Source organism: Nicotiana tabacum, chromosome 14 (genome assembly GCF_000715075.1).
Source record: "Nicotiana tabacum cultivar K326 chromosome 14, ASM71507v2, whole genome shotgun sequence".
NCBI classification, from domain to species: Eukaryota; Viridiplantae; Streptophyta; class Magnoliopsida; order Solanales; family Solanaceae; genus Nicotiana; species Nicotiana tabacum.
In genome coordinates this window covers 50,417,566-50,489,654 of record NC_134093.1, presented here as the reverse complement: position 1 = coordinate 50,489,654, position 72,089 = coordinate 50,417,566, and the positions used below count along the sequence as shown (strand labels likewise).

Below are 72,089 nucleotides of genomic sequence, written 5' to 3'. Positions count from 1 at the left end.
ATAGTAGATTGAAAATATTTGTGCACCACACAAACATAGAGACTAGTATTATTATAAAAGTAGGAAGCCCTAAACTGAAAAGTTAAATTAATCTAATACCCTTCTTAAAAATTTAACTGTCCTAATTAGACGTAAATAAAGGAAACGCTAGGCTTAGCAAATCCCAACCAACGGCTTCATACGAAGGGATGCCTTCTTGAAATAAGTTTTGTTGCTCATATGAAATGACATGCTCCTTTAGAGAAGTTCCAAATAGTGGGATCTCAAGTAAGTAATTTTTTTATTTTTTATTTTGTTTAAAATTAGAAAGTTGAAGTAAGTTTCTCAGTTGGCTCCTTTGTTACTGATTCTTGATACACATTTACCTTCTGAAATCAGATGGTGATTGTCGATCGTCCATATATATTTTTAATTATCATTATATTTTTCAAAGACATACAATTTATGATTCTTTCTTGGGTTTTCCAAGTATCTTCAGATACATCTTCACAAAACAATGCAATAGCGATCATACAACATGTTGTTTGTTCACATATATACCTTTTCGTTAAGATAACAGGGTACAGTAGAGGGGATTGAATAACTTCAAACAATAGCATAAGCGTGTCAAGTGGATAGGCACTTGCATTCTCTTCTTTTGCAACTAAATCCAACTATTTTTGGTTTGGCATAATAACCTATTTTACCTATTTCCTTATGTAATCTTTTTCTTGTGGCGGGTAAAGCAGATTGAAAAACGTACAAAAAGGATTATAAGTGTTTACCGGAAAAATTGGATAACGTTAGATTTGTGGATGGTTCTAAGGATATGCGATACAATTTGATATAAATCGCGTAGAGAAATGAAAATATGTGCATTGTTTGACTGTAAGAACGAAAATAATAAGCAAAAAGAATGAATAAGTAAAACAAGCACAAGGGGATTACTATCAATATCTAAAGGAAGTGATCTTTTTTATGTTCCACCTCCTCTAGCTTACAAGGATTCCCCCTTTTATAGAAGATGGTCATTACCAAAAAACAATAAAATAAAACATGTAGTGGAAGACCCATAATGACTTGTGTCTTCCTTGATTCCCGCCAAGATTCTCTTTCTTAGTGTGGTTGCAACGGCTCTTGTCTGTGAGCTCGATACTAGCTCGAACTTGTTACTGGGTCGGGCCCTTCGGTCTTGGATCGAGTTCGACCTTCGAGATGGGCGTCGTGCATTTCCGACCTCGAAGCAGTGCCTTGCGGATCGATTCGGTTACGGGCTCGATAGGATTATCGAGCTGCCTCCTCGAGCGACCTTCGGGCTCGAGGTTCGTTAGTACCGACCTCAGAGCTCACTCCCAAAATCTCATTCCGACTTCTTAAAACTCGAACTCGATCGAACGTAGGAAGGCCGAAATCTATTTCGACCGTATACAGATAGTCCCCTCGTTTCTCGGAAAAGGATGTGGCGAGAAACGATATAATTTTCCAGCAACTCGATCAGATATACACTGATGTTTTTATCTGATGATTTCCCAGCAGCTCGATCAGATATACACTGATATTTTTATATGATGATTTTTCGACCATAACGTATGTAATGCTCGATCATCTTATGCGTCTTTATAGTCCCCGACTTTATCGAGGATACCCAAATTTTTTCTTCCCCAGTGGGAATTGCCAGTTATCTTCGGTCTTTGGTGACCGGATAAGATCAATTAGTGATGAATGCGGAGGGGCTTCTTGTCTTTTCAACGAGGCCCAACATGCTTTGAATCGGATAACTTCTCATGGCATTTTGCCGCTTCTATACAAAAATTTTGTAAATACAAATCTTTCTTCTTCTTTTTTGAAGAGAAATGGCCTTTCAAACTAAATAGACAGTTTGAATTTAAATCTCTATTGCCTTCGGGCCTCGTGGGTAGTCCCCTTTGCTTTATCGGGCTCGAGCGTCCTTCAGCTTAAATAGTCAAGTGTTTGTTTTAATTCAAAGAAATGAGTAGTTTTGCTCGAAATAATGTAGTCCGTAGGCGTAATAGTCAAGCGAGTGATGGCTCGAACTCAAAATAAAGGTAGCCCGTGGGCTTAGCAGTCGAGTGAATGATTCGAACTTGATGCAATGTAGCCCGCAGGCGTAATAGTCAAAGTAGCCCGTAGGCTTAATGGTCGAGTGAGTGATCGCTCGAACTCGAAATAAAGGTAGCCCGTAGTCTTGGCAGTCGAGCGAATGATTCGAACTCGATGCAATGTAGCCCGTAGGCGTAATAGTCAAAGTAGCCCGTAGGCTTAATGGTCGAGTGAGTGATTGCTCGAACTCGAAATAAAGGTGGCCCGTAGGCTTGGCAATCGAGCAAATGATTCGAACTCGATGCAATGTAGCCCGTAGGCGTAATAGTTAAAGTAGCCCGTAGGCTTAATGGTCGAGTGAGTGATTGCTCGAACTTGAAATAAAGGTAGCCCATAGGCTTGGCAATCGAGTGAATGATTCGAACTCGATGCAATGTAGCCCGTAGGCGTAATAGTCAAAGTAGCACGTAGGCTTAATGGTCGAGTGAGTGATTGCTCAAACTCGAAATAAAGGTGGCCCATAGGCTTGGCAATCAAGCGAATGATTCGAACTCGATGCAATGTAGCCCGTAGGCGTAATAGTTAAAGTAGCCCGTAGGCTTAATGGTCGAGTGAGTGATTGCTCGAACTCGAAATAAAGGTAGCCCGTAGGCTTGGCAATTGAGTGAATGATTCGAACTCGATGCAATGTAGCCCGTAGGCGTAATAGTCAAAGTAGCCCGTAGGCTTAATGGTCGAGTGAGTGATTGCTCGAACTCGAAATAAAGGTGGCCCGTAGGCTTGGCAATCGAGCGAATGATTCGAACTCGATGCAATGTAGCCCGTAGGCGTAATAGTTAAAGTAGCCCGTAGGCTTAATGGTCGAGTGAGTGATTGCTCGAACTCGAAATAAAGGTAGCCCGTAGGCTTGGCAATCGAGTGAATGATTCGAACTCGATGCAATGTAGCCCATAGGCGTAATAGTTAAAGTAGCTCGTAGGCTTAATGGTCGAGTGAGTGATTGCTCGAACTCGAAATAAAGGTAGCCCGTAGGCTTGGCAATCGAGTGAATGATTCGAACTCGATGCAATGTAGCCCGTAGGCTTAATGGTCGAGTGAGTGATTGCTCGAACTCGAAATAAAGGTAGCCCGTAGGCTTGGCAATCGAGTGAATGATTCGAACTCGATGCAATGTAGCTCGTAGGCGTAATAGTTAAAGTAGCCTGTAGGCTTAATGGTCGAGTGAGTGATTGCTCGAACTCGAAATAAAGGTAGCCCGTAGGCTTGGCAATCGAGTGAATGATTCGAACTCGATGCAATGTAGCCCGTAGGCGTAATAGTTAAAGTAGCCCGTAGGCTTAATGGTCGAGTGAGTGATTGCTCGAACTCGAAATAAAGGTAGCCCGTAGGCTTGGCAATCAAGTGAATAATTCGTGCTCGATGCAATGTAGCCCGTAGGCGTAATAGTTAAAGTAGCCCGTAGGCTTAGTGGTCGAGTGAGTGATTTCTCGAACTCGAAATAAAGGTAGCCCATAGGCTTGGCAATCGAGTGAATGATTCGAACTCGATCCTGTTTGCATAATAAATCTTGAACATAGAATATCGGTAAGGAGGAGAGCTTTCTTTGAAGGTCATTATACATGGGTTCATGTTTTGCGTCAGGGCTCGGGCCAACTATATAAGCATGGTTTGTTTTGACCGTTTGGCCCTTACAACGTTTCCCGTTAAGACACTGTTTGTCATGAAATAACGAAGTAACTTCCTTTGCACCGAACTTGATAATCATCACAGATGCGTTCAATGATAAAGCCCACCTGTGTACGAGGTTGATTTTAAAAAGGCCTCGGATACTCAATAGTAGTGTCGTTTTCGCTATATGGCTGGTATCGATCTCTGGTTGACTTTTGCTTTTTTGTAATGGTCCTAGAAGTCAACTGGTCATCTTCGTCTCTTATTTTGGATTGATATCGATTGTGCATATCGGTCCAAGTAATAGCTGGGTACTCAATCAGATTTTGCTTCAGCCGCTGCGAAGCCCTCGAGCTCCGCTCATTTAGACCTTGAGTGAAAGCTTGAACAACCCAATCGTCTGTGACTGGTGGAAGATCCATTCGTTCTATTTGAAAACGAGCTACGAACTCCCTTAGCATCTCGTTATCCTTTTGCATTACCTTGAACAGGTCCGACTTTCTGGTTTCGACCTTTATGGCTCTGGCATGAGCTTTTACGAAGCAATCTGCAAGCATAGCAAAAGAATCAATGGAGTTAGATGGTAAATTATGATACCATATCATTGCCCCTTTTGACAGGGTTTCACCAATTTTTTTTTAATAATACAGATTCGATCTCATCATCTTCCAAATTATTGCCCTTGATGGCATACATGTAAGAAGTGATGTGCTCGTTGGGGTCGGTCATTCCGTTATATTTGGGTATTTCGAGCATACGGAATTTTTTGGGGATTGGTTTTGGGGCTGCACTCGAGGGAAAAGGCTTTTGAATGAATTTTTTCGAATCTAGCCCTTTTATCATTGGTGGAGCCCCCAGGATCTGGTCGACCCTGAAATTATATGTTTCTACTTTTTTATCGTTGGCTTCGAATCGTTTTGTGAGTTCCTTGAGAAATTTAGTAATTTCGGGAGTAGTCCCCTATTCTTGCTCATTTGGCTTCTCTATGGCTAGTTCCGTTCTGTGGGTGACTTCTTGAAGCAGATTGGGCTCCGGCCTGCTTTGTACCTGAGTTTGGCTCTACAACTGAGCTATCGCTATTTGCTGGGCTTGTAACATCTCGAAGATCATCCGTAAGCTGACTCCGATCTCCTCCACGTTATGGGTGTCTCGAGCTACGGATCGAGTACCACCCTGAATGCTCCTTTCCGGTTCAGAACGCTGATTCGCCTCTAGAGCTATTTGTGAATTGACATCCAATAATACTTTGGCTCGAATTTTGGGTGCTTCGATTCGACCCTCAGCGCCTTCATCAAGTGGCCTTCCGGCCCCGGATGCCAAGTTGTTGGTTTCATCTTGAAGGCCGGCTTCGTGGTCGATAGGTGAAGCCATTGCTGATTTGAAGTTGCAAACTGGCATGTACTTTAGGTTTATATCAAACGATCACTGTTACCCTTATCCCCACGGTGGGCGCCAAACTGTTTACTGAAAAAATCGGATAACGTTAGATTTGTGGATGGTTCTAAGGATATGCGATACAATTTGATATAAATTGCGTAGAGAAATGGAAATATGTGTATTGTTTGACTGTAAGAACGAAAATAATAAGCAAAAAGAATGAATAAGTAAAACAAGCACAAGGGGATTACTATCAATATCTAGAGGAAGTGATCTTTTTTATGTTCCACCTCCTCTAGCTTACAAGGATTCCCCATTTTATAGAAGAGGGTCATTACCAAAAAACAATAAAATAAAATATGTAGTGGAAGACCCATAATGACTTGTGTCTTCCTTGATTTCCGCCAAGATTCTCTTTCTTGGTGTGGTTGCAACGACTCTTGTTTGTGAGCTCGATACTAGCTCGAACTCGTTACTGGGTCGGGCCCTTCGGTCTTGGATCGAGTTCGACCTTCGAGATGGGCGTCGCGCATTTTTGACCTCGAAGCAGTGCCTTGCGGATCGATTCGGTCACGGGCTCGATAGGATTATCGAGCCGCCTTCTCGAGCGACCTTCGGGCTCGAGGTTCGTTAGTACCGACCTCAGAGCTCACTCCCAAAATCTTATTCCGACTTCTTAAAACTCGAACTCGATCGAACGTAGGAAGGCTGAAATCTATTTCGACCGTATACAATAAGTAAATGGAAAAAAAAAGATAAAAAGGTATGCCAAAGGCATTGCATACTTCTCGCCCTTTTTATCTTATGAAAATTAAAGTAAATGCTGGTGTTTTCTCTCATTAAATGTGTCATCGTAGAGGTTATTTGTTTTATTTTTGTCATTTATATTGTTGCAACTGATTAAGCACAGATTTTCTTGAGTTCACAACAACTAAATAAATTAAGAAAATATGAAGAAAAAATTATGGCTAATTAGAATAATATTTGTTATTTAATTTGCATCCAATATAAATCCTTTTCTACTCTTCAATATGTTATTTGCATTATTCGTACATACAATAGGTAATATTCTATTTTATAAGTAATTTGAGTAATTTAAATATACCAATTAAAATAATAGTGATTACTGCAAATGCAGGTTATTAAATTGTTTAAAATTATTTAATATGATTATCTATTTCAAACGTGAATATTATTCAGAATAGAAAGTACAAAATATATATCGTATGTTATTAAAATTATATTGTGTTGTCTTTGTAGACCTAATCATCTCATGTTAGTCAAAATGGCAACCGAAGCAAAATAATGTGTACCTATTAACAATGCACAAAAATATTTATAAAATAAAATAAAAACCTAAGGTAAGGTACAAACACCAAGCAATGCTTCAAAACCCATTAACAATCACAATTAAGTGGTGGCCTTGTTAAGCTATGTAGTTTTGGCGGAACTTGAATGAAAATGTTTTTTTCAGAACATTGTTGCAACCTAAATACCGTACTTGAAAACCTAATCACTTTAATTAAAAAAAATCGAAATAACCCCAACCCAACATATATTACCTTACTTATAAAACAAACCTTGAGAAAACCAAACTGATAAGTTGCGATGGTTGGCATAATTTGGAACCAAATACATATGGCCATTGGCAAATATGTAACATGCTGCAACTTTGCCAAGGATGTCACTCGTGCCATTTTCCGAAGGGGAGAATTGGAAGCAATATTTAGTTTGAAAGAGGTTATGTTCCCATATCACTTGCTGACTTGAGATGATGTTAGGGATAGGCAAGTGCTTCTCTAATTTTATCCATGTGAAATACGAAAATTGCATTCACTTGCGCGTCATATCTTAGATGTGCTTTGCTTTCTTTTACGTAACAGAAGCACAAATTTGAACAGAAATAATACATCCAAAATACTTGAAACTCCTCCAAAATTATGGGCACGTGTTTCAGTAATGTTTCTAACATGCTTTTCCTTTTCTTTTTTCATTCTTTTATCTTTTAATTTCTTCTCTTAAGACTATAGAGACCAGAAAGCAAATTAATGGAGGATTGGAAGTTCGGGGGGCTAAAGAGACAACATGCAAAACAAATAAGGAAAAGAACAATTTTATTAGATTACAATGGAGAAACCATAATAAATAAAATTAAAATAATAAAAAGAAAATATTTGGAAGTGCTCTTTTCACGACCAGTATTTGGAGTCACAAAAAAGATGGCTTTCTATAACTATATATGGTGTATTGCGGAAACTACTCTGCTCTGATAACACTAAAGGTGATCTCTGCATTAATTAAGGGCGTTACAATATATATATATATATATATATATATATATATATATATATATATATATAAGATATGAATTTACAACTTTTTTTTCAGCAATTTTAAATTAGTTGCAGCATTATACTAACATGTTTTGTGTATCTATCAAGTTTACAGAAATTAATTGATGATGTATCTCGATATGAATATGATGTCGTTGGTAGAAGATGATGACTTCAAAGTACGGCGTGGGAAGAAAGAGACAGAAATATCAGGTTCAACTTTCTTAACTTCACTTATTATTTATGATCTATTACTATCGTATATAAATTTTTTTATAAGATCCAACTATGAATGATAATATAGACATTTTATATAAGGGTAATCTCCAAATGTATATTGTGTATGCTGTCACGATTAGGAATAACATATATTTTTAAGGTTATAGTTTAATTATTCCTTGCTCAAAATGCAAGGTAATTGGTATACATGCATGAAATCATTTGAATTTCACTTTCAATTTTATTGAAATAATATGTCATTTGAAAGAATCAGAATTATACTTGAATGTGTTATGTCATTTTGAGATCATAAAAATGAGATGATGCTTTATTTAGACATTATTTTGGATAATATATTATCTTCTGTGAGGATCATAATATTATGTCTATAAGAAAGTATTAATAGTTTATACAACGATCCACATTGAGTATTCATAAAATTTTATACTTTATTCCTTTATGTATAATTATTTATTCAAAGTTCTTTTTAACAATAATAATTATATTACTTTTTAAGATCATACTTTAATGACTCGGCATACACGTGCTTTGCGGAGAAACTAATATATATAAATAAACATGCAAATTATATGTATTCATTTTGTCCATTCTCAAGATCAGAACCAAGGTTGTTTAGTTGTAGCTTCTTGACAAACTATATATAAATACAAAGCAACTGACATGAATAAACTACAATAAAAAGAAAAAAAAAAAAAAAGAAACTCCAAAAGCTTATATGCAAAAGGATACCATATAAACTGGGCTATCAAATCTGCAATTTTAATGCTTTCCTCTATTGTTTCTTCTAACAATGATGATCTTATGTATATATTATTGATTCAAAAATTCATTTAAGTAAGCTAATTATTGATCACATTCAAGGCGACTAATTTTATTTCTAGTGGTGGAGCGTTAGGGAAAAGAAAAAGTGAGTATTCGCAAGATCAAATAATGCTATTCTTCTCAAAAAGCCGCATGCATGAGTTTAAGTGAAATGAGTACAATAATTTCTTGAATTCAAATGGAGTGTTTTGGTGCTATTACCAAATATCATGGAGATGCGATTATCATTTTACCCTTTTAGATGAATAGAAGCCACTATAAGAGAAACTGAAAAAATCTTGTAATTTCCCAAAAATAATAAATAATAGTTGCCAAAATAAAAGTTTAGAGAAAATTAATAAATCAAAAACTTTTTCTATTGTTCTTGTCACGACCCAAAATTCATTAAGATCGTGATGGCACCGGACACCACTGTCAGGCAAGCCAACAATAAATACTAAATTGGGTTATCATTTTTATTACTTTTGAAATCATATTTTCCTTTAATATACATAGTAAAGGAGATTTACAGATTAAATAATAATACTTTTAACAAATTCAATACAGAACAACCCATAATCCTCCCAAAACTCGGTGTCACAAGTGCCTGAGCATTTACTAGGAATATAAAATAAAATACAGATACTGTCCGGAATACAAATTAGACAGAAAAAATATAAATAACTCTGAAGGAGATTCTACTGGTTGCGGATCGTAATATAGAATGCAGCTCACCTAAGTCTCCGCATTAACCACACCTTTGCGCCCACAAGGCCGCTAGACATATACGTACCTGCAAAAAATGTGCATCAAGTGTAGCATGAGTACGTAAACAATGTGTACCCAGTAAGTATCAAGCCTAATCTCGAAGAGGTAGAATCGAGAGGTCGACTTTGACACTCACTAAGGGTCAATAATAATAATTAAAATAAAATATGAAATTATTTAAATCAACACGATTCATAGAGCTAACGATAATCTTATTTAACCAATAGAAATAATTAAATTCCTTCAAATGCAATAATTTCCAATCTATTAATTAAATTCACAAGCTGCAATTAAAATGTCAAGGTATCGTGTAATTATTATTATTATTATTAGGTATGATTTCTGCCGAGGTCGTACGGCCCGATCCAGAGTGTCGTGTACACTGCCGAGGGATGTGCGGCGCAATACATAGATGCATCTATACTGCCGAGGCATTCGGCCCGCTCCACAAGAAAGGAGGACATTTTCTTATGTACCTCCGGAATGAGAGTATATTTATTGTAAGATTAATTCGAGAGGATGAGCAATATTTTTTTTAACAATTAATTAATTTAAACAGAAAATTTAGTATATATGATATTTCCATCTTTTACTATCTTTCCTAAAATTTCACAATATAGTTCAAATAATTTAATTAAATAAAGGATACAATTTACGCACATAATTCATGCTTTGAGTCCTAAACTACCCGGACTTTAGCATAGAGAGTAGCTACAAGTCATAATACCTGAAGTGAAGCAGCTCAGGGCCTCAAACCACCGAACGACGCGCTAGGGCTCAAAACGACCAGTCGGGTCGTTACATTCTCTCCCACTTAAACATACGTTCGTCCTCGAACGTGCTAAGAACTGCTTTGGAGTTGTCTGAAATCATTGTTTAACACATCGTGTACCTACCCGTGCTACCATAACTTAGTTGAGCTCACTAGCTCGAGCTAGTCTGAAGATTCTCTTTTTCTTTTTTTTTTAAAGTCAAATAAGCCTTAGAGCCCAATTCCAACATCCGAAATTCTCCGCCAGACCTGTTTCCATCATCTGAACACCGTATCAATCACTACATGATGCACCAATACATGGTTGCATATCTTTGCTAAATCCACACCATGCACCGCATAATTCACATAACCATAATAATATTCTCTTATAACAATAGCCGAAATTTCACAAATCTGATGCCCACAACATACCTCATGACACATATAAGTCATGCTCCAACTCTTGAAATGCTGCCATGACAGAAGAGATGTGTAGAAATTCATAATCGACTGCCGAATTAATAAATCATAGAGTCTCTCCTCCTCACAAGGACCATCACCTCATTCTAAACTGAATAGAGATATGTATTCTTTAATATACCTTATATAAATATGATTGCACTGATTTCAGGTCCAGTAGTCTCGTCTCACCCAGTATAAGCGATGCAGGCAATAAGCCACCTCAAACACTGACCAAGATCTCGTATGATGCCAACAATGTGCCAACAGGCTACAAACTCAACCATGATACATAAGGGGAAAAAATGAACTCTGGAAAGAACTACTCAACCCGCGTAACTAATTTAACAACTGAAAAGATATCATGAATCTTTCGCAGAAAATGCGGACAAAACACACAGGAATAGATATAGGGAACAATTCTCAACATTATGCTACTTCGGCGTGCAACCCAATTCACATATGATACCGTTGCGGCGTGCAACCCAATTCAAACAATATACCCATGGTGGCATGCCACCCAATCCACACCTAATAATCTAAAGAAAACACCCATCGTGTCGTAACGCTCATACTCACGCAATCCCTGAATATCAACTATAAGCACGTTGTCACGACCCAAAATCTGACCTGTCGTGATGGCGTCTATCTCAATACTAGGCAAGCCGACAATCTCAATAAAACACATATCTTTCAGATTTGAAAACATAATATCTAAGTTTAGCGGAAGAAAAGTTCACAATCGTATATATAAAAACTCCCAAAACCCGGTGTCACAGAGTACATGAGCATCGAATATGAATACAAGTTTGGAAAATACGGTCTATAATAGTATGAGACCAACTACAGTAAATAAGGAGATAGGGAAGGAGAGACAAGGTCTGCGAAATATGGCAGCTACCTCTGAATCTTCGGAAAATCAACTGCGCGAATGAATCAACACTCGCTATGTCCGGGAATACCTAGATCTGCACACGAAGTGCAGGGTGTAGTATGAGTACAACCAACTCAGCAAGTAACAATAATAAATAAGGAACTGAAGATAATGACGAGCTACACAGTTATAGTTTAGTTTCAGCAATTTCAGCAAAGAATAGACATGCTTTCAAATCCAGCAGTTTAAGTCAAATCACTCTTATACAGTTCAAGTTCATGTAATCCCGATATAATTTCTTTCAGAGATTTTCACAACAGTGACAGATAGCACCTAAGTGCAACAACAAATGAAAAGAAAGTACAGCCTCTCAGGCAGCAGTCACTCAACTCGTCACAACAGCTCAACCACTCAGCTCTCAGCCCTTAAAACTCACACTCAATGGGTACCAGCGCTCACTGGGGGTGTACAAACTCTGGAGGGGCTCCTACAGCCCAAGCGCTATAATCTGCACGGAGAACTCACGTGCTGCACGGACAACTCACGTGCCATAATATAAATATCTGGATCCGCACGGCCAACTCACGTTCAATAGTATAATATAAGAATCCGCACGGCCAACTCACGTGCTATAATATCCTGCACGGACAACTCACGTGCTATAATATAATATCTCACAATCAGGCCCTTGGCCTCACTCGGTCATAAATCTCTCCAGTCTCTCGGGCTCTCAATAATCATGAAATCCGCCCAAACAACAATGATATGATGCATCAATAATGAATAATAGAGACTGAGATAAAATAAACAAGTAAACTGTGACTGAGTACAAAACAACAATTAAGCAGATAGTTCAACATGTACACGACCTCTGTGGGTCCCAACAGTACCAACATATAGCCTAAACATGGTTTCTAACGTGACTTACAGTCAAATTTCCACAACACATAGAGAGCACATAGCTAACAACAAGTTATTCAATTTTACAGTTTTTCACGGAATAGAACAAGTCACAATCCCTTCGGTGTATGCCCACACGCCCATCACCTAGCATGTGCGTCACCTCCAAAATAATCACATGACACGAAATCCGGGGTGTCATACCCTCAGGACCAGATTTAAAACTGTTACTTACCTCAGAGCATGAAATTCTTTACTCTGCTATGCCTTTGCCCCGCAAATCGGCCTCCGAATGCCTCGAATCTAGTCACAAATAATTTATTTCAGTCAATAAAATTTATTGGAATTTATTCCATATGAAAATACAATTTTTTCATAAAAATCCGAATTTTAACTCCAAATATCGTATGTGGGACCCACATCTCGAAACTCGACAAAAGTAACAAAATATGAACCCACATTCCGCCACGAGTCTAACCATACCAAAATTATTAAATTCTGATAACACTTCGGCCCTCAAATCCTCAAATTTATCCAAGAGGGTTTTAAAATTTTTCCAACTTAATTCACAAATTAAATGATAAAAACGACCATGGATTCGGGTAATTTAACCAATATTGAGTTAAGAACACTTACCCTGTTATTTCCTCTGAAAATCTCCCAAATATCGCCTCAATCCGAGCTCCACATCGTTAAAAATAAAAAATGGGACGAAGTCCCATTTTCTGAACTTAAACTTTCTGTCCAGACCTCTCTTCTTCGCGAACGCAACAGGTCCCTCGCGTTTGCGAAGCACAACTCAACTGCCCATAAATTTACCCCTTCGCGACCGTGGCTTCGTGAACGCGACCACGGCTTCACGAACGCGAAGCTTTACCAGCTCAGACCTTCACGAACGCGACCACCACCTCGCGAACGCGTAGAAAAAGGACTTGGGGTCCCCAATAGCCTCACTCCTCTTCGCGAACACGACACCACTCACGCGTTCGCGATGCACATACAGACCATACCTTCGCGTTTGCGTCCTCCCCTTCGCGAACGTGAAGAAAAAACCTCACACTCAGAAAACACTATTCGCGAATGCGAGGGCCCACTCGCGAACGCGAAAGAGAAAATCAGAAAAATGCAACAGCAGATATCAGGAATCTCACCAAGGTGAAAAATGATCTGTTAACCCCCCGGAACTCACCCGAGCCTCCCGGGACCTCAACCAAACATATCATCAAGTCCTAAAACATCATACGAACTTAGTCGAACCCTCAAATCACCTCAAATAATACTAAAACCACGAATCATACCCTAATTCAAGGCTAATGAACTTTGAAATTTTATGTTTCTACAAACGACTCCGGAACCTTTCAAATCACGTCCGATTGACCACAAATTTTACACACAAGTCATAAATGACATAACAGAGGCATTTCAATTTTCAGAATCGGATTCCGACCCGATATCAAAAAGCCAACCCCCCGGCCAAACTTCCTAAAATTTCAACTTTCGGCATTTCAAGCCTAATTCCACCACGGACCTCCAAATAATTTTCTGGACACACTCCTAAGTCCAAAATCACCATACAGAGCTATTAGAATTATCAGAATTTAAATTAGAGGTTGTTTACACATAAGTCCACATCTGGTCAACTTTTCTAACTTAAATTTTCAATTATGAGATTAAGTGTCTCGTTTTTTAATCCGAATTCCTTTTGGACCCAAACCAACTAACCCGATAAGTCACATATCAACTGTAAGGCATAAATTGCATAGTAAATAGGGAAATGGGGCTGTAATACTCAAAATGACCGGCCGGGTTGTTACAGTCTCCCCCACTTAAACATACGTTCGTCCTCGAACGTGCCAAGAGTGGTTCCAAGCCATCAAATCACTATTCCATCTTACCACGCGCGTACCCTGGGGTGATCTCATGTCACCCTATTCTATATAGGCCTGACCATACAACATAACTGAAAATCATTAATTTAACCTTAGCCTAAAACCTTGGAGCCAAATTTCTAACATCCAGATTTTGTTTCAAGACCCGAATCTCACATATACACATTGTATAAGCCTGAACAAGCTGTATCCAGCCATAACCATAATTCCAGATATTATCACATAACATACTACCCAACTCGCTTACTTATAGCACCATTTCTGATCATAGTAACTACTCAAAACCAACCAAGTACTAGTATAAAACCCCGCATTCAACAGAACCTCATTCCGAAACCTTCGTACACTGCCAATGATGAAAGAAACAATCAAAAACTCATAACCACTCATCAGATCAACTAGCCATGGAGCTCTCTCGCCCCAACTAGAACCATAATCCTCTCCTAAGCCGACTTTCAATATTATCCTCCCGAGTATACCATAATCAAGCCTGATAGTACCCATTATAGGTCCGATGACCTTATATTATTAAACACAACTATCCCACAGACACGCCACATCAATATGACTCCAGCCACCACTACGCAATCTATGTACCCAAATATGGGAGATGTCTCAAGAAAGAGAACCGTATTGCAAGTTCAACAAGCACCACCACAACTGCAATGTTACAACCAACTCCTCAAGTTTCATGAAGAGGATAATCGTAGGTGCATGTGCACAATTGTAGAGGAAAGAAATTAATAGATCATATAAATTATTATAGAAATAGAATTTCCACACACGACACGAACAACTCACGTGCCAATAATATGAATCGCCTGGCATGGTCACATGCCTCCAGTCCCAACATATCATACATGAGCAATTAAACAAGTACACTTGCATATGATAATGAAATAAGATTCCCATGCTCCTGGACTGGTATAAATAACACGTCATAGTGTAAGCATGTACGAAGTCTTCTATCACACTTCATATCGGCAATTTAACGCAGAAATAGTAACTACCCCGTTTATTCAGGGAATTAACCTCTTTATAACTTCAAGTGTAGCCCAGATAGTTCTCAACAAAGGTACGAATACGGGAAACGTCATAACTTTACGCTTAACAGTCAACTCTAGGCATATCATAGCCTAAGCATTCATTCGAGTATAAATACCTACCCCAATGCCCGCACATTGGCTCAAACCTCACATATATGCACACTTATAGTGCGTAGCTATCACAATTATTAAAATTATATATCACAACTAGTGCCTCCACTGAGTTAAAATAAAATACTCACATCAAATAGGTCGCAACCCCGAAACAATATACTTCTGAGAACTCCCAGTCTCTAAATTCATCAAACACATGAATCACCGTAATTGATCCCAACTCCAGCACTAGAATGACTAACACATCTTCCATTCATGATCTTCCAATGAGGAATACTTTCATAATTCTTCCGTGCCATATAGTAATAATTTGAATATCAGGAGTCTATCAACCAGGTGAGTACTGCAATACCAATGAACATCCGTAAGTCAAAATACAATGCGCCTTTTGAAATGCGCACCTTTCTCAGGGATTATCAAGCAGTTATAACATTCATCTAAATATCTAAAACTGACCATTTCGTCCAAAATTCGTGATCTTCCTTTCAAGAATGAACTGCCACCTTGTACATGTAAATCTAAATCTGGCACAACACATCACATTTATCATGTGAAAGGCACGAGAGTCATCCACTCTGCTCAAATGTAATTTACTCCACCCTAAATGGGCCGAAAGACATGTGCTCCTTTAGCACGATCAACACTTAAAGAAGTAACCCTGCCTTAACACGACCAATCGATTCATACTTCGTGCGCACTACATCCTTCAAAATAACAACTTAATCATTCCATAATTTTCATATTTTCATAAAGTTCAATGTAACCCGTATCTAGGAATTTACTTACCCGAGTCATCCTCGATCTCCACCTCTGTAAGTCATAGCTAACCCATAAGTATGCCTCAAACCAAAACTAAAATTTAACATATATCATGAAATTGAATTGTCAATAGCAGACTCCCCCACTTAGCTCAAAGCCATAGAACAAAATACTCGATAACTCATAATACCCAAACTTCATTACTGCCATAATATTGCAGTTAGTTCTACAAAAATACTTCTCAAGCCTATGCAACATGCACTATAAAATACCTCAATCATCCGCTAAGTTAGCATTTATTCTCGCGACAATCAAGTCAACTTTCTTAACCCGATTCAAATTTAAATCTCAACACATACTCCCCGGTGGTAGAAAAGAAACTCTCTATTCACATCATAAGGAACACACCTACATAGATTACTATGCAGGAGATAACTCACTTGCTTAGTCTCAAATTGGCATCTTGTTATACCCTTTCGCAGCCACAATTACTATGAAATCACTTAATCTTTCTGAGTCCAAACTCATTAACGAGACACGAGAATTTTATTGCCCCAAAATTTAACAACGTGAAAGATCTTTCAAAACATTCACACTCGAGATTGTACGTCACATCAAAACGAAAATAAAGTAGCCAATGGCCTTCCTTTACATTTCAAGGAAACACTTCTCGTCACATTTAAATTGTCTTAACACATCCTGTAGTTACATCATACTCATCACAAAGCCATTCCACCGCTCATCGAGCCACAAATTCCACTCGTAGGGATATTACCGGACATATGAGTCCAAATGTATAGGTTACAACTAAAGTTACCGATCCTAAGCTGCGGTCTAAACCTGGCCACAAGTCCTCTAGATTGGCCCATCACCAAAACACAGAATACACATCTTGAACCTCGTTCATAGAATCACAAATCGGCGATGCACAACTGATATCGAGCGTTCATGTGCGCATACGAATGCGTGGAAGGAATTCAAAGAATTATGTTTCAAGTTGAATCAATTCCGCACGATAGAATACAAGAAAGTGAAATTTTCCTAAGGGTTCGGCAGCCTCTCGAAGATAAGTACAGACGTCTCCGTACCGATCCGCAAGACTCTACTAAACCTGCTCATGACTCATGAGACCTATGTTACCTAGAGCTCTGATACCAACTTGTCACGACCTGAAATTTGACCTGTCGTGATGGCGCCTATCTCAATACTAGGCAAACCGACAATCTCAATAAAAACATATCTTTTAAATTTGAAAACGTAATATCTAAGTTTAGCGGAAGAAAAGCTCACAATCTTATATATAAACACTCCCAAAACCTGGTGTCACAGAATACATGAGCATCTAATATGAATACAAGTCTGAAAAATACGGTCTATAATAGCATGAGAACAAATACAGTAAATAAGGAGATAGGGAAGGAGATACAAGGTCTGCGAAATACGGCAACTACCTCTAAATCTCCGAAAAATCAACTACGCGAAAGAATCAACACCCGCTATGTCCAGGAACACATGAATCTGCACACAAAGTGCACGGTGTAGTATGAGTACAACCAACTCAGCAAGTAATAATAATAAATAAGGAACTGAAGATAATGATGAGCTACACAATTAAAGTACAGTTTCAGCAATTTCAGCAAATTATAGACATGCTTTCAAAGCTAGCAGTTTAAGTCAAATCACTCTTATACAATCCAACTCACGTGCTACACGGCCAACTCACGTGCTATAGTATAATATAAGGATCCGCACGTCCAACTCATGTGCTGCATGGACAACTCACATACTATAATATCCCGCATAGACAACTCACATGCTATAATATCCCGCACGGATGACTCACGTGATGCACGGACAACTCATATGCTATAATATAATATCTCACAATCAGGCCCTCGGCCTCACTCAGTTATAAATCTCTCCAGTCTCTCGGGCTCTCAATAATTATGAAATCAGCCCAAACAACAATGATATGATGCATCAATAATGAACAATAGAGCCTGGGATAAAATAAATAAGTAAACTGTGACTAAGTACAAAACAACAATTAAGCAGATAGTTCTACATGTACACGACCTCTGTGGGTCCCAACAGTACCAACATATAGCCTAAACATGGTTTCTAACGTGACTTACAATCAAATTTCCACAACACATAGAGAGCACATAGCTAACAACAAGTTATTCAACTTTACAGTTTTTCACGGGACGGACCAAGTCACAATTCCTTCGGTGTACGCCCACACGCCCGTCACCTAGCATGTGCGTCACCTCCAAAATAATCACATGACACAAAATCCGGGGTGTCATACCCTCAGGAACAGATTTAAAACTGTTACTTAGCTCAGAGTATGAAATTCTTTACTCTGCTATGCCTTTGCCTCGCAAATCGGCTTCTGAATGCCTCGAATCTAGTCACAAATAATTTGTTTCAGTAAATAAAATTTATTGGAATTAATTCCATATGAAAATACAATGTTTCCATAAAAATCCGAATTTTAACTCCAAATATCGAACGTCTCGGAACTCGACAAAAGTTACAAAATATGAACCCCCATTTTACCACGAGTCTAACCATACCAAAATTACTAAATTCCGATAACAATTCGGCCCTCAAATCCTCAAATTTATCCAAGAGGGTTTTCAAACTTTTTCAACTTAATTCACAAATTAAATGATAAAAACAACCATGGATTCGGGTAATTTAACCAATATTGAGTTAAGAACACTTACCTCATTGTTTCCTCTGAATATCTCCAAAATATCGCCTCAATCCGAGCTCCACATTGTTAAAAATGAAAAATGGGACGAAGTCTAGATGAATCGGATCCCGATCCTCCCTTGAAAATGTTCGTCCCCGGGGGGTGCTCGATCGCGGATGATTTTAAGGTCGAAAAGCCATCTTCAGTGCAGGGCCGGTGTGAGGCGGTATCTAGGTACATATGCTCCATCACCGAAAAGGTCCTTCCTGCAGTTCGAAAGGATTGTGGCTGGTCAGATAAGGACATAGTAATCCCCAGGCCCGAGGAAGCCATTACTACTCTTGTGAAGGGGTATCTGAGTATTTACACTTATCCCTTCACACTGGGCCTAGTGGACCCGGTTATTCTGGACTTCTGTAAGAGGTATGAAGTATACCTCGGTCAGATCCACCCGTTGCTATGGAGGATCGTAATCCTCCTTCAATATTTCGTGAACAAAATTGACTCACGTCGTTTCACCATCAATCATCTACTCTATCTATACAGTCCTCGAATCTTCCGAATGGGACTAATAAAGCTCGTACACTGAGCTACAAAAGCCCTATTCTCAATCATCGATGAGGACTGGGATTGGGGCTGGTAGGGACGCTTTGTCTGGGTGAGGTCCGCAGACTTGATCCCTGCCTAGTTTAGGCCATTCCCTGAGAAGTTGAATGTATCACGTAAGAATAATTTTCCTTTAAATGTTGATTTTACATTCATCTCCTTTTTCCTCACCGGTATTTGCGGTGGTGCAGCTGTTGCTCGAGTCCTAAACGCCATTCCTCGGCTCAAGGAGTGGATCAAGGGCATTTGTTCACAGATGCCTTATTCTGAGCGCACATGGCACAAACTCTCGAAGGGTCGTTGGAAGGCTCGTTCTCACGGTAAGATCTCTTTCCCGAATAAGTAATATTAGGCCCCTTTTTCAGCACCATATTCTCATTCCCTCTCTTTTATTTTCGCAGGCTTGCCTAAGACCATTGAGCTTAGGCCTTTAGTAAGGGACGAGGACCTGTCCGTTGATCCCTCCGCTTCGGGGCAACTCGGGGCCGTAGCAGGAGAGAAGAAGAAAATGAAGGCTCCGAGTTCCCCGAGCTCAGAGAAGAAGAAGCCAAGAAGAAGGTTGGCCCGTAAGCCAAAGGAGAGTTCTAGCTCTCGAGCACTCGACTCGGACTCGCTTTTCCGTCTTAGGGACGAGCCCGAGGAAGGTGATATTTTTGTGGCATATGAGTTGACCTTCCCCGAAAAGCGAGCGGCAACCGAGGGGAAAACAACGGAGGCTGATCCACTTCAGGTTCGGGAAGCCGATGTAGAGATAAGGGCTGAGACCTCTCGAGATGCCGGCTCCGCTCCGCCCGGTATCATAGAGATTTCGGGGTCACCTTCATTCACCGAGTCCATGTTTAACGAAGCCGGAGCGGCGAAGGAGCGATCTAATGAAGGGGCCCATAGAGCGGACGATCCCCTTAGTTCATTTTTCGAAGGTGTCGACTCGACCGCTCTGGAAGACTTCTCCGGGTTAGGAGACTTGGAGGTGCCGAGGAAAGACCCATCTTCAGAGGTCGGCAGACTGAACTCGACCCCAAAATTAATCAACCAGTTCCCCGCCCCGAGCATGGATCCCGACCATAAGAGGTTAATAATTATCACTGTCCTGGAGGATGCCCGGGTTCTTTCTACCCCCGTTGGAGTGGTGAGTTACCTCCGGTGCCTGGTAACCGAAGAAGACCAGGCGAAAATGAGTGAGGTGGATGTGTCGTGCTTGTTCAACGAAGCATAACAAGCGCTGAATCGGGTAAGGCATCGTTACGTTCTTCCATCCTCTGACTTAGTTTTTTGTTATTTCTCATGTCTTCTCTTTTTTATCTTTTTGTCGGCTTTGGTACTCCATCATGAAAGTATTCTCCAGTACCGGGCTAAGGTTAACCAACTCAAGGTTGAGGCCGTGGAGCTTACCGAGAAGAGCGACACGTATAAGCTTCTCAGCGAGCAACACGAAGGTGTCGTCAAGAGTCTTTGGGCCGAGTTGGATGCGGCTTAGAAGGAGCATGCTGACTTGGTTAAACATGTAATGATTTTCAAAGTTAGCAATGATGACTTAGCCATGGCGACTAATGACCAAACCTCACAGGTACAGCAGAAGATTGATCGGATCGACCAGCTCCGAGCTGAAATGAATGAGGTCCAGGCCTTGGCCGATGTTTTGAAGGGAAAAATGGACCGACTGGCTTCAGAGAAGGAGACCGCCCGGGAGCAGCTGGCATCAGTAAAGGTCCAACTCTGTGTGGAGAAAGAGAAGGTCGATACATGGGCTCGGCGAATCGAGGACCTCCAAGCTCAACTGGGCTCGGCCATTGTTGAACGGGATGCCCTTGGAAAGGAGCTCAAAAAAATGAGGTCTGAGTTAGAAATATCCAGGGCTGATGCTGAAGATATGGTGGACCAGTATAGGGCTGATTTTGAGGCGGTCGAGGCGTGCCTGAAAGTTACCGTTGAGTACGCGAAGCGAAAGTCTTGAAGGGAGACCCTCGAGGAGATTCATGCCCGAGGTTTTGACCTGTCGGTCGAGATCGAAGAGGCAAAGAGGTAGAGGCTAAGAAGCTGGCCGAGCCCGAGGGTGAAGAAGGCTCTGAGGGCTCTGGTGAACCCGAAGATGGAGAAGACCCTGACGTCTCTAGTGACGAGGCAGGTTCCGGTGGAGATCAAGCATAGGTGCCTTAGGAATATTTGCCTTTGTTTTGCATTTTGTATTTTTATTTTGTTGAGGCCGTTTTCATTGGCCTTTGTAAAGACATTTTGTAATGTATATATACAAGGTTATTTTTCCTCTTAGTAATTTCAAGTCTATTACTTTCAGCATTCTTTTTACAATTGCAAAGATTTCAAATGCCTTAGCATGGAATAAAACGTAGTAATAAGTTATTGTTCGGTGGTACGAACAAGACTTGTTTTTGATGTAAGTTTCGTTTGAAACTTGTGGGGGCTCGATATGACCAGAAGCTTTCCCCAAAGTGTTTGTTTAGATGTTTTTAGACTATAATGTTGTCGAGGGTAACCTTTGAATCGGTTTGGAATTTTGGAGGCCTTATGTTTTGATTATCATTTTCGGACGTCTCCGAGCCATTTTTAGGATGGTAGTAGCCTTTTAAAGTCAGGAACTGCCTAATAGGCTTTGTACCTCCGGGCTTCGATATCCCGAGCCGACGACAGTCCCCGAGTGGGGGTGGCCGTAGCCTTTTAAGTTTAGGCACTACCTAATAGGCCTTTGTGCCTCCGGGCTTCGATAGCCCAAGCCGTTCGGGTTTGTCTTGGACGACAGTCCCTGAGTAGGCATGATCTATTGGATCTGGATAGAGGCGGCCCTTGGGCTCGATATCCTTAAGGAACAGAATGTAATAGTCTTAAGGGACAAAATATGTATCTGCAAGGTAGAAACTTTCTTTCATTCTTGTGAGTAATATACAAGATTATAAGTATGTACAAGCTTCGTGTTATGGCTTAGGTGTTCTATGCATGCATGGTTCATTTGACCATTTGGCCCTTACAATAAATCTTATCCACCGAGCCTAGACTGTTCAAGCACAAAGTTTCCTTCCTTGCTAAAAATCATTACCCGAGGGTCATGGCCCCTACTATTCGAGGTCGATCATCGAGAGGGCTCGGATACTACTCCGGTTCATAACCGGTCTTGGATTCTAAGTTAGCACGATCCATTGTTGCCTCGTTGAAAACCTTGCCGGAAAACCCATTTGGGACAAAACCGGTTCAAGGAAAAAAGAGTGCAGTGCGTGTTTTCATACCTAACAACTACATCATCCTTTGGTTGTTGCCTGCAAGTGTTAGTCCAATTCACAATATATGTATAAAAAAAGAATGAATGGGGTCGTACCTTAGAAGTAGTATCGTTTTAAGTGGGTTACGTTCCAATTGTTTGGTAGTTGCTCATCGTTCCCTGCTTCGAGTTTGTACGAACCTTTACCGGTAATCTCGATAATTCGATATAGGCCTTCCCAATTCAGTCCCAATATCCCTTTGTTTGGGTTCCTGGTATTTAGTGTTACCTTTCTTAACACCAAGTCCCTGATATTGAAGTGTCGGAGGTTGGCTTTCTGGTTATAATACCTTTCGATCCATTATTATTGGGCAGCCAATCGGATGAGAGCAGCCTCGTGCCTTTCATCCAATAGTTCCAGGCTCGTGCTCATGGCCTCACCGTTTGACTCTTCAGTCGTATATTGGTGCTTGAAGCTCAGTTCTCCTATCTCGACCGGTATTAGCACTTCGGCACTGTAGACCAACAAAAATGGGGTGGGCCCGATACTAGACTTTGAGGTCATACGGTATGCCCAAAGGACTTCAGGCAAACTTTCCTTCCATTTACCTTTGGCGTCGGGCAATATCTTCTTAAGGTTTTGGAGTATGGTCTTATTTATAGACTCCGTCTGCCCGTTCCCACTAGGGTGATTGGGTGTTGACAAGATCCTTTTGATCTCATGGTCCTCGTAAAATATGCTTACCTTACTGCCGATAAACTGCTTCCCGTTGTCACATACGATCTCGGCATGCATTCTGAACTGACATATTATGTGGTCCCTAATAAAATCAATGACCTCTTTTTCTCTGACTTTCTCAAATGCCTGAGCTTCAACCCATTTAGAAAAATAGTCAGTCATAAATAATATAAATTGAGCCTTACCGGGTGCCCATGGTAGGGGACCTACAATGTCCATTCCACATTTCATGAATGTCCAAGATGACAAGACCGAATGGAGAAGCTCCCCGCGCTGATGGATCATCGGTGCGTGCCTCTGACATCCGTCACATTTCCATACGAACTCCTTCGCATCTTTTTCCATGTCGATCCAGTAATAGCCGGCTTTGATTATCTTAGAACCAACGATTCGGCCCCCGAATGGTTCCCGCAGGTACCTTCGTGAACCTTCCTCAAAACGTATTCGGTGTCTCCCGGTCCCAAAAATATGGCAAGTGGGTCATCGAACGTTCTTCTGAATAGGGTGTTATCCCTGGACAGGCTGAAATTGGCCGCATTCGTGTGCAGAGCTTTCGATTCTTTAGGATCTGAGGACAATTTCCCGGTCTTCAGGTAATCTATATACTTGTTTCTCCAGTCACAAGTTAAGCTTGTCGAGTTTATCTCGGTGTGGCCTTCTTACACTACCGATTTCATGAGTTGTATGACCGTTCCCGAGTTGAATTCATCGTCATCAACTGACGACCTCAAGTTAGCTAGAGCATCGGCTTCGTTGTTTTGATCTCGGGGTATATGTTGCAGGGTCCAGTCCTTGAATCGATGTAGTGATACCTGTAGCTTATCCAGGTATCTTTGCATTCATTCCTCTTTCACTTCAAACGTCCCATTGACTTGATTCACAACAAGAAGGGAATCACATTTGGCTTCGATCACCTTGGCCCCCATGCTTATAGTCAGTTCGAGACCTGCAATCATGGCCTTATACTCGGCCTCATTGTTAGTCAATTTTATAGTTCTAATAGATTGCCTAATTACATTACTCGTGGGTGGCTTCAACACGATGCCGAGTCCGAACCCCTTTGCATTCGAAGCACCATCCGTAAAGAGGGTCCAGATCCCCGAGGAGGTCCTCGAGCTTAATAACAATTCCTTTTCGACTTCGGGTATTAAGGCCGGCGTGAAATCAGCCACGAAGTCTGCCAAAATTTGAGATTTGATTGCGGTTCGGGATCGATATTCAATATCGTACCCACTAATTTTCACGGCCCATTTGACCAATCATCCCGAGAGCTCGGGTTTGTACATTATGTTCCTCAATGAATAAGTAGTCACGACACATATGGGATATCATTGAAAATATGGCCTTAACTTCCTGGAGGCGCTTAGCAAAGCGAGCTCCAATTTCTCTAGGTGAGGATACCTCATTTCGGCCTCGCCCAGAGTCCTGCTAATATAATATATAGGGAATTGCGTACCTTATTCTTCCCGGACTAAGACTCCACACACCGCTATCTCGAATATCGCTAAGTACATGTATAACTATTCGTCTGCCTTCGGAGTATGAAGTAAAGGCGGACTCGAAAGGTACCGTTTGAGTTCTTCGAAAGCTTGCTGGCACTCTGGAGTCCACAAGAAGTAATTCTTCTTCTTCAATAACGAGAAGAACCGATGGATCTTATCGGAGGACCTTGAAATAAATCGACCCAAGGCAGTTATGCGCCTGGTTAGTCTTTGAACGGCCTTGACATTGTCCACCACGGTGATGTCTTCTATGGCCTTGATCTTGTGCGGATTTATCTCGATTCCCCAGTTGGACACCATGAATCCGAGGAACTTCCCGGACCCGACTCTGAATGCGCATTTCTCTGGGTTCAGCTTCATATTGTATTTCTTCAGTATGTTGAAGGTTTCCTGCAAATGTTTCAAATGGTCCTCTGCTCGCAAGAATTTAACTAACATGTCGTCAATGTAAACCTCCATTAATTTTGTTATTTTCTCTTCGAACATCCGATTTACTAGGTGTTGGTAAGTGGAACCATCATTTTTTAGTCCGAATGGCATTACGTTATAACAATAGGTGCCGTATTTAATGATGAAGGAAGTCTTTTCCTAGTCGCCCGGATCCATCCGAAACTGGTTGTACCCAGAATAGGCATCCATAAAGCTGAGTATCTCATGTACGGCCATCGCATCGATCATGCGATCGATGTTAGGCAAAGGAAAAGAGTCCTTAGGGCATGCCTTGTTTAAGTCTTTGTAGTCTACACACATTCTTAATTTATTTCCCTTTTTAGGCACTACCACTACATTTTCTAACCAGTCCGGGTACTTAACTTCCCGAATGAAAACTATTTTAAGGTGTTTGGATACCTCGTCTTTAATACATGTGTGCTTGACTTCGCACTGAGGCCTCCTCTTCTTTTTAACCGGGTGAAACTTCGGATCTAAGCTCAACTTGTGAGTAGTTATTTTCGATGGGATCTCTATCATGTCAAAATGGGACCAAGCGAAACAATCCATGTTAGCTATAAGAAATTCAATGAGTTTTTTCTTAAGCTCGGGAGTAAGCCTCGTGCCCAGGTATACCTTCCGATCGAGCAGGTGCTCGATCAATATGACTTGCTCCAGCTCCTCAATCGTCGACTTGGTGGTATCAGAATCGTCAGGGGCTATGAAAGACCTTGGGACTCCGTAATCGTCCTCATCACATGTCCCCTGCTTTTCTGGTTTGGTCGGGGACGGTGTCGGTGATTGCTATTTGGTTTCTTCCGTGGTGACCGAACTCGGGTTCTTCGATGTCAAGAGTGTGGATATCGGAACCACCTCATCGACCGCAAAAAATAACTTTCGCAACCGGTTGCTCTCTGTAAACTATTTTGATCCCTCCCAGTGTGGGGAATTTCAATGCCTGATGTAGTGTCGAGGGTACTGCCATCATGTTGTGAATCCAAGGCCTCATAAATAGAGCATTGTATCTCAAATCTCCTTCGATCACGTAGAACTTTGTTTCCTAAATGGTTCCGGTCATTTTTACCGGCAAGGTTATCTCCCCTTTAGTGGTCTTACATGCCATGTTAAACCCGTTTAAAACTTGGACTGTAGGTACAATTTGGTCTTGTAGACCCAGTTGTTCCACGACCCTCGATCTGATGATATTGGCCGAGCTACCTGGATCAATTAATACACACTTAACTCGAGATTTATTTATGAGTACAGATATTACCAGGGCATCATTGTGTGGTTTCACGATGCCTTCATCATCCTCATCGTTGAAAGATACGTTTCCCTCCGGTACATAATCTCGAGTCTGTTTTTCTTTTGTAATGGACACTTTAGTGCGCTTTAACATCGGCCCCTAGGGGACGTCAACCCTACCAATGATCATGTTGATGATGTGCTGAGGCTCCTCTTACTCGATCTTCTTATTGGAGTCTCTGTTCTTGAAGTAATGTTTGGCTCGATCACTCAAAATTTCTCGGAGGTGTCCGTTATTGAATAACGGGGCTACTTCTTCTCTTAGTTGTCGACAATCTTTGGTTCTGTAGCCGTGAGTGCCATGATATTTACACATTATGTTGGGGTCCCTTTGGGCAGGATCGTATTGTAACGGTCGAGGCCACTTGGTATCTTTGATGTGTCCGATGTCTAATACGATGCCGGAAGCATCAACGTTGAAGTTGTACTCCGATAACCTTGGTGCTTCCTTAGACATGATGGGTCTGTCAAAACCGTTTTTGCTTATGAGTACCCGGTTATTATGACCTCGGTCGCTTCTTCTTTCACTTCTCGCAGTGTTGCGTCTGGACTTACTACCCCTTTGATCTCTATTGTATGGTTGATAACAGTCTCTGTTCGATCTCGGTTCATGATCGATAGCCCTTTTGAATCTGTCACTAGTCCTGATGGGATAAACGGACTCGGAATGGCCCCCGGGCTGATTGTCTTCGACCCTGATTTTGGATAGTTACCGGTTATGGACATCGGCCCAAGTTACCCCCGGGTATTCTATCAAATTTTGCTTCAACTGCTGTAAAGCCAATGAGCTTCGGGGATTGAGTCCTTGGGTGAAGGCCTGAACGGCCCAATCATCTGTGACCGGAGGCAGATCCATCCGTTCCATTTGAAACCTCGATATGAATTCCCTAAGCATGTCATTATCTCTTTGCTTTACCTTGAAAAGGTCTGATTTACTGGTCTCGACCTTGATGTCCCCGACATGTGCTTTATAAAGGCATCTGCAAGCATAGCAAATGAGTTAATAGAATTAGGGGGTAAGTTGTGATACCATATCATAGCTCCTTTCGACAAGGTCTCTCCGAACATTTTCAATAGAACAGATTTTATTTCATCATCTTCCAAGTCATTTCCCTTGATGGCGCACGTATAAAAGGTCACATGTTCGTTGGGGTCGGTTGTCCCATTATAATTCAGAATTTCGGGCATACCGAACTTCTTTGGGATCGGCTTTAGAGCTGCGCTCAAAGGGAAATGCTTTTGGATAAATTTTTTGGAATCCAAGCCCTTTAATATCGGTGGTGCTCCCGGGATTTGGTCGACCCTGGAGTTATAGGTCTCCACTTTTGTGTCGTTGGATTCAATTTTCTTTTCTCCCGATTCCACCCGTTTCTCCCGTTTTCGAGGTTGGTCCCGAGTTTTGCTTCACCTGGCCTCTTTATGGTTGGTTCATTTCTGTGGGTGTTTTCCCGAGACGATTCGGGCTCAGCTCTGCTGGGGGCTCGGCTTTGGTTCTGTAACTGGGCTATCGCTGCATGTTGAGCCTGTAATATCTCACGTGGAAGTTGATCCCATCACTTTCGCCGTCGTGTGTAGTTCGGGCAATCGACCGGGATCCCACGCGAATGCTGTTTTCGGGGTTAGTAGGCAAGTTTGCTTCAATAGCCACGTTTGAGTTAGCATCGATGGGATCAGCGACTGGGACTCCGTGGGGGTCAGCAGGGGGCACCTCGTTATTGGGTACCACGTTGTTGTTTTCGCCATGGTGGCCGGACTAAGCATCCACGCTCAAATGGATAGATTGGGAGTTCGACATTTTCAATTTGACCTGAAATTAAAAGCTCAAATAACAAGTGTAAAATAGACTATGTTATGGAAATTTGTATCAAATTGCCACTATTATCCTTAGCCACATGGTGAGCGCCAAACTGTTTACCCTAAAAAATGGATAACAATTAAATTTGTAAGTGGTTTTAATGATATATGGGTTAATTCAATACAAATGATAAACTGCGTTAGATTAAACAGATAATGGACGCAATAAATTGTCAAATCAATCAAGAGGAGTGATCCCGGACTTAGTAACATCTTAATAAAATGCCTGCCTTCGATCCCGGGCTCAGCGTTATTGATCAATTGATGAACAAAAGTAAGAACTTTGAACAACAGAGAAAATAAGAATATATTGCTTTGATATGCGTGTTACCGTATCCCTAATGAATAATCAGACTCCGCTTTATATAGTAGGAGAGTCTTACCCTAAGTGTAATTCCACAAAAGGTAAAAATCTTCTGTTTAACTAATCACCGGTTTTCTGCTAATACGTGCCGAGATTCACGCCGTGACATCCGGCTGGTCACGGATATCACGGCCTTTTGTTGGTCATGCTTGATTATCTGGTAATGCCCTCCGAGATATTTAGGATTCGGATCGATCCTGGGGGTCATGGCCTCGATACTCCCAAGGGCAGACGTTTTGCACGGACCCCGGCTCGGGAGCTCCTTGCCTCGATTCCGGTCCCTTACAGTCACGTCTCTTCCTCCATTTACTTCATCGAAAACCGAAGCGTCTCATGAGCTCGGTTTCCCTCGTACACAAAAATCAAATTGAAACTATGAAGTCATACTTTATTTATCAAATTTTGGAGAAAATTTTTGTTGGCATTCTTGGAAAAAAAATTAAGTTTGTTTACTAATTTGTCATTTTAGTGAAAGAGGAGTGCAAATTGATCTTAAAGAAAAGGGTACGCTGCACCTTTTAATTAAACTTTTAATTTTGAAAATCATGCACTTTTGTGATTAACTATGTTAAAAACTGAATCATTTTTTAAATCTTTTATCCAATAAATTATTGATAGGAAGATTGTTTATCTTCTCAAGTATTTTGATGGAAAATTGCTTATGAAATTAACCATTTCATGTTTGCTAATTTTTTTTGTGATAGAAAGTACTAATTACTCTACGGAATTAGATATTTGAGAAATAACAAATACCTTCCCCACGAATAGAAATGAACAGTATGTCGATGTTTTCTTATATAAAGAGAAATAATTGATTGAAGAACAATCCAGTATATATTTGAAAGAGAAAACTGAAATACAATATGCTTGAATGATCACGTTAATGTTAAACAATATTAGTAGTGATATACAAAGATTCTTTGCGTTGAAAACTAATGGGACTTGAGTTCTAACAAGAAAGAATCGAAAATATGCTATGAACATCTTCTTCACCACAACAAATTAATGCTCCATTTCACTTAGAAGATAAATTCATTGAGGAACCCAGCTAGATTATAAGAACCAGTTAAAATAACCTTAAATTTGATAGCTGCATGAGTGCCGCTAGTGCTGCAGGACCCGATGGTTACACTGGGATATTATTAAGGAAGACATCAAGAACTTTGTCCAAGGTTTTTTCAACGGGAAGAATCTCAAAAAATTATTTTCACATACTTGCCTTGTTCTCATTCCCAAAGTTGATTCCCCCTCTAATTTCTCTAAATTTAGACCTATAATTAGAGTGGTTTTGTCAAAGCAACTTCTCCTTCAAAATTATTTCTAAAATTCTGTTCAAAAGGCTTAATCCGCTTTTGGAATAGCTTATCTCTGAAAATTAGAGTGGTTTTGTCAAAGGAAGGTTAATTACTGAAAATATCCTTCTTGCTCAAGAAATTGTTCAAGGCATCAATCATAAGAACAGAGGGGGGAACATGATCTTCAAATTGGACATGGCTAAGGCTTACGACAGAATGTCATGGAACTTTCTCATTGCTGTTATGAGAAAATTTGGTTGTTCCGAAGGGTGGCTAGATATCATTTGGTAACTCATATCAGATGTTTGGTATTCTATTATTATTAATGAAACAAGAAAAGACTTCTTTACTTCTGCTCAAGGGGTCAAACAAGGGGATCCTTTATCACCTTCTCTATTTATCATTGGATCTGAGGTCTTAACTAGACTTCTTAATAAATTGAATCATAATGAGAACTTTACTCCCTTCACCATGGATATGAATGGCCTCGTTATAAATCACTTAGCTTATGCTGATGATATTGTGATATTCAGTGGAGGCAATAACAAGTCCATCAAACTCATCCAAAAGCAGGTGAGGAGATATGAAAAAGCTTCTGGACAGAAGGTTAACAAAGACAAGAGCTTCTTTATTACTGCCCCTAATACATCTCCTGGTAGAATTAATAGAATGAGACAAGCTTCTGGTTATATAGACAAGAACTTTCCCTTCAATTATCTAGGATGTCTAATTTTCAACGGCAGGAAAAAGATCAGCCATTTTGATGGTTTGTTGGCTAAAGTTGTGAAGAAGCTGAACGGATGGCAAAGCAAAATTGTTTCTTATGGTGGTAAAATGGTTTTAATTAAAAATATTCTATAATCTATGCCCACTTACATTCTTTCAGCTATGAACCCTCCTAAAGGAACATTTTATCAGATGGAAAAATATTTTGCTAACTTCCTTTGGGGTTCCTCTGAAGGAAAAAATAAGTATCACTGGGTATCCTGGAGTAAGCTTTGTTTACCTAAGGATGAAGGTGGTGTAGGTATAAGGAGCATGGAATATATATCTGACACTCTAAGCATCAAGAGATGGTGGAATCAAGTGAAGCTTAATAGTGTAGTTTCCAATCAAACAACTCAATTCATTACTGATATATCCATTGGAAATCAAAGCAAACCTGATTTCCCTATTTGGAATGCTTCGAATGATGGTCTTTTTTCTAACAAATCTGCTTGGCATTCTGCTACAAATCATAGAAAAAAATCCTTTCTTTTCTAATATTTGGCATAATAGAGTTCCTTTTAAAATTTCCTTTTTAAATTGGGGATTCATTAATAAAAGACTTCCTTTTAACGATATGATAAACAGGTTTGGCACTAACATTATGCTTAGCTGTTTTTGTTGCAGATTTGCACATAATGAGACTGTGCAGCATGTATTTATCGAAGGTGAGGCAGCACAATATATATGGGCTGTCATGGGCAATCCTCTTGGAATCCAACATTGTATCTAACCAATAATTGCAGTTTTTAAGAAATGGTGGGATAGGAAGTCTTCCAATGTGGTCCATAAAACGATGCTGCAAATCACTCCTCTTATGATTTGCTGGGAATTATGGAAACAAAGGTGTGCTTGTAGATATGGAGATCAAAAATAAATTCGATAAAATAGGATGGTTTACCAATGCATCTGGAATATCAAGGCTATAATTTCAAAATCCTTTCCCAGCTTGGAATCTCTCAACCAGTGGCCTATCATTTGTGATACTGTTGAAAGGTTAAAACCTTTACAAAGTTGGAGGCAAGTTGTTTGGAATAAACTACAAGAAGGATGCGTTCAAGTTAACACCGATGGTAGTTTCTTAAAGGATAACGACATCGCTGGAATTTGTGGCATAGTCAGGGATAATAATGGGGATTTTATCATGGCATTTTCTATCTCTATCAAATTCAAGAGCAATAATATGGCAGAAGCTATGGCAACGGAGTTTGGAGTGAAATGGTGTAACCAACAAGGCTATACTAATTTTACTTTGGAACTTGACTCCATGGTGATAGCCAACATGCTGCAAGATAGACATTACACCAATCTGAAGCTCAAACAAGTCATAGACAATATTCTGGGCATCAAAGAGAAAACTGGAATGCATGTTACTCATTGCTACAGGGAGGACAATCAGGTAGCAGACTGTTTAGCCAAGTTGGCGTCTCTGACGGGGCACGAATTGATTATCAACTCTTATCATCAACTGCCCAGAAATGCGAAAGAAGCATTTCAGCTTGACAAAATTCAAATGCCTAGCATTAGGACAAAGTATGACAAAGCAAACTTCCATTTTAGTTAATGTATATAATCCTTTCCTAGAAGGAAACTGTAATTTTGTAATTCCTTCTGGTTTTTGTGAGTTGATAGTATCACCATTCTGTGTTGTAACTTGAGGTAAGGTTTAGCCCTCCTCTAATCGTTTTTGCTAATACAACACACCCAGAGATATAGCTAGGTAACTTTATATAAAAATATAAAAAACAATTCGACGATATTGAGAAAGAAAGGCTTAAGAGCTTCGAATTTGAAAGTATCCCTTGAGAAGACTTGTTAACCTGCAAGAAGATTTAAAGTTCAAATCCATCGCCTCAAAAGTTTAGATTAATTAAAGATGAGAATGATTTTAGGGAATTACACGACGAAGATAGTTAAGTTGAAACAACTAACACGGCAAAGATATGATTTGATAAGCCCTCTAAAATATAGTGAGATGAAACTCCTAAATTTCATGGAAAAAAAGAACTGTACTCACCACGAATTTTGCCGATGGAATGACTAATTTTCCAAATAATATATTGTTTATTTGAAACTATGGAGCACATAAAACAATCAAGTGCAATAAAATCTAAACCAGCAAAAGAAGAATCTCAAGATGTCATTGCAATACTAATAGGAATGAATAGTGATCTCTCACGAACGAAGACTACAAAACCATGAAAATTAATCCAAACAACCTTTGGCTTTTCCTCTTCCTTTCTTCCCAAACGTAACCTTTACCCATTCTATCCCCTTTAGGAGTAATATCTTGCATTGAGGCAATAACAACAACAACAACAACCCAGTATATTCCCACTAGTGAGGTCTGGGGTAGAGAGGCTGTTTTCAAATGAACCTCGGCATCCTTCCCTCCAAGAACTTCCCACCTTGCTCTTGGGGTGACTCGAACTCACAACCTCTTGGTTGGAAGTGGAGGGTGCTTACCATCAAGGTAACTCACCTTGTCCCAAATATCTTGTATTGAAAAATGAAACTATTAATTGCCACATTAATTACTCATAATCTATAGTTGTGGATTTCAAAATATTGATAGATACATCCTCAAAGAACACCTTCATACATCGTAAGCCATATTAATTTTCTTGACATTTACTGAAAACTAATTTTATTTGTAGGTTAGAGGGTAATTTGGTTATTTAGTTTTTAAAGAATATTTTAGTACACTAACTTCATTTAAGAGTGTTCGTACTTATAATATAGTATGTTATCATATGATTATATATATGGCTATATTTCAGAAATGGCGTTTTTCCTTTTAAACTTTGGAACTAAGCTAGAGAACGTGATGACGCGAGAAGCACTATATCTTACTTTGAATGCTTTTCTTGCACTAAAGCTCATAGGGATTTGTTGCTTTTCCTAATGACTTAGCTTTTAGCTTTAGTGTTCACAGTTTTCAGTTCAACAAATCATGTAGAGAGAGCGTTCACTTTTGATGCTTTATACTATGTGGAAATTTGAACATGTTATATGTTACTTCTCATACCACTTGAAAGAAAGAAAAGAAAAGAAAAAAGGCTCTGAAAAACTACCCTTCTAGTTTTTGAAGGGAACTGTGTAAAAATTTCCTTAAACTATTTGAAGAACATACATGGTAATGTTTAAATACTTTTAAAACATCATGAAATTATTGATATGTACAGGAATGGCAGGAGGTGCGAGGCGGGTTCTGTCTGAACCCGCACAATTTCAACCCGTAGCGCTCCGCTCCGCATAGGATTTAAACCCGTATCCATCCGCCCCACACTCCACCCGCATTCACCCACCCCACAAATCTTTTTTATAAAAATTCTCTTTTTTGTGGTTTTTTTGTCAATAAAAATTAGCCGAAGAAAATCCTGATTGTTGTCTCATATGTAATTGTTCTGTCGTTAGTTCACTACTGTATTTGTATTTTCATTGGCATTACCGTATACAATTATTTTTATAACTTACAATGATTCTAGAATGACTTTCATCTGCAAATTTAAAATCTATGCCAAAAATTTGTCGTTGGTTCCAACTTATGCTAGCAAAACAGTCTTGGTTTTTGATTGATGTTTCCTGTTTAATACTACTCAAGAATATAATATTTAGCCTTTATGTCTGTTAGTTCAAAAAATAAAATTTCCAACCCGCGACCTCATGATTTTTTTTAGTTAAAAATTGAACCCGCCCCTCCTCGCAACCGCAAACTCCCAAACCCGCACCACCCCGCTAACACTCAGACCCGTCTCGCCCCATTGTCATCCCTTAATTTGTAATTGATATTGAACTAAAAATAACATCACACTTGTGGGCGTTTGGACATAAGAATTGTAAAATTCCAAAATATGGGGAAAATAATTTTCAAGTGAAAATGGTATTTGAAATATAGAGTTGTGTTTGGACATGAATATAATTTTGAGTTGTTTTTTAAGTTTTGTGAGTGATTTTAGTGAAAATTTTGAAAAATAACTTTTTGGAGTTTTTCAAATTTTTAAAAAATTTTCAAAATATATATTCAAGTGAAAATAAAAATTTTTATGAACAAACGCCTGATTTCGAAAAAAAAATAAGTAAAAAACTTTTGAAAAAAAAGAAAAAAAATTCTCATGTCCAAACCGGCTCTTAATTTAGTACATGAATTTTCCAAGAAAAGTTGGAAAGTAGTCAAGTGAGGCGGCTGCAGAAAGTTTTGCTCTTTTTTTTTTGTCCGCAAATGACCCATGATAGCTCCATTCCTTCGTCATCAAGTCATAAAAAGAGTAAATACCCAGTTGACTCCATTTTACACAGTTTCAAGACCAAAGTAATTTCCAGAAGGATCCTTAGTTGACTCTATTTACACGTTCAATTTAAGTCCAAGAGGAATGTTATAAAAGACCATGATGTTTCAATGATCTAAAACTATACATTCTATAACATTTGAAAACAAGAAACTTGGGCTCTTTTTTGCTTCAGAAAAAAATTCATTTTTAGGATATGGAGTGTGATTCATCCTGTGATCTTACTCATCTTAGTGAAGAGTTGTCAGCGAAAATAGAGGAGAAATTGAAGTTGAATCACAAAGAAGTAGATGCTGCTACAGATGGTAAGTCAGATATTACTCTTCGTCCATTGGACCTCACCGATGTTGATGATTTTATGGAATGGTTTGCGGATGATAACGTTAGTAAGTTCTGTTCTTGGGACACTTTCACATCCAAAGAAGATGCCATGAATTATGTAGCTGATGTTGCCATACCACATCCATGGTTTCAGGCAATTTGCTTAAATGGAAAACCAGTTGGTTCTATTTCTGTATCACCATTTCATGGAACTGATAGGTGCAGGGGTGAACTTGGATATGTGTTAGCATCAAAATATTGGGGCAAAGGGATTGCCACCAAGGCGGTGAAGATGGCGGCGGCCTCCATCTTCGTGGAGTGGCCACACTTAGAGAGACTTGAAGCTGTGGTGGATGTTGACAACCCAGGATCACAGAGGGTGTTGGAAAAAGTTGGTTTTACAAAGGAAGGTGTTTTGAGGAAGTATTATCTTCTTAAAGGGAAACCAAAAGATATTGTTATGTTTAGTCTTTTATCCACTGATCCTCAAGTCACCTACTTTATTATGTAATAGGTTGGAAAATCTTCAGTTAATTGGCGTCACCAAAAGGTCATCAGCATCAGAAACTTTGAATGGCCTGAGAAATAATCTAGAGGAGTTCATTTTTAGTTCTAGCTATGATCTCTTTTGTTGACTCTGTTATTGGATTTGTAACTCTTAGTTGAGTGATTTTTTGACCATATCAGAGTAGACAAGTATGAGCCACTTATATTCTGTGTAACTGCCAATGTGATAATGTGGAAAACTGCAAATATGGATGGACGGTTTCTATCTAGGAAAGCTGGTCTTGATAAATTTCCCATGTTAGCTAGAGACTAGAATATGGCTGGATACTATAATAAAATAAGTAGTGTTTTTCTTTCATATTGACAAGTACTCTAAATGCATATACTCCCCTTTTTTTTAATTACGTGAACTCATTCGAGTGACCACGAAATTTAAGAAAAAAGAGAAATTTTTTAAATTTGTGGTGTAAGATGAAACACATTTATTTTGTGTGGTTATAAATCAGTACATACATGGAAATTGTTTCCAAATATGGAAAGTGGTCATTCTTTTTGGCACAGATTAAAAAAAAATAGGTTTACAAAAATTAAAACGGAAGGAGTATTAGTTTTTCACTATCTACTAAGTTCAAGGTAGAGAACTCCTAATTCAACATGGTGACACGAATAGCACTTTATTCTTGTGGCTTTCTAGCTTCCATGGACAAAAAAAAAAAAATACTTTTTACATGGACAAATTATTTAATATTTCTAATTCAAAATCGAACATCAAACTTTGATTATATATATTTAAAAAAGGACATATAAAAAAAGATGAATTACTTGACATAATAATGAATCAAGCTTAGCGGCCAAGAGGGTCAATTTCGAAGAGAAGACATCTGTTCAAGAGGGGTCCTTTATGTTCTTTTAATTTTCAGAAGTGATGCGCGGAAATACTTATGTACAGGCTATTTACACCAAACTAATTCAACTTACCATAATTAATTGATTTAATAAAGTAAAAATATTAATTAATCGATCACAATTAAGTGATAGAACTCTATTAGCATATACGCAAACGTTAATGCATTAGACAGTTCCTCGGCAAGGGTCAAGGAGCAGCTGGCTTCTCTCTTTCACACGATGGTGACTGTGGGTGTACTATCTCGGGTTATTAGCTTCATTTCATTTATCATTTATGCTAAATCAGTTCCACTTATTATTTGAGTTATAACAATTTTGTATACGGGTAAAATTCGGTTTCCCGGTAAAACAAACGGGACTGGAACGTGATCATAAGGAATCAGAGTCTGGGCGAAAAACCTCTCGCATCGGGGATCGAGCAAAACATCCTTCCTCGGAAGCATCGGGGCCACATCTCCCGGGTCCGGTTCGAATCCCTCAACTTCGGAGAGCATTACCAAATGGATGAACACGACTAACAAAGAGCTGTGACATCCGTGCCCAACTGGATGTCACAGCATAAATCTTGGCCCATATCAGCAATGAATCAATGATTAGCATAAAGAAAGATTTTTATCTTTTTTTAGAATAGTACTTAAGATGAAACTCCCTTATTATATAAAGGGGAAACTAACTATTCATTAGGCACATTGTATCATGCACATCAAGGCAATTTATTTCAATTCTCTTTGTTGTTCAAAGTTCCTATTCTTGTTCTTAAGTTCTTCATAAGTATAAGCTTTGAATCGAGGGCAGGTTCTTCGCCAAGCCATCAACGAGCTCAGAATTACCCTTATCATTGTTTTGGTCGCCTATTACGTTTTTCATTTGCTTAATCTTACATCATTAATCACTCGTATTAAATTAATTCACATATTCTTAAAAACACATATAAATTCAATTGTTATCCGTTTTTTAGGGTAAACAATTTGGCGCCCACCGTGGGACTAAGGATAATAGTGGCAATTTGATACAAATTTCCATAACGCACTCTATTTTACACTTGTTCATTGAGCTTTTAATTTCAGGTCAAATTAAAAATGTCAAACTCCCAATCTGCCTATTTGAACGTTGATGCTGAGTCTGGCTACCATCGCGAGAACAACAATGTGGTGCCCAGTAACAAGGTGCCCCTTGTTAACCCCAACGGAGTTCCAGTCGCTGACCCGATCGATGTTAACTCACATGTGGCTATCGAAGCAAACTTGCCTACCCACGCTGAAAACAGCATTCGCGAGGGAGCCCGATCGATAGCCCGGAGTACACACGACGGCAAAGGTGATGGGATCAACGTGTGGGTGATCTTCTAAATGTTACAGGCTCAACATGCAGCAATAGCCCAATTGCAAAATCAAAGCCGCACCCCCAGCAGAGTTGAGCCCGAACCATCCCAGGAAAAAACTCGCAGAAATGAATCGGCCACAGAAAGGCCGGGTGAAGCTGAACCCGGACCAACTCCGAGATAATAAAGATTCTTGAGGAACTAACAAAATGGGCAGAATCGGGAGAAAAATAAATCGAAGCCAACGAAAAAAAAGTGGAGACCTATAATTCCAGTGTTGATCAAACCCCAGGAGCAACCCTGATATTGAAAGTCCTGGATTCCAAGAAATTTGTCCCAAAGAAGTTCTGTATACCCGAAATTCCAAAGTATAACGGGACCACAGATCCGAATGAACACGCGACCTCCTACACATGTGCCAACAAGGGAAATAACATGGAAGATGACGAAATCGAGTCGGTTCTACTAAAAAAGTTCGGGGAAACCTTGTCTAAATGAGCAATGATATGGTATCACAACCTACCCCCCAATTCCATTTATTCATTTGCTATGCTTGAGGATGCCTTCGTAAAAGCTCATGTCGGGCCCATCAAAGTCGAGACTAGAAAATCAGACCTTTTTAAGGTCAAGCAAAGAGATAACGAAATGCTCAGGGAGTTCGTGTCGAGGTTTTAAATGGAAAGGATGGATCTGCCCCCGCTTGCGGACGATTGGGTTGTTCAAGCATTCACTCAAGGACTCAACCCCCAAAGCTCTTTGGCCTTATAGCAGCTGAAATAGAATTTGATAGAGTACTCGGCGGTAACTTGGGCTGACGTCCATAATAGGTACCAATCGATAATCAGAGTGGAGAATGATCAGCTCGAGGCCCCATCTGGGTCCGTGTATCCCATCAGAACTAATGATAATTCTAAAAGAGTCGTCGATCATGAACCAAGATCGAGTTGTACCTGTACTTAGCGGTATCCGAGATAGTAGTAAGTGGAGTCTTAGTCCAAGAGAAGGAAGGTACGCAATTTCCTATTTATTATGTTAGCAGGACTCTAGGCGAGGCCCAAACAAGGTATCCTCACCTGGAGAAATCGGCGCTCGCTTTGCTAAGTGCCTCCAGAAAGTTAAAGCCATATTTTCAATGCCATCCCATATGTGTTGTAACTACTTACCCATTGAAGAACATAATGCACAAACCCGAGCTCTCGGGATGATTGGCCAAATGGGCCATGGAAATTAGCGGGTACGATATCGAATATCGACCTCGAACCACCATCAAATCTCAAATTTTGGCCGACTTCACGCCGGCCTTAATACCCTAAGTCGAAAAGGAATTGTTGTTAACCTCAGGGACCTCCTCAGGATTCTGGACCCTTTTTACTGATAGAGCCTCGAACGCAAAGGGGTCCGGACTCGGCAACGTGTTGAAGCCACCTACGGGTGGCATAGTTAGACAATCTATTAGAACTGTGAAATTGACTAACAATGAGGCTGAGTATGAGGTTATGATTGCAGGTCTCGAATTGGCTAAAAATCTGGGGGCCGAAGTGATCAAAGCTAAATGTGATTCCCTCCTTGTGGTGAATCAAGTCAATGGGACATTCGAAGTGAAAGAGAAATGAATGCGAAGATACTTGGATAAACTACAGGTAACGGTGCATCGATTTAAGGAATGGACCCTACAACACGTGCCCCAGGATCAAAATAGTGAAGCCGATGCTCTGGCTAACTTGGGGTCATCGGTTGATGATGATGAATTCAGGTCGGGAACGGTCGTACAACTCATGAAATCAGTAGTGGAAGAAGGCCATGCCGAGATAAACTCAACGAGTTTAACTTGGGACTAGAGAAACACGTATATAAACTACTTAAAGACTGGGAAGTTGCTCTCGGATCCCAAAGAATCGAGAGCTCTACGCACGAAGGCAGCCAGGTTTAGCCTGTCCGAAGATACTCTATTCAGAAGAACGTTCAATGTCCCACTCGCCATATGCTTGGGACCGGGAGACACCGAATATGTTTTGAGGGAAGTTCATGAAGGCATATGCGGAAACCATTCGAGGGTAGAATTGTTGGTTCGTAAGATAATCAGAGTCGGCTATTACTGGATCAGCATGGAGAAAGATGCAAAGTACTTTGTGCGAAAATGCGACGGCTGTCAGAGGCACACACTAATGATCCATCAACCTGGGGAGTTACTACATTTGATCATGTCACCTTGGACGTTCATGAAATGGAAAATGGACATCGTCGGTCCCCTACAATGGGCACCCGGTAAGGCTCAATTTATACTATTTATGACTGACTATTTCTCTAAATGAGTCAAAGCTCAAGCGTTCGAGAAGGTCCGGGGAAAGAAGTCATCGACTTTATTTGGGACCACATAATATGCTGGTTCGGTATACCGGCCGAGATAGTATGTGATAACAGGAAACAATTCATCGGGAGCATGGTAAGTAAATTTTTCGAGGACCATAAGATCAAAAGGATCTTGTCAACACCCTATCACCCTAGTGGGAACGGATAGGCGGAGTCGACAAACACAACCATCCTTCAAAACCTTAAGAAAAGGTTGATCGATGCCAAAGGAAAGTGGAAGAAAATTCTGCTCAAAGTTTTATGGGCATACCGCACGACCTCAAAATCCAGTACCGGGGCCACTCTGTTTTCGTTGGTCTACTGTGCCGAAGCATTAATACTGGTTGAGGTCGGTGAACCCAGCCTCAGGTTCCGATATGCAACCAATGAATCGAACTGTGAGGCCACGAGCACGAGCCTGGAACTACTGGATGAGAGGCGCGAGGCCTCCCTAGTCCGGTTGGCTGCCCAGAAGCAGCGGATAGAAAGATATTATAACCAGAGAGACAACCTCCAATACTTCAATATCAGGGACTTGGTGTTAAGAAGAGTAACACTGAACACCTGAAACCTGAACGAAGGGAAGATGGGACAAAATTAGGAAGGACCATATCGAGTCACCGGTATTACCGGTAAAGGTTCATATAAACTCGAAGAAGGAAATGGTGCACAACTACCGAACAACTGGAGTGTGACCCACTTAAAACTATACTACTGCTAAAGTACAACCTCATTTACTTTTCTTTTAATATTACGAATTGGACTAACACTTGCAGGCAACAACCGAAGGAAAACGTAGTTGTTAGGTCTGAAAGCACGCGTTGCACTCTTTTTCCCTTGAACCGATTTTGTTCTAAATGGGTTTTCTAGCAAGGTTTTTAACGTGGAAACAATAAACCATGCTAACTTAGAGTCAAAAACCGATTTTAAATCGGAATCAATGGTCGCTTCAATAGTATCCGAGCCCACTCGAAGATCAATCTCAAATACTAGGGGCCATGATTTTTAGCAAGGAAGGAAACTCTATGCTCTAACAGTCTAGGGTCAGTGGTTAGGATTTATTGTAAGGGCCAAACGGTCAAATGAACCGTGTCCGCGTAGGTCACCTTAGCCATAATACGAGCTTTTACATGCTTACAATCTTGTACGTTACACACAGAAATGAAAGAAAGTTTATACCTTTCTAACAAACATTTTTTGCTTCTTAAAAGTATCGAGCCGAAGGGCTATTCCTACCCGGGAACTATCGAGCCCAAGGGCTACCCTTATCCGAGCCCAAAAGGCTACCCCCACTCGGGGACTTCCGTTCGAGATAAGCTCAGGCGGCTCGGGTTATCGAAACCCGAAGGCACAAAACCTATTATGCAGTGCTCAAACCTAAAAGGCTACGGCCACCCTAAAAATGGTTCGGAGATGTCTAAAGCCCGTAATCAAAACATAAGGCCTTCAACAAAATTCTAAACCTGTTCAAAGGTTAACCTCGGCAAAGATACAGTCTAACAACATTTAAAGAAGCATCTTAGGAAAATTTCTGTTCACTCCTAGCTTACATAAGTTTGAGCAAAATTTTCATCGAGGACAGGTCTTGTTCGGACCTCCGAAAAAGCGACTTATTACTACGTTTGATTCTGTACGAAGGCATTAGAAATATTTGCAATCGTAAAAAGATGCTAAGATAATAGACTTGCACATTGCCAAAAGGGAAATATTTTATATTCCAGAATATCTTTACAAAGGCCCAAAAAACGGCCTCAACAAAATATATGTACAAGATACAAAAAACAAAACAAAATAATCCTAAGGCATCTATGCCTGATCTTCACAAGAACTCGACTTGTCACCAGAGCCGTTGGGGCATTCCGGTTCTTCGGAGCCCTCAGAGCCTTCTTCATCTTCGGGTCCAGCTAGCTTCTTGGCCTCGAGCTCAAGCCTTTTTGCCTCCTCGATCTCGCCCGACAGGTCAAAGCCTCGGGCATGGATCTCTTCGAGCGTCTTCGTTCGGGATAGCCGCCTCACGTACTCAGCAATAGTCTTCAGGCCAGCCTCGGCTACTTCGACATCGGCCCTATACTGGGCCACCATATCTTTAGCATCGGCGGAGGTTGTGTGTAGCTGATACTTTATAGCTTCACATTCATTGCCGAGGGCGTCCTACTTTACCATAGCCGAGCTCAATTGTGATTGGAGTTCATCATTCAACTAGGACCGCTTGTCGGCTTTTTCTTTCGCTACCCGGAGTTGAACTTCTACCGATGCCAGCTGTGCCTGGACGGTTTCCTTCTTCGAAGCCATCCGGTCCATTTTGCTCTTCCAACCATCGCCCATGGCTTGGACCTCATTCATTTCAACTCGAAGTTGGTCGATGCGGTCAATCTTCTATTAAACCTGCAAGGTTTGGTCGTTCGTCGCCATGGCTAAATCCTTATTGCTAACTTCAAAAATCTTTACCTTTTCGACCAGATCGGCATGTTCCCGCCTCAGGATCGAAGCCTCCTTCTAAGCCTCATCCAGCTCGGCCTATAGGTCCTTGATGGCCCCTTCATGTTGCTCGCTGAGAAGCTTGTACATATCTCTTTTCTGGGAAAGCTCCTTGACCTCAAGCTCGAGCTGGTTAACCTTAGTCCGGAACCGAAGAAAGCTTTCATGATAAAGTACCGAGGCCTGCAAAATGGTAAAAAGAAACATGAGAAATATCAAAAACTAAGTCAAAGTTCGAAAAGCATAATGATGCCTTACCCAATTCAGCGCCTGCTGCGCTTCGTTGAACAGGCACGACACGTCCACCTCATTCATTTTTGCCTGGTATTCTTTGGTCACTAGGCATAGGAGGTAGCTCGCTACTCCCACAGGAGCAGAAAGAACCCGGGCATCCTCCAAGACAGTGATGATTATCGACCTCTTACGGCTGGGATCCACACTCGGGGTGGGGAACTTGTTGATTAACTTTGGGCTCGAGTTCAGCCCGCCAACTTCTAAAGACGGATGCTTTCTCGGCATTTCCAGGTCGCCCAGCCCGAAAAAGTCTTCCCAGATGGACGAGTCCACGCAATCGAAAAAGGAACGAAGGGGATCATCCACATCATGAGCCCCTTCGTTAGACCTCTCCTTCCCTGCTCGGGCCTCCTTGAGCATAGACTCGGTACCCTGAAATCTATATTACACCGGGCACCTCCTTCGAAGCGTAGCCGACATCGCGGGAAGTCTCAGCCCCGGTCTCCTCATCAACCTCCCGGGTATGAGGGAGATCGACCTCATTGATCTCCTCCTCAATAGCTGCTTGCTCATCTGGAGAAGTCAGCACGTGGGCCATGAAAAAATCATCTTCCTTGGGCTCGTCCCTAAGCCGAAGAAGCGAGTCTGATTCGGGTGCTCGGGAGCTAGAACTTTCCTTTGGCTTATGGGCCAACCTTCTCTTTGGCTTCTTTTTCTCTAAGCTTGGGGAGCCTGAAGCCTTCCTTTTCTTCTTTTCCCCCTCTGCAGCCCCGAGCTGCCCCAAAGCGGAGGGGTCAACGGACAAGGACACATCCTCGTCCCCTTCTAAAGGCCTGAGTTCAATGGTCTTAGGAAAACCTGCAAAAAGAAAAGTGAAGAAAAGAGATTAAGTACAATGCAAATGGGAGAGCCCTATGTTACTATTCGAGGAAGGGTCTTACCGTGAGAACAGAACTCCCACCGGCCCCTCGAGATTTTGCGCCATGTGCGCTTGAAATAAGGCATCTGTGAACAAATTCCCTCGATCCACTCCTTGAGCCGAGGGATAGCGTTTGGGGCTCGAGCGACGACAACACCACCACAAGTACCGGTGAGAAAAAAAGAGATGAACGTAAAATTGGTGTTCAAAGGGAAATTGTACTTACTAGATGCATTCCACTTATCAGGTAATGGAATAAACTCAAAGGGAATCAAGTCTTAAGTCTTCACTTGAACGAAGCGTCCCGGCCAGCCCCGGTTCTGGTCCTCATCGAGAATGGGTCTTTGCTGGCCCGACATGTGAGCTTTATTAGTCCCCCTCAGAAGATTCGGGGACTGTATAGGCGGAGTGGGTGATCGATGGTGAACCGACGGGATTCGGTCTTGTTCATGAAGTAATGAAGGAGGATCACGATCCTCCACATCGACGAGTGGATCTGACCGAGGCATACTTCGTACCTCTTGCAGAAGTCCAAAACAACCGGGTCCACCGGGCCCAATGTGAAGGGATAAGTGTAAACACTTAGATACCCCTCCACATGGGTAGTGATGGTGTCCCCAGGCCCAGGGACTACTACGTCCTTACCCTCCCAGTTGCAGTTACCTCGGACCACGGGAAGGACGTCTTCGGTAATAGAGCATATATTCCTCGATACTCCTTCACCCTGGCCCTGCACCGATGAGGGCTTTTCGACCATAAATTCATCTGTGACTGAGCAACCCCCGAGGATGAACATTTTCAAGGGAGGCTCGGGAGACAATTCATCGATAGCCATGCCAGGAGCAGATGTCTCGAGGATGACTATATCAGGAGTGACCGCCTCGATTTCAGCGGTCGGTTGGGAAGAAGAAGAAGCGACTTGTTGAGGAATAGATTTGGATGTTTTAGCCATTATTATCTGAAAAAGCTTGAAAGGTCTAAAAGAAGATTTTGAAAAATGAAGAGTCAAGTGTGCTGATTTGGGTAAAGACTAGGTAAAAATCCGGAAGTTACTGAGAAATTTGAAGAACGGAGGTAAAGATATGGAAATATGAAGAATCAAAGGTAGAATCTTGGTCAAACGGTGAAAAATGAATGAAGAATGAACGCTTTTATAGAGGTTTCATGACGCTTCGTATTCAGAGGTGACCTGCCGATGGCTGACACGGGTTCGAAGTCAGAACAATGTGACTAACGGGATGTTTCGGCTTCTTTGTCATTTCTATTGCGGCGTATTAAAGAAGGAGGTGAAAAACATCTGTCGTTTCTCATCATTTCGGTACACCTCCTCTCTAAGAAATGAGGGGACTACCTATATACGGATAAAATCGGGCCTGTTGAACATCGCAGTTTTTCGGTAAGACAAACGGGACTAGAACGTGATTATAAGAAATCGGAGTCTGGGCGAAAAACCCCTCGCATCGGGGATCGAGCAAAACATCCGCCCTTGGAAGCATCAGGGCCACATCTCCCGGGTCCGGTTCGAATCCCTCAACTTCGGAGAGCATTACCAAATGGCCGAACACGACTAACAAAGAGCCGTGACATCCGTGCCCAACCGGATATCATGGCGTAAATCCCGGCCTATATTAGCAGTGAATCAGTGATTAGCATAAAGAAAGATTTTTATACTTTTTTAGAATTGTACTTAGGGTGGAACTCCCCTACTATATAAAGGGAAAACTAACTGTTCATTAGGCACATTGTAACATGCACATCAAGGCAATTTATTTCAATTCTCTTTATTGTTCAAAGCTCCTATTTTTGTTCTTAAGTTCTTCATAAGTATAAGCTTGGAATCGAGGGCAGGTTCTTCGTCAAGCCATCAACCGAGCTCATAATCACCCTTATCATTGGTTTGGTCGCCTATTACGTTTTTCATTTGCTTAATCTAACGTCATTAATCACTCGTACTGAATTAATCCACATATCCTTAAAACCACATATAAATTCAATTGTTATTCGTTTTCTAGGGTAAACAAATTTATGTTATATTACTTATAGGTTGTTAACTTTTATAAGTTACTTTTCTTTCAATTTATGTAATGATGTTATGGATTGGATATGTAATTTAAGAAATTAATAAATGAAAACTTTTAAAATTTACGATATCAAAAAAAAAAAAGGAATTCTATGTAACTATAAATCACCTCATCAAAAGTAAAATAAATAATTTAAATTTATAAATTATTTTTAAATATTAAAATATATCATTCTCTTTTATGCAAATTAAAAAATTAGAAAATGTCATGTATAAAATGGGACATAGGAAACACTTGTTTATGTTAATTTGGGTATTCACAATTTATTTCATTTAGTTTATGTATTTATTTCATTTTGTTTAATACATAAATAAGTTATAAAGTTGCGTGTTTATTCTTTTTCTCTGAGAGATAGAAGGTTAGATTATTAGGGTTTTAAATAAATAAATTATTTAATTAAATTGTTTGTTTATTTTATCTTGTTTACTCTGTTTTAAAAATTGTTGTTAGATCATTTCATTCGAAACAGTTTCTTTTTCCCAATTGAAGAACTTTATTAATCTGGTTTGATCGAAATTGCTTGATTCTTGTTGGACTGCCAGCTATATATCTCAAATTGGAGCCAGTGGCAGCTCCATATGTATTGTCATGGGCTGCTTTCCATCATCGACCCATGACCCCTTGGACGCGCCCCGTGGCGTCCCGGCAAGCCTCCCAACGCCTAGCGCCACGGTCGGCCTCGTGGTCTCGGCAGCGCCAAGTGACAAGCGAGCATGCGCCTCTGTCGCCCCACCGATAATCAATGCCAGCGCCCGGCGGCTGGCCAATGCCATCAGTGCCGCGCGCACCCACAATGCCGCGCGCACAAATCATCTTGTTGCCATCAGCGCCGCACACCCAGACAGTGCCCCGCGCGCAGACCCAATGCCAAGCACCAGCGCCCAGCCGCTGGCAGATCCAAATAGTGCCGCGCGCGCCCACAGCAATACGCGCGCAGACCCTGCTGCTCAAGACAAAGTTGCTGCCATCGGACTTGCTTCCATAGAAGACTAAGTCCTTTTCATTGTAATTATAGAGTAGTTTTACTTCATTCATTTTCAGTGTGCTTCTACAGCTTTCTTAGGTCAACTCATGTAACTTTGGTTTATTTTTTTTAAGCATTATTAAGGGGGACCAAAGCATTCAAACATTCAAGCATTCAAACAATTCTCTGTACTGGTGTCTCTCCCCCCCGACACCGCATTTCATCTTGTAATAGCTTTCATCATCATTAATACAATCATCAGCTTTCATCATCAGTTGCTCATTTTTCCGCTGCTCAATTGCTCACGACATTGGCTTTCCCGTACGGCACTGACAATCTAGTCTAGCGTACGGCGAGGGCCTCAGTTGGCACATAGCAACCGCACTGACATCGGTTGCTTAGCCTTACGTCGCCCTTCCAAGGAACTTCAGGAAGGCGCCACGTAACAGTTGGTATCAGAGCCTAGGCTCGACATCGGACGAGGGAACTCATTGGCATCATCATCACCATTTCTGACCATGGTGAATCACGGGGATCGCATCACGACCCTAGAAGAGACGGTCGACGCATTACGGCCCATCGTGGATACGTTGCCTGATCTAAAAACCAGCCTAGTGCAAAGGTTGGACGACCTGGACCGCAGAATGCAGCAGGCCGAAAATGACATAGCAAACATCAGTCAAGACTCTGAGGAAGACCGACAAACGGCTGCCGTCGAGGCAACCAAAATTCATGGCCAATTCGAGGACCTCCAACAGGAGCGTGCCGAGGATTTAGCCCATCGGGAACTAGAGGCAGACAGACTGACAGTCATGTAGCAAACCATAGACAACTTGACAGGCCAGCTCAATGTTGTCAATGCTGCACTTCAAAGCCTGCTCAAAGGAGGCGAAAACCACATCAGGGGTGCCATGAACATTGCCCCCATGCCACAAAAGCTAAAAATTCCGGAGCCCAAGCCATACAACGGAGCCCGGGATGCTAAAGAAGTGGAAAACTTCATCTTCGACATCGAACAATACTTTGATGCCGTTGGACATTTGGAAGAATCCAAAAAGGTAGCAACTGCTGCCATGTATCTTCAAGGCGATGCAAAACTCTGGTGGCGAGTCAAATATGAAGCCATCAGGGCCGGTGAAGATACTCTCCAGACATGGGCAGAACTGAAGGCCGCCATACGCCTGCAGTTCTTCCCCGAAAATGTGGAATACAATTCACGAAGAAAGTTGTGTGAACTCCGCCACACCAGGTCGGTGCGGGACTACGTGCATGAATTCTCCGCACTCATGCTAAACATACGGGATATGGGGGACAAAGACAAACTATTCGCATTCATAGAAGGTTTGAAACCTCATGCTCGTATGGAACTGCAAAGACAACGGGTAGATACCCTGCCCAAGGCCATTCAAGCTGCAGAGTGCCTTGGGGATTATCAGTTGGAAACTCAGAAGGATAGGCCCCAGCCGCCTGTCCGAGGGGGATACAATGGGAGCCAACCTAGCAACGGTGGTCCCAATAGAAACGGAGGAGATCGAGGTGCATCCAAATCCAAGACTCCTTCCTCAAGCAGTAACACTACTGCATCAGTCAACAACCATCAGGGGAGAAAGCCCCCATCAGAATGCCGTCATTGCGGCGGGGAACATTGGAACAATCAATGCCCCAATACACAAGTCAATTTTCAACAAACTGTTGACGATGACGAGACAGATACCGACGACTCAGACGGCACCGATCAAGTAGGTGCCTTCAACGCATTTGTCGGCTCCATTCATGATACCTTGGCCGGAACCAGTACTGGCAACCCCAAGAAGAAAGCATTCCCAATCGACAAGAAAGGGAAAGGAAAGGCGGACGAGAGGCCTCCCACATCACAAAAGAGGACCTTAATGTTCGTTGACATGAAAGTAAACGGCAGACCTATTCGGGCATTGATAGACACGGGTGCTAGCCACAACTACCTGGCCTCAACTCAGGTGCAACGCCTCGGTCTAGCATTGCAAAAATGCAAGGGTCGTGTCAAGGCTATCAACTCTCCATCTCAGCAAGTGAGTGGAATAGCCAAAGAAGCGCCAATCCAGCTTGGCCCATACAAGGGAATATTCGACCTACGCATAGCTATCATCGATGACTTCGAACTGATAGTGGGATTGGAATTCCTCAGGCAGACCAACACCATCCCGGTACCATATACCAACATGCTCCTAATGATGGGAGACAACGGGGCCAAACCCCACACCATACCGTGCATATCCAAGAAGATGGCCGCTGGAAACATCACAGCCATACAGTTTAAGGAGGGAACCAACAGACCTGAACCCACAGTTCCGGCTGCCCTCAACATCATCAAACAGGCATCACATCATCGGGGTCCAACAGCTCATGGCGCCCCTCATTGTGTGAAGACTTGCCAAGCATTCCCAAAGGCCAAGTCGGATCACCCAGCACAAGCGGGACTCTTGGAGCCGCTACCTGTCCCACAGAGACCTTGGGAAAGCATTTCCCTGAATTTCATCACAGGATTACCCAAGGTCGGAAATCATGCAACCATCATGGTGGTAGTAGACCTGTTTTCCAAGTATGCTACCTTCATCGCAGCCCCACAGAACATGTCGGCAGAAGAAACAGCTCGACTCTTCTTCTCCCATGTTGTCAAACATTGGGGTATGCCCAGCAACATCATCAGTGACTGCGACCCACGCTTCACTAGCAAGTTTTGGACCCAACTCTTCAGTTGCCTCGGATCCAAATTGAGTTACAACTCAGACCATCATCATCAGCAAACACATGATCAAACAGACTGGTTCAATAAAATGCTAGAGGAATATCTTTGCCAATTTGCTACCGGGTCACAAACACATTGGGTGAAGCTTCTGGATACTGCTCAGCTGTGTTTCAATTCACAAAAGTGCGCCCATACAAACAAAAGCGCTTTTGAAATTGTTACCGGACAGCAACCGCTACTCCCACATAATGTGAATGCACCAACCATACTATCATCTCATCGAGCTGCCAGTTTCTCTACAGAATGGGAACAAACTTTGAAGATAGTGCGGAGCTATCTTGTCAGGGCCCAAGACAGGGCAACGAGGCATGCCGAACAAAACCGTCACTTTGCCCAACATCAAGCAGGGGACAAAGTGATGGTAAAAACCCCGAGGCGAAACTTGTTTGCAAAGAGGACCCAAGATCCTCGCCTATTGCCAAGCTACATCAGGCCTTTTTCCATCGGGAAATCCACATACCAGCTGAACACACCAGCCTGGTGGAAAATCCATCCAGTCTTCCATGTCAGCCGCCTCAGGCCACTTCAGAAATGCATGGAAGATCATTCAGAAAGACATCTCACAGCACCGAGGGGAACAGACCTCCCAGCCATCAAGAGCCTGACCAACCATCATCATCCTGCAGGTAAGGCTCCGAGGACGTCGCCAACTCAGGTGGGGGAGAATGTCATGGGCTGCTTTCCATCATCGACCCATGACCCCTTGGACGCGCCCCGTGGCGTCCCGGCAAGCCTCCCAACGCCTAGCGCCACGGTCGGCCCCGTGGTCTCGGCAGCGCCAAGTGACAAGCGAGCATGCGCCTCTGTCGCCCCACCGATAATCAATGCCAGCGCCCAGCGGCTGGCCAATGCCATCAGTGCCGCGCGCACCGACAATGCCGCGTGCACAAATCATCCTGTTGCCATCAGCGCCGCACACCCAGACAGTGCCCCGCGCGCAGACCCAATGCCAAGCACCAGCGCCCAGCCGCTGGCAGATCCAAATAGTGCCGCGCGCGCCCACAGCAATGCGCGCGCAGACCCTGCTGCTCAAGACAAAGTTGCTGCCATCGGACTTGCTTCCATAGAAGACTAAGTCCTTTTCATTGTAATTATAGAGTAGTTTTACTTCATTCATTTTCAGTGTGCTTCTACAGCTTTCTTAGGTCAACTCATGTAACTTTGGTTTATTTTTTTAAGCATTATTAAGGGGGACCAAAGCATTCAAACATTCAAGCATTCAAACAATTCTCTGTACTGGTGTCTCTCCCCCCCGACACCGCATTTCATCTTGTAATAGCTTTCATCATCATTAATACAATCATCAGCTTTCATCATCAGTTGCTCATTTTTCCGCTGCTCAATTGCTCACGACATTGGCTTTCCCGTACGGCACTGACAATCTAGTCTAGCGTACGGCGAGGGCCTCAGTTGGCGCATAGCAACCGCACTGACATCGGTTGCTTAGCCTTACGTCGCCCTTCCAAGGAACTTCAGGAAGGCGCCGCGTAATAGTATACTTGTTGACTTTCTCTAGCGCTGTGCTTATCGGCTTATCAACCGCCTCTACCGCGATAGAGTCGGGTAATTAATACTATGTGTTTCACCTAATTAGCTTTAATCAACCTTCTCCAATGGATACACAAGGTGCTGGAACTTCCATAAAGAGACAACGTGTTGATACACAAGTGAGATCGGCAGACGATACTGTCGAATACTTTCAGCGAGTCCCACAGAGGTTGTCTATAACGATCCCTCCAGCGTTTATGCAGAGCTTGCGTGATGCTAACGTTCTTGGATTTCGAAAGCCTTATGGACGTTGATTGTAAGTTGATTCTTCTTTAATGTGATCCACATTCACTCAAAGCCAATTTCTTATTTTACCTCTTTAATCAATAGATAATGATTTTACATAAGACTTGAGCTTTCATTGTCTTTATGACACCTATGTCTCAAAGTAAAGATAACTTACACGTATTGCACTTTAATGCCCCATTAGCTAGTTGATATACGCTTATTTAAAGAGACTATGTTAGGTCCTTATCCTTGGCTATTTCATAAGACTGCACTATCTTAAGTGAGTTGCTAAAGTATAGAAATACCTATACGCAGAGAAAACAAGTTCAAATGTAAATAATTAGAGGTTCATATCTAATTCCGAATTATTTTCTATTTGGTATGATGAAGACATGAGTTGGGCTTAAATGGAAAACATGGCAGTGATGCCTAGTAGTAGTAGTAGCTGTTGTTATTTGATTTATAAAGCATCCATGTTGGTTAAACGCTTAAGTCCTGAAGCTAGTGAAGCCCAGGTTGTGTGCTTCGCCTCGCTTTGTTGGCTCATTAGTGTAGGGGCCAAGGTGCTAACTGCGCTTCACCAGTGAAGCTAGCATGCTAAGTCATGCACATCTTCATCGATGGGTTCAGTCTTTGCGCTTCACCAGTGAAGCTAGCATGCTAAGTCATGCACATCTTCATCGATGGGTTCAGTCTTTAAGAGTACAAGACTAGACTATATATAGTTGTCAAAGTGCATTTGTTGTTAAGAAAATATCATGACTGAACTTCTAGTCATTAAGATAAAGAAATTGGAGATTTGGTATACGAGAACTAGCCACTGCAAACCTGTAACGACGTTTTTCAACTACATCAAAATTTTAAAATGGTCCTTGAACTTGATTGATATGATTTTAATTGCATCTATATAGTTTAATGATAGTTCTTCCGTTCTTTTTGTCCAAATAATTATTGTTTGTCTAAAGGTACGTTTCCTTGTATTACATTTTACTGGCGCTTTTTTCTACTATAGCTCACGCTTTAACTGTGCTTTGCACTTAAATCTTCAACGGACTTTGGCACTTTGCTGCGGTTGTTGCTTTGTACTACTCTGTAAAGCATGTTTGTTTTATGTAAATATCATTTTGAGTTTTCTAATAGTATTGATGATTGCAGATGCTGAAGCTGCGGATCACGCTACTGTAACGGCTGACGTGTGTATGTCCGCGCTCTATGCAAAGCTGCGTAACATTCACCGCACCTTCGGAACTTATTCCAACAGGTATACAAATTCTGCTCGATACACAAAGAATATTGAGTTGCCCGTCCCTTTTGCTGAGGCGATCTCTAACATTGGTGTGTTCAATATTGAGATGACTGTGAACATTAAGACCATTGTGCCAACATATCCCGAGGGAACTGAAAATGAAGGTTGCTCCTGCGAGGAATTCCCTATCGCACGCTATTGCGGCATCCTTCCTCACATGAAGAATGCTGGAATTCCTCTCAAGTCCATTGATATCCACGATACAACTGGTACTGCTTGGTGGACTTTCAAAGTTAAGCATGATGGTAATCGATATGCCTTTGCTGGAATATTTCCTCCTGTTCTATACTCCAATCTGTCATGCCATATCGCACAGATGTTTATTGTGACTGATTGTCACGGCACATTCAGCCCCATTGTCACTCACCAGGCTGAAGATTCGCCATATCAGACGAGGTTGGTTTGATATCGGAGATGATGCTCCATTCCGGGCATTTGCTGCACTATGTGGAGGTCCAAGTGAAGAATGGAATGAATTTGCTAATATTCATTATCCCTGAGATGTTAGGCCTTTGTTTTACCAAACGTTCGCTGATGGCTTGCTGTATTTGTCAGTACTACCCAGTTAAGACGAGGTTGGTGTTTTACAAAACCTACTTTTGTGATGCTTATTTACCTAAAGTATGCATTTCCCTCTTTTTGTGCATCGTGTAATGAAATGATTTTATGGGCTGTGCGTTTCACTATCAACCTTCAAAGTTTTCCAACCTTTGAGTTGACAGGACACTACACCACCAACCAAATGGGGGGGGGGGGGGGGGGGCGAGATTATATTTCAAAGAATGAACAATTTAAAGATCTTTTACTGTCCTATTAATAATTTTAAAACATCATAGATGGATTGGAATTTAACAGATTTTTAACTAATTCCTGGAAGATTCTTTATTCTTCGAGTTGAATTAGACAGAAGGGCCAAGTTGGTCATGTTTCACTTCTCTAAAGTTATAATCTATAACTATAAAACCAAGAGAACTTGGTTGTCAGTAAATTCAGCCTGTCATCATGCTCATCATAATGAGAAGTTGTTAGTGAAAATGGAGGAGAATTTGAAGCTGAGTGACAAATAAGATGCTGCAGAGATGATTATTAAGACACTCTCCGGATGTTGGAGCTAATTGATGTTGAAGATTTTATGGAATGATTTGCCTGATGAAAATGTTAAATAGTTCTGATCTTGTGACACTTTCACATCCAAAGAAGAGGCGATGAGATACATTGCTGATGTTGCTATACCACATCCATGTTCCAAACAATTCACTTAAACAGCAAGCTAATTGGTTCTATTTCTGTATCCCCTTTTCATGGAAGTAATAAGTGCAGCGGAGAACATGGTTATGATTTAGAGGTATTGGGGCAAAGGGATAGCAACCAAGGCGGTGAACCTGGCGGCTGCCACCATATTCAAGTGGCCACGCTTGGAGAGATTGGAAGCGGTGGTGGATGTTGATAATTTAGGATGACAGAGGGTGTTGGAGAAGGCTGGCTTTACGAAGAAAGGTGTTTCGAGGAAGTATTATCTTACAGGAAACCAAGAGATATTGTTATGTTTGGTCTTTTATCCACTGATCCACAAGTCTCTTACTTTATGTAATAGGTTAGAAAATCTTTAACTAGTTTGTAACTTCCAGCATCACCAAATAGGGAAAATCATTCAACGGAATTGGAATAGCCATCTTTGTAGCCTAGGAACAATTCCTTGTACCCTGTATTCTTCACCAACTTCTTGGATATATTTTGATGCCGCTTCCTTTGAGATGATTCTGTTCCATCTTAGATAATGATTACTTTATCGTCGCTACGCTATATCAAGAGGTCATCAGGATTTCTAGTTTTAGATATGATCCTTTATTTACTCTCTTATTGTATTTGTAAGTCGTAGTTGAGTAAGTTCTTGACCATATCAGAAGGCATGCGATCTTGTGGCAAGTATGAGCCACCTCTCTTTTTTAAATATCATTGTGATAATGTGGAAAAGTACAGATATGGCCGGATGTTCTAGATAACCTGATCTTAATAAATTTCCCATGTTAGAGACTAGAATATGGCTGGATATGATGAAATAATGTGTATGTATATAGTATCGAGCACCGTAAATACTTATTTTAGCTTGTTACTAAGGTAAAAGGAGAGAACTCTTACTTCAACTTGGTGATACTAGCAGCATCATGTCCTACTTTCAATGCTTTTCTTGCATTTAGGTTCAAATTGTTTGCTACTTTATCCTTGTGCTTTCTAGCTTTCTATTGTTCAGTGTTCAGTATTCAGTATTTCAGCTCATAATCATGTATGGAGAGTGCACATTATTGATACTTTCTACTACTTGGATATGATGAAGAGGTGTGTTAGATACTCTTAATATCACTTAAAAGCACGAAAGAAAAATGGCTCTCAGAGACATACCCTCCAAAAAAATTTGTTTTCATATCTTAAAGTGGACGGCGTAAAGATTTTGTGAGATTTCAAACATGAACTATTTAAAGACCATGTAAGGTAAAGTTTAAGAATTTTCAAACATCATGGAATTATTGGAATCTAATAGATGTTGAACTGAAAACAACATCCTAATTAATTGTTTAGTACTTTACGATGAATTTTGTAAGAGTTAAGTGAGGTGGCTAAGAAAGTTGCCGCTCTTTTCTGTTGTTTGCAAATGATCTGGGATATAGTTTCATTCCTTGGTGACGAGTTATAAGAACAGTAAAGACCTAGTAATTTCCTTGAAACCTTCTTTATTCCTTATGATAGACTTATATAAAGGGCCAGCTTGGTCATGTTTCACTTCTCTAAAACTATAATATTTAACCTATAAAACCAAGAAAAATTGGATTTTGAGGCTATGGAATCTGATTAATCTTGCGATCTCACTCATCATAATGAAAAGTTGTCAGTGAAAGTGGAGAAGCTGAAGTTGAGTGACCATAAATGAATATGCTGTTGCAAATGATTGTTCAGACATAACTCTCGTCTCTTGGACCTCACAGATGTTGATGATATATGCAATGCTTTGCAGATGACAACGTTAATAAGTTCTGTTCTCATGACACTTTCACATCCAAAGAAGACGCGATGAGATACATTGCTGATGTTGTTATGCCACATCCATGGTTCCTAGCAATTTGCTTAAATGGTAAGCCAATTGGTTCTATTTTTGTATCACCATTCATGGAAGTAATAGGTGGTGAAGATGGTGGCAGCTGTCATATTTGTGGAGTGGCCACACTCAGAGAGAGAGACTTGCAGCTGTGGTAAATGTTACGTTGATGATCCAGGATCAGAGAGGGTGTTGGAGAAGGCTGGCTGTAGGAAGGAAAGTGTTTGAGGAAGTATTATCTTCTTAAAGGGAAACCGAGAGACATTGTTATGTTAGTCTTTTATCCACTGATCCACAAGTCACTTACTCATGTAATTGGTTAGAAAATCTTTAATTTATTGGTAACTTCCAGCCTTACCAAAAGATCATCAACATCCTGAGAGGTATCGTTACGAGTTCATTTTTAGGACTGGTTCTTGCTGTGATCTCCTCTGTTGACTCTGCTGTTAGATTTGTAAGTTTAGTTGAGTGAGTTTTTGACCATATCAGAAGGCATACGATCCTGTAGACAAGTATGATCCGTCGCTCTTTTGTAAATGTCGGTCATTATTGTGGAAAACTATGAGTATGGCTGGATGTTCTCTAGGAGAAGCGCTTCTGTTTAGATTAGTTTCTCCTTAAAAGATAAGGCTAGAAGCAAGGCCATAACTTAGAAGTTAGAACTATATCCTACGTCTGTTATTGCATTTAAAGCTCAACTAGATTTCTTAGTTTATCCTTGTGGGTTTCTAGCTTCCTATCATTCAGTTTTTGGTCATTCAGTTCAACTAGTCATGTTTAGAGAAATCACAATTTTCTTATTTACTAGGTGGAAATGATGAAGATGTGTCTGTTACTTCTGAATTCTTTTACCACCTAAATGATGGGGGAAAAAGGCTCTCAAAGATATATCGTTCTTGTTATGAATACTATTATTTATAGATGTCCATTCATTGTGTAGTTAGGTCTAGCAAAGAAAATTTTTTGAGAAGAAAAGAAATTATCTGATAGCTCGAATTCTTGTCCAAAAAGTTAGCACCCTTGTCGTTGGGAACGGAGTTATCTTCTCCTACAAATAGGAGACTCCTTTTCTCTTTTCTACTCCCTCCCTTAATATTTAGGTAAGGGTATCTCACTTGACACGAAGTTTAAAAAATAAATAAAGACTTTTGAATTTATGGTCTAAAATAAATCATAAAAATTTATGTGACTATAAATTATCTTTTTAACGGTAAAATAAGAAATTAAAATTAAATTGTCACTAAATATAGAAACTGTGTTATTATTTTTTGGACCGATTAAAAAAAGACTTACATAAATTGGGAGTGAACTGAGTATTATTTTATAACACTTCTTTGTTTTCAGATTTTGGAGGGGGCTGTGTAAGATTTTCTAAATAGATTTCAAACAAAGAACTATTTGAAGAACTTTTAGTGTAATGTTTAAAACATTGCAAGCATCATGGAGTTACTGGAATATCAATGATATTGAACTGAAAATAGCATCCTAATTAATTTACTACTTATGATGAATTCACCAAGAAAAGTTGGATTGTATCAAGTGAGGCGGCTAAGAAAGTCTATGCTCACCTTTTTTGTCCGCACACGACCAGTAATAGTTCCATTCCTTAGCGACCAAGTAATAAGAGCTGTAAATTACCTAGTTGACTCCGGTTAGTAGACCTAAGAAATTTCCTAAAAAATTCTTTATTCTTCACTTTTTGAATTATATAAAGGGCCAGCTTGGTCATGTTTCACTTGATCTCTAGAACTATAATATAATATGTTACCTATTAAACCAAGAAACTTGTGTTTTCTATGCTTAAGTAAAATTTTTATCTGGAGGCAATGGAATCTGGTTCATCCTGTGAAGACTTGCCAATGAAAATTGAGAAGTTGAAGTTGAGTGACAAAGAAGATGCTGCTACAGTGGATTATTCAGACGTAAGTCTCCGCCTATTGGACCTCAGAGATGTTGATGATTTTATGGAATGGTCTGCGGATGAAAACGTCAATAAGTTCTGTTCTGGTTTCACATTCAAATGTAAAGAAGATGCGATGAGATACATTGCTGATGTTGTTATACCACATCCATGGTTCCGAGCAATTTGCTTAAACGGCAAGCCAATTGGTTCTATTTCTGTATTGCCATTTCATGGAAGTAATAGGTGCAGGGGTGAAATTGGATATGAGTTATCATCAAAGTATTGGGGCAAAGGTATCGCTACCAAGGCGGTGAAGATGGCGGCCACCACCATATTCATCGAGTGGCCACACTTGGAGAGGCTTGAAGCTGTGGTGGATGTTGAAAATCCAGGATCACAGAGGGTGTTGGAGAAGGCTGGTTTTATAAAGGAAGGTGTTCTGAGGAAGTATTATCTTCTTAAGGGAAGACCAAGAGATATTGTTATGTTTAGTCTTTTATCCACTGATCCTCAAGTTACCTACTTTATGTAATAGGATGTGTTTAGTGGTTGTGTTTGATCAAGATGGAACACTATTTCTACTTTGTACCTATGCGAGGCTAGTCTGATAGGATTTTTGTATTAGACTGCTAGTGGTTAATATTATGTTCTCACTACTCTTTCATTTTTTATAGTGCCGGGTCTATTTACTGGTTATTGCTTTTGCTTTTCATCTATTTTTTGGTCTTTATGATGCTGTTATTATCCCTATGGTTTATGTTGATGGTACTGATATATTGTCTCTCTTTGTCTTCTTGAGCCGAGGGTCGTTCTGAATAGCCTCTCTACTCCCTCGGGATAGGAGTAAAGTCTACATACACACTACCCTCCCCAGACCCTACTAGTGAGATTTTACTAGACTCCTTGTGTTAAATGAGCAAGTTGATCGGTTGAAACATGCATCTTTATTTTCTTTTATTGATCAATTTTTGTTTGTTTGCGGATTATTTTCTGGCTACCCAGTTCAGGCGCATGCTTATGTTCTGAGGTTAGGTAATTTATAGATCAATCTCCCAAATTGAAAATTCAACTAATACGTACCGAATACAATACAAAATTGTATAATGTTAACACAATCCAAGAAAAAAAAAATAGGCAACTAAAGAATAAGAAATTCGATGACTAATAAAATCCCAGCAACAAAATGACTAGAGATACGAACTAAAATAGAAGAGCTAATTGAAAATCAATAAGTAAAATAAGCACATTCGAATATGGATCTATCAACAGAGCAATTCCAATATCTTAGTCGTAGTCTCAATTCTGAAATCTCAGGCCAGGGTGAATATTGAAGCATAGGAAGCAATGAAGAGAAGGAAGAATAAAAGAGGAGCTGCCATCTTAGTTGAAGTTGCATCATTGGAACCATCTTGGGATGGTACTGCGTTAGATCCACGTCCTGTCACACATTTGAGATGGTGTTAAGTTATGCATTTTGTGAAATGCAAACTTGATGTTCCTGAAAAATAATAGTACTAGAATTTGAAGGGAAAAGTACTGAACCTGGAGTATTTGGGGTTCCAGCAGGAGAGCTATTTGGTGAATCAGCTGTTCCACATAACTGATGTCAGTGAAGAATCTAAATCCCAAAGTATAAGTAGGCTGAGAGCCTCTTGAATTTCTCTAAAGCATTCAGTCTATTTTTTCCACTTATTCGCAACTTGATGTTTATATCAGACCGACAAATGTAAGACATGTGTATTTTATTTACGCATTTATCACTTAATTATGATTAAGACGTGTATCCTCACTTTAGATTGTAACTGCTAAGGTTAAATTTCTTAATTTGGTGTAAACATGGGGTGCAGATAAATAAATATTTACCGGCTATATACCACACAGGTGATGAAGGTATGCAGCCATGTTTCTGCACTAGGTACGATCACGCCCACTACTTTTGGCTCGAACCCCATATATATAAAATTAAATGGTATAAACGAAATAAACAAAAATCCTAATAATCTATCATTAATTGAAGCTTAGGCGATTGATCAATTGATATATTGTGACTAGACTCGATTTGAATGTAACCTAGACCCACCTCTAAAGTGATGTGAAAACTCTAAATTCATAAGAGTAATCTATAGGCTTTCTTCCTAGGAACTTTTAATGTGAGATTTTAGAATGAATTTTGCTTCTTACCATTGCACTGGCTAAGAGGTGGAGTCTGAACTTTGCAAGCAGTAGGAAGTGCCAAAGCCTGAGTCTGGTTAATGTTTAACCCCAAGTTAGAGGCACCACCACTGAGGACCTGGCACAAGCATTCGGGTTTGTTCTTAACCACCGTGCTAAGCTGCGTGCAGCAACCTGAAGATGGCACAGAGGAGTTGCCAGTAATATAGTTCAAGCAAGGTGACATGCTGATCAACACATTCGTGCAGTCATCGCTCGATTGAGAAACAACTCCTGCCCAGATCATTGTGAACACAATCGCGAACAAACCCATTCTGCTCCCTAGATTTGCCATTGGACTTTAAATCACACTGAAATGAAGAGAAAATTGTTTCTGATTGAAGTATGTTTGATCACACAATCTTGGTAGAAGAAGAAAGGTTGTGCTTTTTTTTTTTTTTTTATATAGGAAAAATAGAGGAGGGAAGAGTCAAAAGAAGATGTTTTAAAAATTGGTGACCAATAAAAAAGCAATAGTTCAAATCATTGACATTAAAACTATTGTTGTCACAATTTACATAGCAATTAGGTAGTTGTGGGACTTCAAAGTAGTTAGTTGGGTAGGTTACCAACTCTTGATAACCAATTGTACTATTATTTGACTAGTTACAGACAGTGGTTTAAAAGGTGTTTGGCGTAAGCCCCGAGACACGGGGCGTAAGACCCACGCGTATTTATTTTTTAATATTTTATAAAATAATATAATGACAATTAATATTTATAAACAGGTAAATTGCATAAAAATTGAAGAAAATTATATATATATATGTGTGCTCCATCCCCACATCCCCACAAAATATTAGTCAAAATAATTTATTATACGCTACTTACAAGTACAATAACTTGAGTCGAAAAGAATAAAGTTTTCTACATGGAGGAACAAAAAGGATGACTGACCTGCAATTTGAACTTTGAACTTGCAGCTATGAAGGAGAATGGAGTTCTCATTTTATTTGTAAAAACAAAATTGAATTATGTTGCTTTTGGGAGATATTAGCATACTAGCGGATAAGATAAAGAATTGAGAAAGATCATAAATTAAGGCTTCAATCAATAAAAAAGTTCTTGACTTTTAAATTTAATACATTTCAGTTCCTTTTTAAAACTTTTGAGTAATTACAAGCTGACTTTTGAGAATTTGGGTATTATATGAAGGATGTATTCAACAAATTTTGTTTTAATTTGAAAAAGTCTCTGGGGCTTACGCCTCACTAAAAAAACGCACATCAAACACCCGGATGTATGCCCCGAACGCCCGGGCGTACGTTTCGAATTGCAGGGCGTACGCCTCTTGAGACTTTCGCCCCACACCATTGCCTCGGGGAAGTTTTGGTGCGCCTAGCCCCAGGGTTCGCCCCGAAAACTCCTTTTAAAACACTGGTCACAAACAGAAAATCCTAAGGCTTAAGTTGTTCAAATCTGAAGACTTTCAAGAAATAGAAGGTTCATATATTTTAGGGGTGGGCGTTTGGGCAGTTCGGATTGGATACGAAAATTTCGGTTTGGATTTTCGATTTTCGAATTGAATAAATGAGAATCCAAATCCAATCCAAATAAGCTCGGATTGGATCGAATTTTTTAAATTCGATTTCGGATTAATCGGTTTGGATAACTTGGATTTTCGATTTTGAGCTTATAAGTTGAGATGTTTCTTCTTTTTACAAAAAATAAATATCCAAATGAAGTAATCATGATAAATTGCCTGAAAAATTCCTCATTCTCATTGCAATCATCCAAATAATATATTCAAGTAATGAAATTATTATTAAGAAAATGCAATAGAGATATTAATACGGCCAATAAGAAGTAGCAATGGAAAAGGGTCATTTGTGTCCATGTACTATTGATAATTAGTTATTAGTACCCCCGGTTATACTTTCCTACACTATTAATCTATTTTAATATTCTTTCCCCCATCACTAACGGACCCTTTTAGAGAGACACGTGTACAATCTTAAACAATCTAACCATCTACCCATTTGGATCCCTTACCCGTTCAGCCCCGACCCGCTAACCCGATAACCAATGGATAACTAGTGGGTTTAACTTTTACATTTCTAAAACTTCAAATTGTGGGGTTGCTCAAGTTTGAGAGAATAAGAATTATCCCAAAAGCAATCATATTCAAGAAGCCATGGATAATATGGTTACCCATATTATCCGCATGTTAACTCATTTTTTTCGTATTAAATATGGGTCAGGTCGGATAATTTATCAATTTTTTCATTACCTATTTTCGACCCATCCCATATCCGACCCGACCCGTCCGTTTGCCACCCCTATTGCTGGGCGTAGCTATAATTTAGCTAATTACATTCCGTAGCTACTAATTACTTGCCATGGGATGCATGTCGATGTATTCAATTCGGTTGTATACACTGTATTCGATTCGGATAGATTCATTCTTATATATTTTACATTGTATTAAATTTCACTGTATTGAATGCAGTTGTATTCAGACAACAAAAAATTAAAAAATATGGTGTATATCGCTCTATTCAATTCGGTTGTATACACTGTATTCAATTCGGCTATATTCATTTTTAACTATTTTACATTTATTCAATTTCACTATATTTTTCAACTGTATTCAAACATTAAAAATTACAAAAACAGTGATATTCTAATGTATTTAATTCACTGTATTCATTCGTAGCTGTTTTTACACTGTATTTAATTTACTATATTTAATTTGGGTGTATTCAAAAAATACAAGGATCTGCCATAAAAAATAACCTTCGGAATACATAAATACAAGCGAAAATACAAAAACATAAACTAGATTTGCATTGAAAAATATAGAATACACTCAAATTTGAGTGTATTTGTATAGAATATAATGTATTTGTATCATTGTATGTGTCACGACCCAAAATCCAACTAGTCGTGATGGCACCTAACCCAACCCGTTAGGTAAGCCAATAACCAACTATCCAATTTAAGGAGATTTATTAAGAGAAGAAAAGATAATACAACTGCTTTTATACAAAGAATTTCTCAAGGATTGGTAGTACAAATCATGAGCTTCTAAGATTTTGATTTTGTTTTTTCAAAAAAAAAAACTGAATTGAAATAAGTACAATATCTGTTTGAAATATAAATGAATAGAATTCGAATCTAATGCTACCAAGGGCAAGTGATAGCCATAACTGGAACGCATGTATATCTTCAAATCCAACTCCCGCCGTACGCAGTAACATCAATATTCAATATCTGCACGCAAGGTGCAGAAGTGTAGTATGACTACAATCGACCCCATGTACTCAATAAGTAACAAACCTAATCTTAAGTTGAAAGTAGTGACGAGCTGGGACAAAGGTCAGAGTCCAACTCCAATAACCAGCAATAATAAAGATGGTACAAGAAATGACTTAGCTCGTTCACAGTTACAGAAAATAGGCATACTTTTCAAGTACAACAGTAAATCTCAAATCTTTCACCGAAAACCCCAAAAATATATGAGTAAGTTAGAAAATTGCGTTTTCCCAAAAAAACAACCTTTCAACAATAAATAAGAGGTTTCATTTTTCAGATAGCATGAGAAAAGTACATCTCTATGCCTACATGTCAATATGCATGTGATATCATGAATGTCATCAAAATCGGGTAGCGTGAGGTAATGTATCTCTATGCCTGTATCTCAAGTACGCATATCAAATATAATGAATCTCAGTGATGAACTCATGTACTCACACTCTTAGGGTACTCAATCCCTCTATCTCGTATTCTCACTCACCATGCTCGATACTAACCACACTCAGTCACTCCGTACTGTACGATACCTGCTGCGGCGTGCCGCCGGATCCACATATAGTCATAAGGCCTGTTGCGGCGCGTAACCCGATCTACATATATATAGCCATAAGACTTGTTGCGGCGTGCAAACCGATCCACATATATATATCCATAAGACTTGTCGGCGTGCAACCCGATCCATATATATATAGCCATAAGGCTTGTTGCGGTGTGCACCACTAGCCATAAGGCTTTTTGCGGCGTGCAAACCGATCCACATATATATAGCCATAAGGCTTGTTGCGGCGTGCAACCCGATCCACATATATATAGCCATAAGGCTTGTTGCAGCGTGCAACCCGATCCACATATATATAGATATCACTCACAGCATGGCACTCAGGCCCTAACTCAGTCATCAATCTCTCCAGTCTCTTGGGCTCACAATACTCATGCTAAGCAACCCTAATCAATGATACGAGATGTGACAATATACGGTAACAGAGACTGAGATATGACACGTAATGATGAATCTGATTGAGTACACGGCTGCAATTAAACCGATAACTCAACAGCAAAGAACGATCGTTGTGGGTCCCAATAGTACAAGTATATAGCCTAAACATGCTTTCTAGCATGAATCACAGCTCAAGTGCTCTAACACATAGAGTACAACAAAACGTTCAGATAAAATAGCTACGCAGTTCCAGGGAATCAACTAAAGCACAATTTCTACGGTGCACGCCCACACGCCCGTTACCTAGCATGTGCGTCACCTCAACGCCAAACACATAACACGTAATTCGGGGTTTCATACCCTCAGCACCAAGTTTAGAAGTGTTACTTACCTCGAACAAGCCAAATCCAATACCGAGCAAGCCAAACGATGCTCCAAAAATGCCATCCCGCGTGTATCGACCTTCGAACGACTTGAAACTAGCCAAAAGCAACTCAAATACATCAAATAAAGCCTAAGGAAACAATTCCAAATGATAAATGTCGAATCTTTACTCAAAAGCCCAAAGTCAACCAAAAAGTCAAACCCGGGCCCCATGCCTCGGAATCCGACAAAACATATAAAATACGACAACCCATTCAATTACGAGTCCAACCATACTAGTTTCACTCAAATCAGACTGCAAATCGATGTTCAAAACTTAAAAGTTCACTCTATGACACTTTAGACAAAAACCCACCATTTTTCACTTTAAAATTCATAATCTAATTACCAAAAACGAAGATAGATTCATGAAATATAATCAAAACCTAGTATAGAACACTTACCCAAATCCTTGTGATGAAATTTGCCTCCAAAATCACTCAAATCCGAGCTCCCCAACTCAAAATGCGAACAAAATAGCCAAGCCCTCGATATATAGCTTCTACCCAGGCATCTTCACTTTTGCGAACAAATTAGCCGCTTCTGTGGCGTCGCCTCTGCGACAGTACATCCGCTTCTGTGGAACTAGCTAAAAACTCAACCCTTGCACCTACGGGCAAAATATCCTCTTCTGCGACATCGCAGGTGCGAGCCACCATCCGCTCATGCGCAAGACCTTGCTCCTGGGCTCCAACCCATCGCACCTGCGCATCCGCACTGCGCCCAAATCTCCGCTTCTGCGATCTTCCTCACCCAGCTTTCACCTCGCTTCTGCGACTCCTTTGTCGCTTCTGCGACCAACGCACCTGCGCAAAACCAACTGCAAGTGCGATCACACCAGATCCTTCCACCAGCAGCCTTAGCCTAAATTGATCCAAACAAACCGAACCTCGTCCGAAACTCTTCCGAGCCACTCAGAACCCCTTCCGAATATACTAACTAGTAAAATAACATAACACGAACATAGTCGAGGTCTCAAATCACGCATAACAACATCGAAATGATGAATCGCACCTCAAACCAAAATTAATGAACTTTGAACCTTCAACTTCCAAAACTCGCGCCGAAATATATCAAATCAACTCGGAAAGAACTCAGATTTTGCACACAAGTCCCAAATGACATAATGAAGCTATTCTAATTCCAGGAACCACAATCCAAATCCGATACCATCAAAGTCAACTCCCGGTCAAACTTGTGAACTTTCCAAACCTTCAAATTTTCCACTTTCGCCAATTAGTGCCTAATCGTTCTAGAAATATCCAAATACAAATCCGGACATACGCCCGAGTCCAAAATCACCATCCGGACCTAAAAGAACTATCAAAACTCCGTTCCGGGGTCAAATTCACAAAAGTAAAACTTGGTCAACTCTTCCAACTTAAAGCTTCAACAATGAAGTTTATTCTTCCAAATCGATTCCAAATAACCTGAAAACCAAAACCGACGATTCGCACAAGTCATAATACATCATACGGAGATACTAATGCCCTCAAACTACTGAGCGAAGTGCAAATTCTCAAAACGACCTGTCGGGTCGTCACATCCTCCCTCACTTAAACATACGTTCATCCTTGAACGTGCCGGGAGTCATTCCAAAGCCATCAAACTGCTGTGTAACCTTACCATGCACATACCCGGGGGTTATCCCACATCACCCTATTCCATATAGGTCCGACAACACAATATAATTAAAGATCATTACTTCGACCTTAGCACGTAAACCTTAGAATCCAATTTACAACATTCGAAATTCCCTATAAGACCCGAATCTCGCATCTACACACTCTATTAGTCTGAACAAGTTGCACCAAGCAATAACTATAACCCAAGACACAATCACATGATGTACCACATATCTCAAATACTCATAGCAGTAACTTCCGATCCCCGTAACTGGTCAAAACAACCCAATACCGGTAACAAACCTCATATCGAACAAAACCCCATTTTAAGACCTTCGTACACTGCCGATGATGAAAGAAACACATAGAAACTCGTAACCACTTATCAGATCAACAATCGTAGATCTCTCCCTCCTTCAACCAGAACTATAGCCAATTTTTGAGCCGACTTCTGATATTATCCTTCCAAATATACCACAATCAGATCCGATAGCACCCATTCTAGGTCCGAAGACCTCATCTTATCAAATGTAGCCGCCCTACTAACATGTCACACCAATACAACCTTAAGCCACAAACCCTGCAATCCATGCACCAATACGTAACAATTCAAGTGTACTCAAACATAGGAAATGACTCCAATGAGAGAACCGTCCCGCAAGCTCAACAAGTACCACCACAACACAACGCTAAAAACCCATCACACACCGTGGAACCAAAACACACGAATCTAACACAAAAGATCATATCCCAACATAACTTTGCTGCAATGCGTGACCCCATCCAAACACTGGTCCACATGAAATACCTCAAGTCACAATGCTCAAAATCAACAACCACGCGCAATTTGACGTCTAGTACCAAAAGTGCATGACCATAACCACTGAGAAGCAAATGACTCAATACCATAGTCTGGAAAGAACATAATCAATACACAATCAATCATTCAACACCCTAATACCCCTCTCGCTTAAATTCCGCTATAAGGCCCAAATAGAATCGCACCAAGTGTGCATATAACCAACGAATCATACCCCTCATAGCATAGAAGAGAAACTCATAGAACATATAAGAACACAAATAAGCTCAACTCTAACCGGATGTCACCCCCCTCAACAATAGCAGTACGGAGTTAACCAATCTGACCCGGTGTAGATTACACGTCCTTATTGGACCTACCAATGGGACCCAAATTAAGTCTAGTCATCCACAAATAGATAAATAACCCTCCAAAAGTCCACAATGACCTAACCATAACACATACCATCCTCTGGCTAGTTGTGGCCACATTTTCACAGTCCACAACCACAGAACAATCTGCTCCCAAGAACTCCCGATCTCCAAATCCATAGAACACACAAATCACCATATCTGATCCCTTTTCCACCGCCCGAATATCTAATACATCTTTTATACACGATCATCCCATGAGGAATACTTCGATAGTTCTTCTGTACCACATAGCAAAATCTGAATATCAGCAGTTGATCAACCAGGCGAGTACCGCAATACCAATGAAGCGTCCATAAGTCAAAACTCAATGCGCCTTCTTATATGCGCACACTTCTCAGGCAATAGCAAGTAGTTATAGCATTCATTTAAACATCGAAAACCGTCCATGCTGTCTAAGAATTTATGATCTTCCCTTCAAAACTGACCCCTGATCTTACACATGCAAATCTCAATCTTCCACAACATGCCACATCCATCATGCCATCATAGGAAAAGTACTAGAATCTCATAATCAACTCCGAGTCACAAGCAAACTACATACTCAATTAGCCCGAAATCGTCCATTTGATCTCATCTAGGAGAAAATCACAATACGCAATATGTTCCTCACACATGTAGGAAATATACACCTCGAACCATGGTAGAAATCCTCCAGAGCACTTTGAAATCCATTCGCACACAATCAAGCCGTCAGAACTGAATCTCTCTAACTCAACCAAGCCACGCGAGTCGCCAAACCCAAGATAACTTCCACAAAACACCCGTGGAGACTCACCACATCATGAGAACCAAAAGAACCGAGCATACCATTACCATATTGATCCAACCTACTACCAAGCCGCCCTATTTCTCCGAGCTCCTTTTGAATTACCCTCAAGTTGACACTTCTCCTTGCCAGAACACCACGATCCTTACCCACAGCTCACCACAAAAGATTCTAGCATAAGACCACGCCGCCCTAAGGCCCATAAGCCACTACATTCCGTCTTAAGCACTCCAAAAGTACCACAACCGAGAAACCCACTCTGAAGAGACCTTCTGTGAATCCAAACTGTTTCTTTCACCTTCCTGATACTGAAATGTAGAATCCATAATGATATAGAGATATCGCGAGTCCCGGTACCAACCAACGCAAATATCATATATTAGCTATATACAAGTCCGAAAAATCCTCAAATACCACATATGAATCTTAAACTCTTTAGAACCTCCTCGAGAGTCATCCACTCTGCTCAAATCTCAAATGCACCGCCCAACAAACCAAATGACCTGTGTTCAATTATCACGACCACACCCCAAAGAAGTAACCCTGCCTTAGCGCAACTGAGCAAATTTCTACATCATGCTCACTACATCTGTCACGAATAACAACTCAAATCATTCCGTGATTTCCATATACCCATAGAGTGTAATATAACACGTATCCAGAAATTTACTTGCTTAAGTCATCCTCAAAACCAACCTTTGCAAGTCATAACTAATTCACAGTATTCCTCAAACCGAAACCAACACAACACATAACCATGCAATTAAATCGTCGATGGTAGGCTCCCCCACTTAGCTCGAAGCCATAGATCAAAACAATCAATAACTCACAATGCCAATACTCTATTACTACCATAATCCTACACCGAAATTCAACTCAATCCTTCATAAGCTCATGTAACACAAACCATCTAATACCTCAAATCATTTGCAAATCTCACATTCATCCTCATGATGGTAAGGTCAACTATTACAACCGCTCTAAACTCAAATTGCACAACTATAACCCATTTGTAGAAAAGAAAGACTCCACACAACCTCATAAGGATCAAATATCCGTAGATTACCCCGCAGGTTATAACCCACCTACTTAGCCTCAAACTGATATTTCTCTATACCCTTTCACAGCCACAACTACTACGCCATTACTTAATCTTCCTGGGTCTGAACCCATCAACAAGACATGAAAATCTACTTCGTTCCACAATTAAACAACATGAAAAGATCCTTCAATACACTCATAACTGGAGACTGTACATCACATCAAGACAGAATTCAAGCACCCAATAGTCCCTTTTCCATCTCAAGAAAACTCTTCTCGTCACATTCAATCCGTTTGAACACATCCCACAATCACATCATACTCATCATATAGCCATCCAGCCACTCCTCGAGCCACCAATTCCACTAATAGGGACACTATCGGACTTATAAGTCCAAAAGCACATGCTCACATAACCGAAATCCTCGTGCTCAAGCTACAGTCAAAACCCGTCCTTAAGTCCCTCCAGACTGGCCCATGATCAGCACACAAAAATCACATCTCGCACCTCATCCATGCAATCACAAGCCGTCGATGTACAGTTGATACCGAGCGCTCACATGCACATACGAATGCGTGGAAGGAATTTAAAGAGTTACGCTTCAAGCTGAATCAATGCCTCACAATAAAGAAAGAAAGATGGAAAATTTATCCTAAATGCCATGTAGCCTCTCGAAGATAGGTATGGACGTCATCATACCGATTCGCAGGACACTACTAGACACTTGCTCATGACTTATAGAACCTATGAACCTAGAGCTCTGATACCAACTTGTCACGACCCAAAATCCAACTAGTCGTAATGGCACCTAACCCAACCTGCTAGGTAAGCCAATAACCAACTATCCAATTTAAGGAGATTTATTAAGAGAATAAAAGATAATACAACTGCTTTTATACAAATAATTTCCCAAGGACTGGAAGTACAAATCATGAGCTTCTAAGATTTAGGTTTTTTTTCCAAGAAAAAAAACTGAATTGAAATAAGTACAATATCTATTTGAAATATAAATGAACAAAATTCGAATCTAAGCTACCAAGGGCAAGTGATAGCCATAACTGGAACACAGGTACATCTTCAATCCAGCTCCCGCCGTACGCAGCCACATCATCATCCAATATCTGCACGCAAGGTGCAGAAGTATAGTATGAGTACAACCGACCCCATGTACTCAAAAAGTAACAAACCTAATCTTAGGTTGAAAGTAGTGACGAGCTGGGACAAGGATCAGAGTCCAACTCCAATAACCAGCAACGGTTCATAAAAATATAATAAAGATGGTACAAGAAATGACTTAGCTAGTTCACAGTTACGGAAAATAGGCATACTTTTCTAGTATAACAGTAAATCCCAAATCTTTCACAGAAAACCCATAAAAATATATGAGTAAGTTTGGAAATCGTGCTTTTCCAAAAAAAAAAAAACCTTTCAACAATAAATAAGAGGTTTCATTTTTCAGATAGCATGAGGAAAGTACATCTCTATGCCTACATGTCAATATGCAGGTGATATCATGAATGCCACCAAAAACGAGTAACGTGAGGTAATGCATCCCTATGCTTGTATCTCAAGTACGCATGTAAAATATAATGAATCTCAGTGATGAACTCATGTATTCACACTCTTAGGGTACTCAATCTCTCTGTCTCGTATTCTCACTCACCATGCTCGATACTCACCACACTCAGTCACTGTCACTCCGTACTCTACGATACCTGATGCGGCGTGCAACCCGATCCACATATAGCCATAAGGTCTGCTGCGGCGCAACCCGATCCATATATATATATATAGCCATAAGGCTTGTTGCGGCTTGCAATCCGATCCATATATATATAGCCTTAAGGCTTGTTGCGGCTTGCAACCCGATCCACGTATATATAGCCATAAGGCTTGCTGCGGTGAGAAACCCGATCCACATATATATAGCCATAAGGATTATTGCGGCGTGCAACCCGATCCACATATGTATAGCCATAAGAATTGTTGCGGCGTGCAATCCGATCTACATATATATAGATATCACTCAAAGTATGACACTCAGGCCCCAACTTAGTCACCAATCTCTCCAGTCTCTCGGGCTCACAACACTTATGTTAAGCAGCCCTAACCAATGATTCGAGATGTGACAATATACGATAACAGAGACTGAGATATGACACGTAATAATGAATATGACTCAGTACACAACTGTATTAAAACCGATAACTCAATAGCAAAGAATGACCAATGTGGGTCCCAATAGAACCAGAATTGTCACACCCCAAAACTGGGGAGCGCGACCGGCGCTCAACCGAGTGAACCCGGCCGAGCAAGCTTATTAGATTTCCTTCTATCCAAACTCATCCATGAATGGAGATAATACATATTTTCAATAATTAGACAAAAGGTGTTCATGTCTACAATGCCAATTCATTACCAATAATTTCATCATTTTTAAAGTCTCAAATGGACAAGTATTGCAACCACAACATAATATAGTTTGACTTTCCCAGCACCAATACACAACCCACACTATGTCTACAGAGCCTCTAATAGATACAAAAGAGTATTATGATAATGCCGGCAACAAGGCCC

General features: G+C 40.5%; 3 protein-coding genes and 2 pseudogenes across 3 annotated transcripts; 4 read left to right on the top strand and 1 right to left on the bottom strand.

Annotated features, from left to right (window-relative positions):
• The first annotated feature begins 35,094 nt into the window (after positions 1–35,094).
• Positions 35,095–36,267, top strand: LOC107769300 (uncharacterized). Its single transcript, XM_016588504.2, has one exon. It carries the CDS (start codon positions 35,276–35,278, stop codon positions 35,909–35,911), a length of 636 nt encoding a protein of 211 aa, XP_016443990.1. The 5' UTR covers positions 35,095–35,275; the 3' UTR covers positions 35,912–36,267.
• Positions 36,268–54,128: 17,861 nt separating this feature from the next.
• On the top strand, positions 54,129–54,779 carry LOC142168727 (uncharacterized; annotated as a pseudogene).
• A 108-nt stretch (positions 54,780–54,887) lies between these two features.
• Positions 54,888–57,667, top strand: LOC142168728 (uncharacterized; annotated as a pseudogene).
• Positions 57,668–57,803: 136 nt separating this feature from the next.
• On the top strand, positions 57,804–58,691 carry LOC107780121 (uncharacterized). Its single transcript, XM_016600641.2, has one exon. The coding sequence runs from the start codon at positions 57,944–57,946 to the stop codon at positions 58,550–58,552; it is 609 nt and encodes a 202-aa protein (XP_016456127.1). The 5' UTR covers positions 57,804–57,943; the 3' UTR covers positions 58,553–58,691.
• Positions 58,692–59,084: 393 nt separating this feature from the next.
• On the bottom strand, positions 59,085–60,666 carry LOC107780124 (non-specific lipid transfer protein GPI-anchored 26). Its single transcript, XM_016600643.2, has 3 exons — positions 60,202–60,666; positions 59,563–59,607; positions 59,085–59,458 (listed from the first exon to the last, which is right to left on the bottom strand). Exons 1-3 carry the CDS (start codon positions 60,524–60,526, stop codon positions 59,331–59,333), a joined length of 498 nt encoding a protein of 165 aa, XP_016456129.1. The 5' UTR covers positions 60,527–60,666; the 3' UTR covers positions 59,085–59,330.
• Positions 60,667–72,089: the final 11,423 nt, after the last annotated feature.

Bases quoted from the DNA above. Each gene is read 5' to 3' on its own strand.
- LOC107769300 (XM_016588504.2), top strand. From the start codon at position 35,276: ATGGAGTGTGATTCATCCTGTGATCTTACTCATCTTAGTGAAGAGTTG.
- LOC107780124 (XM_016600643.2), bottom strand. From the start codon at position 60,526: ATGGCAAATCTAGGGAGCAGAATGGGTTTGTTCGCGATTGTGTTCACA. The intron at 59,608-60,201 runs GTAAGAAGCAAA...TATGTGGAACAG, and splicing joins ACCTCTTAGCCAGTGCAATG to CTGATTCACCAAATAGCTCT. The intron at 59,459-59,562 runs GTTCAGTACTTT...AATGTGTGACAG, and splicing joins TGGAACCCCAAATACTCCAG to GACGTGGATCTAACGCAGTA.
- LOC107780121 (XM_016600641.2), top strand. From the start codon at position 57,944: ATGGAATCTGGTTCATCCTGTGAAGACTTGCCAATGAAAATTGAGAAG.